Source organism: Callithrix jacchus, chromosome 7, assembly GCF_049354715.1.
Source record: "Callithrix jacchus isolate 240 chromosome 7, calJac240_pri, whole genome shotgun sequence".
Lineage (NCBI taxonomy): Eukaryota > Metazoa > Chordata > Mammalia > Primates > Cebidae > Callithrix > Callithrix jacchus.
In genome coordinates this window covers 139,415,720-139,487,808 of record NC_133508.1, presented here as the reverse complement: position 1 = coordinate 139,487,808, position 72,089 = coordinate 139,415,720, and the positions used below count along the sequence as shown (strand labels likewise).

General features: G+C 35.6%; 1 long non-coding RNA gene across 1 annotated transcript; it reads right to left on the bottom strand.

Moving 5' to 3' along the window:
• Positions 1-41,517: 41,517 nt before the first annotated feature.
• Positions 41,518-64,079, bottom strand: LOC144577108 (uncharacterized). Its single transcript, XR_013520400.1, has 3 exons — positions 63,948-64,079; positions 43,178-43,231; positions 41,518-42,296 (listed from the first exon to the last, which is right to left on the bottom strand). It is a non-coding gene; the product is annotated as an uncharacterized LOC144577108 (long non-coding RNA).
• Between the last annotated feature and the right edge of the window lie 8,010 nt (positions 64,080-72,089).

Genomic DNA, 72,089 nt, shown 5'->3' with positions numbered 1-72,089 from the left:
ATAGAAAACAGGCATATGAAAAGGTGTTCACCATCACTGCTCACCAGAGAAATGCAAATCAAAACTACAATGGGATATCTCTCTCCACAGTTAAAATGGCTTATTTTATTGGCAATGATTTATTGCCAAAAGACAGACAATAAATAACAAATGTTGGTGAGGGAACACCGGTACACTGCTGTGGGAATATAAGTTAGTACAAGTACTATGGAAAACAGTTCGGAGGTTTCTCGAAAAAAAACCTAAAAATATAGGTACCATATGATCCAGCAATCCCACTGCTGGGTATGTACCAAAAAGAAAGAAAATATCACATCAAAGAGATATCTGCCCTCCCATGTTTGTTGCAGCACTGTTCACAATATTTAAGATTTGGAAGCAACCTAAGTGCCCATCAACAGATGAATGGATAAAGAAAACATAGTACATATACACAATGAAGTGCTACATATGTGCAATGAAGAGCTATTCACCTATAACAAAAGACTTCTGCCATTTGCAAAAACATGGATGGGACTGGAGATCCTTATGGTAAGTGAAATAAGCCAGGTACAGAAAAACAAACATCACAAGTTCTCACTTATATGTGGAATCTGAAAATCAAAACAATTGACCTAATGGACCTAGAGAGTAGAAGGAGGGTTACGAGAGACTGGGAAGAATAGCGGGGAGTTGTAGTGGGAAGGTGGAGGTAATGAGTACAAAAAACTAGTTAGAAAGAATGAATAAGACCTGCTCTATCTGATAATACAACAGGGTGGCTACAGTCAGTAATGACTTGATTGTACATTTAAAAATAACTGAAAGAGTATAATTGGACCATTTGCAACACAAAGGATAAATGCTTAAGTGGTGGATACCCTATTTCCCATGATGTGATTATTGCACATTGCATGCCTATATCAAAACATCTCAAGTACCCCATAAATATATATGCCTACTATGCACCCTGAAAAATAAAAATAAAAAACGTCAAAAAAAATTTTTGATTAATTACTGGGGGTTGAGTGTGAACTACCACAAGTGTGAGAGTGTTGGAAGCGTCAGGTTTAAGCGGACCTCACACTTTGATTTCCTGTCTGAAGTCCCACCGGATTCTCGCAGTGAAAATCTAAGATGCCATTCTAGGGAGAGGACAGGAGCAATCATTGTGAAACCTGCTAAGTGTCTTCTACATGACAAAACCTATTTCCTACGGGGAGAGAATTTATCAGAGCCTTCTTCCAGGACCATGAACGAAAGCCATTTCTTTATTGTAGCTTCTTCCAGCCTTTCTGTCTCAACAGGTATGGGTGGTTTAGATGGAAGGTTGGGAAGCTGTTTAAAAAGAAACATGTATGAAAGTCACAGCCAGAAATACAGGTCCAGTAAAAGGCGGAGACTTAACTGAAAGATTCTAAGTTGTTTTTCCTGTCATCGTCTCACTGATAGGGCTTCAGTATAAGAATTGTGAATTGCCACTTAAAAAGTTGCAAGGCACAGACTTTCTTCTGTAACTAGAATAACTTAGTGAGTCTACAAGTCAAGAGAGAAGATGGAAACAAAAATGACAGAGAAATGTGAAGACATTGCCACTTCTACCTATAGCAAACATTAAACAAAGCCCAACACATAGCCACATAAACCAAAGGGCCATTTAATTCACTTTCTATTTCTTAGAACATCATATCTGGTTTTCCAAAATCAACAATGAAAAAAATGACAAGGCACACCAAAAGGCAAGGAAAGTCATATTCCAAGGTGACAAAGCAGGAATCAGAACTACCAGCACAATAAACATTAAAAACAGCTCATATATGTTCAGGATGTACTTTACCATGATGTACGGCCCTTTTTTTTTTTTGTCTCTTTTGATCTTTGTTGGTTTAAATTCTGTTTTATCAGAGACTAGGATTACAACTCCTGCTTTTATTTGCTTTCCATTTGCTTGGAAATCTTCCTCCATCCCTTTGTTTTGAGCCCATGTGTGTCTTTGCATATGAAATGGGTCTCCTGAATACAGCACACCAATGGGTCTTAACTCTATCTGGTTTGCCAATCTGTATCTTTTAATTGGGGCAGTTGGCCTATTTACATTTCAGTTAATATTGTTATATGTGAATTTGATTAAATTCATATATATGTGATTAAATTTGATAAATATATATCAAATATATATTTTGATAAATATATATGTGAATTTAATATAGATTTAATATATATTTTTTGATAAATATATATGTGAATTTAATATATATTTAATATATATATTTGATAAATATATATGTGAATTTAATCCTGCCATTTGATGCTAGTTGGTTGTTTTGCCCATTGATTGGGCAAAACAACCAACTAGTTTCTTCATAGTGAACCACTATCACATGTGTATACCCATGTAAGAAATCTGCATGCTCCACACATGTACCCAAGAACTTAAAGTATAATAAAAAGAAATAAAAAATAAAAAAATAAAAACAGCTCAAATCCTAACCATATTAACACAGAACCTCACCCTAGATGCCTATTACTTTAATTTCTGTTACCTGATACATTGTATCCAGATTGCAACTAAAAAAATATGAGTCCTGCTAAAAGGAAAAGAGAAACACATTGATAGAAAAGAAAAGTGGCAGATCCAGACTCAGATTTGACAGATTTTGAAATCATCAGAAAGAAAATAAACATGATTAATATGCTAAGTTCTCTAATGTAAAAAAAAAGAATAGACAACTTACAAGAGCAGATGAGTTATAAAAGCAGATAAATAAGACTAAAAAAATCAAAAAGAAATAATATAAATGTTGAAAAACTGGAAGATAAATGAATATACTTTTGATGGACTTATCAGTAGACTCAACATGGCCCAGGAAAGAATCAGTATGCTTAAAGAGAGGTCAGTAGAAACTCCAAACTTAATATGAAAGAAAAAGCAGCTTTAAAAAAATAAGAGAACACCCAAGAACTGTAGGAAATTTTCAAAAGGTATAATACAGAGGCAACTGGAATACCATGCAGAGGAAAAAGGAGAGCTCAGCAGAAGAAATATGTGTAGTAATAATTGGTAAAATATTTTCAAAAATGACAAATCACTTCAAGCCACAGATCCAGAAAATGTGACAAAAATCCTGTGGAATTTGTACCCAAAATAAAAATGTATTCCTAGACATATTATGTTCCAACTGCAGAAAATCAAAGACACATAAAATCTTGAAGAAACCAGAGGGAAGAAACACCTGCCTATAGACGAACAAGGATAAGAATTACAGCACAATTCTCAATAGATAACTTGCAAGCAAGAAGAGAATGGAATACAATATTAAAGTGTTGAAAGAAAAAAAATTTCACCAATCTCAAATTCTATGTCGAGCAAGATTACCTCTCAAAAGATAATGAGAAGTAAGGACTTTCTCAGACAATAAACACTAAGGGAACTCACCATCAGAAGACATGTACTGCTAGAAATGCTAAAAGATTTCTTAAGGCAGGAGAAAAAATTATATAGATCCTAATACAAAGGGTGTTGGATAAGGAATAAATCAAGATTAAATGATTTTATTACTCTTAATTGATGTAAAAGGTAACCATTTTTTAAAGCAATCATAGCAACAATACTTGGGTAATTATAGCATATGAACAAATGAAATGTTTGACAAATAATATCACAAGAGAAAGGAAGGAGGAATTGGGAATATTCTATTAAAAAGTACAGCCACTACCTGAGAGTGGATTAGTGTTGTTTGAAGGTGGGCTTAGATTAATTTAAACTGTATATTTAAAAGCCAGTGCAATCATTTGAAACTTCCACAAAGAGGATAATTGATACACTAAGACAGATGATGAAGTGTAATCACTTAAATGCTCAATAAAATCAAAGAAAGAAAAAAATAGAAATAGATAAAAACGAATACAATGACTATAAAACAATTATAAACATATAAACATGGTAGGTATTAATCCAAATATATGAAATAATTTTTAATATTAATGACCTGAATATACTAATTCAAAGACAAAAATTTTCAGAGTAGACAGAAAAACAAGACTCAACTATAAGTTATCTTCAAGAAACCTACTTTATGTATAAGACTCTGATATGTTAAAAGGTGATGAAGAAACTTATAACTCTAATTAAAAGAAACTTTTAAAAATTAGCTTTAATTAAAAGAAACCTCACATATTTATCTAGTTTTAGACAATAAGCACTTCAGAATAAAGATAATTAATAGGAAAGGAGAGGATCACTACATAATAATAAGAAGAGCGATTCCTTAAGAAGACAACAATCTTAAACACATGTGCACTTGGCAATAGGAAGCAAAATACATAAGGCAAAAAAAGACAGAACTGAAAGAAGAAATTATAGTTGGAGACTTTAACACCTTCCTCAGTAGCTGATAAATCAAGCAGACAGAATGGATATGAGGGCATAGTTGATCTCAATAGCAACGTCAACCAAATTGACTGAATAGACATTTTTAGGACAATCCTTACAAAAACAGAAAAATATTCATTTCTGTCAGGCTTGTATAAAACAAGCACCGAGATAAAGCACATTATAAAGTATAAAACACAACAGAGTTTAAAGAATAGAAGTAATACAAAGTTTGTTCTCAGACCACAATTAAATTAAAACAGAAATCCATAACAGAAAAATAGCTAAACAATTCACAAACATTTGGACATTAAATATACGGTTTAAAATATCATGTAGGCCCAAAAAAATAAGTCTCAAGAGAAATTAGGAGTCTTTGAAACTCATTTATAATTAAAATACAACTTATTAAAGTTTGGGAGATCCAGTAAAACAGTAAAGGAAAATATATAGCATTAAGTGCATAGATTAGAAAAAAAGAAAGATAAAAAATCAATAACCTCTGCTTCACTTGAAGAAATTAGTGAAAGTTGTGTTTAAAGCAAGCAGAATAAGGCAGAATTCAACAAAATTTAAAACAGAAAATTAACAAAACCCAAACCATATTATTCAAAAATGTCAATAAATGAATCAACCACTAGCCAGAATAACCAAAAGAAGAAGACACAAATTGTTAATAACAGACATGAACGATGTGAGTCATCAGTACTGATCCCATGAAAATAAAATGAATAATAAAGGGATAATCTAAGAAGTCTATATCCACAAATTTGATCAATTAATTAATTATTTGGAAGATTTAAACTATAAATATTCAAATAAGAAGAAATAAGGTGGGTATAGTGGTCTTAGCAACACAAGAGGCTGAGGCAGGAGTGTAGCTTGAGCCCCGGAGCTCAAATCTAACCTGGACAGCATAATGGGACCTTGTTTCTTAGGAAAAAAAAAAAAGAAGGAAGAAGGAAGAAGAGGAAGAAGAAGAAGGAGAAGAAAAGAGGAAGAAGAAGAGGAAGAAGAGGAAGAAGAAGAAGAAGAAGAGGAAGAAGAAGAAGAAGAAGAGGAAGAAGAAGAAGAAGAAGTAGAAGAAGAAGAAAGAGAAAGGAGGAGGAGGAGGAGAAGGAGAAGGGAAGGCAGCAGCAGGAAGGAGAATAAGAAGTACAATGAGGAGGAGTAGGGGGTGTGGGAGGGAAGGGGAAAGAAGTGAAACCTAAAAGCCATATATCTTCTAAAGAAATTGAAATATTTATAATGTTCTTCTCCTTGAAATAAGTACATGGCCTAGAAAGTTTTGGTAAAGTTTTAAGTGTAAAATTATAATACATATACAGAATCTCTTCCAGAAAATAGAATCAGAGAGAACACCTCCTAAGTCAATCTATGAAGTCATAATTACCTTAATACCTAAACTAGATAAAAACACTATAAGAATGAAAAATTACCAACAAAGTATCCAAGGAATCATAGCCACCACAAGACGAACTTTGTTCCAGGTAACGCAAGTCTGGTTCGGTATTCAAAAATCAACCAATGTGATCCACCACATCAACAAACTAAAGAAGAAATATCATATGAGCATGCCAATTGGTTTATGAATGCACATGATAAAATTCAGTAAATATTTATTATAAAAACATTGAGCAAATTAGAAACAGAGGGGAACTTCCCCAACATAATTAAAAATCTATTAAAACAGCTAACATCATAACTTATTATACTTCTTGGTAAGTAACTAGACTCATTTCCTCTATTAAGGTCAAGAACATGGCATCACTCTTCATACTGAAAGTTCTAGGTAATTCACTGAGACAATAAAAGGCAATAAAATTAAAAACCACATGTTCTGACTCACATGTGGAAGCTAAAAAAAGTTGAACTTGGAAGTAAGAAGTAGAACAGAGGATAATAGAGACTGTGAAGGGTTGGGGGAATGGCAAGAATAGGGAGAAATTTGTTAAAGGATAGAAACTTATACCTAGATAGGAGAGATGCATTCTATCGTTCTATATTACTGCAGAATGACTATAGTTAACGACAATATATTATATAGTTTCAAATTGCTAGAAGGAGGATATTGAATGTTCCCAATGCCAAGAAGTTAGATAAATGTTTGAGATGATGGATATGTTAATTATCCTGATCTGATCATTATAACTTATACGTACAATATATTTACAATGTTCCCCATGAATATATAGAATTATTATTTGTCAATTAATAAATAGGACACACAGATTGGAAAAGAAAAATAAAACATCTCTAACCACAAATAGCAGGTTTGTCTCTGCAGAAAATCCAAAGAATTTATAAAAATAAATAAATAAAGACTCCTGGAACCGAAAAAAAAAAAAAAAAGAATAGCAAGGTCATAGGATACAAAGTTAATAGACAAAAGTTTATTGCTTATCTACATATTAACAAAAAACAATAGGTATTTGGAATTAAAAAAATATATAATTTACAACAGCATCTCCAAACATGAAATTCTTAGGTATAAGCCTATATGCAGGAAATTACAAAATACTGATGGAGAAAAGAAATCCAATAATATCTAAATAAACAAAGATATATGGCATGTTTATCTATTGGAAGATTCAATGTTGTTAAGATGACCACTGCTCAATTTGATCTGTAGATTTAAGATAATTCCAATAAAATACCAGCAAGCTATTTTTTAGACATCAACCAATTTATTTTAAAGTGTATTTGGAAAGGTAAAAGGTCTAGAATAGCTGACACAACACTGAAAAATAAGAGCAAAGTTAGAGGACTCTTTTTACAAAATATTAAGAATTCATACAAGTCTACAGTAGTTAAGATACCCTGGTATTGGCAGGAAAAATAAAGATACATAGATCAATAGAAAATAACAGAGAACTAAAATATAAACCCAGACAAACATAGTCAACTGATTTTTTACAAAAGTACAAATACAAATGATGCCAGAATACTTAATATCCATTAAAAAAAATGAACTCAAACACAATCTCACTATTTAAATAAATATTAAAACAAAATGGATCTAGATCTTAAAAGCTTCTAGAGGAAAACACAGGAGAAAAATGCATAATCTTGTGTTTTGTGATGAGATTTTAGATACAACGCTAAAATAATGATTCATGAAAGGAAAAAAATGAGAAATTGGATTTTATAAAAATGTTTATTCTGTAAAAGACAATGGGAAAAATATTTACAAATCGCACACACAGGAAAATACCATGTCCAGAATATAAAAAGATCTTTTAAGACTTAAAAATAGAAAATAAAATAATAAGAAAGTTGGCAAATGATCTCAACAAACACCTCATCAAAGAAGATATGCAGATGACACATGGGAATGTAAAAAGATGTTTAACATAATTGTCATTAGAAAAATGCAAATTAAATCAACAATGAGATACTGTTGCGCACTTATTAGAAATTCTAGAATTCAAAAACTTGAAAATAGCAATTAGCAGTAAAAAAAATGGAGCAACATGTACTCTTATTCATTGCTGGTGGGAATGCAAAATGATAAAGCCACTTTCAGATATGGTTTGAGAGTTTCTTACAAAGCTAAACATAAACATAATCTTACCATAAAATAAAAGAATAGGTTACTAGTCATTTAACCAACTGATTTGAAAAAATCTGCACATGAATGTTTATAGCACCTTTATTCAAATCTCCAAAACCTGGAAACAACCAAGATATCCTTGAAAAGATGAATGGATAAACAAACAATGGTACATTCATATGAGGAAATGTTATTCAATGATTATAAGTAATGTGCTATCAAGGCATGAATAAATTTGAAATGCATGTTGCTGAGGGAAAAAAAATAGTCTGAAAAATCTACGTACCATATGATTCCAATTATATGTCATTTATCCAAAGAAAAAACAAGAGATAGGAAAAAGACCTGCGGTTCACAGGGGTTCAGGAAAGGACAGAGTTTAATAAGTGAAATATAGGACATTTTTATGGCAGTGAAAGTATTCTGTACCATACCATAATAGTGAATACATAACATTTTGCATTCGTTAAAAATCCTATCACTTTATGGCACAAAGAGTGAATCTTAACATGTGTACACCTAATATAAACATATAGAAAGTTGGTAGATCCTCAGATGGAATGGAGAAGGTAAGAAAATCTAAATATATTTTGGAATCATAAAACAACCTCATTGAAGGGTTTGTAGACAAAGTTTCTAACCTAATAACTTTAAAAATGAATGGAATCTATAAGGCTAAAGACAAAAGTGACCCTACTTAGCGCTGTTCTCTATTCAGTAAAGTTATTTCCCACTGGCATATGTGTTAGTAATTCTGAAACTTCTATGCATAGATATTGGAATTGAATGATTAAGTAAATGAACAGCAGATGGTGAGAGCCAGGTTTCTCACTGTTGGAGTAGGAATACAAGCAAGAAAAGGAGGTTAGAATGACCTGTGTGGCAACCAATTAAGAGAATCTAATGAACACATTTACTTTAATATAGATACAGATAAATATATCTGTATGTGTATGTATATATATTTGTATATGTGCATATATACATGTGTATATATACATATATCTACTTGTTCAGCTTAGAGAGCATAGAAGCAATAAGAACCAAGTAGTAATGAGCACACCTAGTGCACAGTTCTTGGTTTTCAATGTCATTCTCCAATAAAAAGAATCGAGGCTCCTTGACAAAATTGTTGATTCAAGAAACGGGACAGGAAATATACAAGATAAGCCTAGAGTATCTTGCAGTACCAGAAAATACGGAAGTGCTCAAAAGAGAGGGGAGAATGAGGTTAGGTCAAAGGGACAGAAGGATCAAGTGAAAGAGCTCTTAATGGCCAAATCTGAAACAACTGAGCAAGAAAGTAAAGCAGTATTGGGTTATAACCCAAAGTCTAAATTAAAAACCCCTGTGTGCCTCCGGATATTAAAAATAATTGAATAAATTAATGAAGAAGAACAGACAAATTCTGGAGCAAAAGAATTTCAGATAATTTAGGTAATTACTCAACACTTAAGAGATGAAGCACTACTCCCCACTCCTTAAGTGTCAACTCATACACAGCAACTTTCTTCCAAAGAGTACACTTTGGAAACAGAGGAAAAAAGAATTACTTTATAGTACAGAAACCTGACAAACACTACCCAAGATCAAGATTAACAGGAAAAGCTACGTCAAAGTGATAGTATATACCCTAGATATGATGTGATGAGGATCTAAAGTCTTCCTCTCCAAAACCACAACCACACACTAATCTTGAGAAAAGAATCAAACCAATCTCAATTGAGGAGTATTCTAAAAAACGCATGAGCAGTTCTTTTCAAACTGACAAGGTCGTCAAAAACGAGGAAAGTCTGAAAACCTGTTACAACCAAGAGGAGCTCAAAGAAATACAGTGACTAATTTAATGTGGCAAGATATGATTTGGGGAAGGGCAGGAAAAATTGAAGAAATTTAAATAAAGCATGAATGTGGGTTAATAATGTATCAATATCATTTCATGAGTTGTGACAAATGGACCACACTAATTCTAATTCTAAATTGTAGGGAAAACTGGGTAAAGAGAACAAATACGCTTTACTCTTTTTGAAATAATTCTGTAAATCTAAGTAGACAGTCCATTCTAATTTGTGCCAAAAGAAAATACCCACAATCTATCCAAAACAATTTTTAAAACAAATTTTTATCCATAAAATCAAAAGTAATGTTTGGCATTTTCTGACAGATTAAATTGTACATTGATTTTTATTTTTATTTCTTGTATATGAAATATATCGTAGGTTTTAGAACAAAATTAACTCCGAAAAGTAAATGACTTTTGTGCTGTATATTTCTGCACATTAATAGCATCATTTGCATGCTAAAGAAATGGAATTTTTATTCTACTGTGGCCACAAAGGATTAATTTAATGAATTAAACAGAGTTTGGATTGCCTTCTGAGAGACAGAAGGTTAAAAGGTACATTTTGCTAAATATTTAAAATCTTTAACCTTTGTGGTATAGATCTTCATGATTTAAAAAAAAAAAGAATGATAGGAACTTAAAGTGTACTTGTATCTTGATTGAAAGTATTTTCTTTTTAATTTCACAGGTAATCAACATGATTCTTTGAATTAATACACAATATATTCTAATAATATTATATTTTTGCTTTGGAAGAATTCCTAAACATATTTATCAAATTTATTTTTATTTCTGTTTTATCCAATTTGGGTGCATCGATGAAGTTTTACATGTGTGCAGATAGCATTAAGAGTCTCTTGAATGGCTTTTTATCTGTAAGATATGGAAACATCTTAGAATCCACTGTTTCCAATCTTAAGTGAATAGCCTTCATTTTTCTGTTTAATTATTAATTTGGTTACTTGTGGAAAAATTAGGAGCTCTCTTTTAATTGGTGCTCTTTGAACTTCTGTATGGATTTATTAGTTTAACATCTGGTATTATCATTACAAAGTGTCAAATAAGGAGGAAACTCATGTACCAGAGGGTTTTAGAAGCAATGAAGCAACAAATAATTTATTCTATAGATATAATTATTTCCCACAACAAACATATTACAACAAAACTGTCAAATATGCAAGATGGTTGTGGCATCTCTATAAATATCTATGGCAGTCGTCTGAAAAAAAGAGATTAAAACAATCTCTTGGTAGGAAAGAAGAAAAATCAGTTTAAGTGGGAAATGATCTTATAAATTGTGTTTATATTCTTGATGTAAGTGCAGAAAAGTATCTAGGGTTCAACATATAATAATAAAATGAGGATTTTAAGTGACGCATTTTCTTAAATCATTAAATTTAATGCAACCAATAATGTTTCTATTTAGTATTCCATTTAGCATTTAGAAAAAGGTGAACCATTTTTAAGGTTAGGAGTGAATTAACTTTCCATATACAAATATATTTTATTTTTCCATTATTTTCTAGTTTTGTATTACATATATATGCACATCTGCAAAGCAAAGTATTATTTTAAAAAGATCAACTACAGAACATATTGCAGTTTCTTATTACTCACATTCACAGGTCTTTTTATTACTGTCACTCTGGTTCCTCCCCAGGAGTCTTTTGCCAGGAACCTAAAGGCCTAAACCTCTGGGAAGCCTTTCCATTCTGGCTAGACAGGAGTTGGTTCCTTCCAGAGGGATTACTGATTGTCTGAATCTGACATCTGGCCCCTCTCATAGACAATTTGCCTGTTTTTCCCCCGCATGTATGAGTTACATTTTTCTGCTCTTTCCATCTCTCATAATTTTTGTTAAAAACTGGTTATTTTAGGCGATATATTGTCACACCTCTGAATATTGATTTTCATTTTTTTATCTAGAGTTCATTTTTATTGTTGTTTGCTTATTTATTTGTTGAGTGATTTGGGTGGAATATTTTAGTGAAGTCTATTATCTCTGCTGTGTGAAGACTCTGATTTCATTCTTACTAGGGGATAGCCTCCGCTATGTGCATTGTCATGGAATTACAGGTGTTTTAATAGGCTCTCTTTATATCTTTTTCTGATCTCTGTTAAGCTATCTTGCCTCTATTGGTATTACACCCAACTGTTAAGAGTCCACTAATTGTGAACTAATTGCTTTATTGTTTTTGACAATGTCTCGGGGCATAAATTACTCTGCAGTCTGGTCCAATTAAATTTGGTCAGGAGTGGGTTTTCAGTACTGTCTTAAAAGTTTGTTTCGACTCTAGAAGGGCTTTTCTTAGTTGTCTATTTCCCTGGTTGTCTCTGGTAAAATAGCTGGCCTGCAGTTTAGCTTGTTTCTCTCACAGAACTAACAGCATACTCGTAGTTTATCATCTAAATCTTCATTGTTTTGGGGAGCTCTCTTAGCCTCCAAGCTGCTGTTCTGGATACTGGGTGGGGGCTGTAGGCTTTGTTCTTTTCAACTTGCCTCCCCTGACATGGACAGTCTGCCCTATGATTGAACTAGGGAGAAATTAATCAGGGCCTTAATATTCTTGGCTTGTCTCACCTGGTTAGAGCTCTATGAATAAAGGTCGGATAGAGGAATGAAACCCCTAGCAACTCATCCAACAATTTAGTCTCTACAACTCAAAGTTAGAGGGGATTAGAAAGCTGATTACCCCCAGCACTTTGGGAGGCCGAGGCGGGTGGATCACGAGGTCAGGAGATCGAGACCATCCTGGTCAACATGGTGAAACCTCATCTCTACTAAAAATACAAAAAATTAGCTGGGCACGGTGGCGCGTGCCTGTAATCCCAGCTACTCAGGAGGCTGAGGCAGGAGAATTGCCTGAACCCAGGAGGCGGAAGTTGGGGTGAGCTGAGATCGCACCATTGCCCTCCAGCCTGGGTAACAAGAGCGAAACTCCGTCTCAAAAAAAAGAAAAAGAAAAAGAAAGAAAGAAAGGCTGGTTACCCACACCTCCTATCAGATGCCCTGTCCCTTCACAGGGAGCTGGAAAGAGCAGAAACACTGTCTCGTAGCGATATGCACCCAGTGTGGTGACCCTTCGGTCAAGCTGAGCTGGTGGGGGAAGGTCTGGTGAGCGAGTCGAGGTAAGGCAGAAGAAGGAAGTGGATGTGGCTCAAATTTCAGAACAAATGATACTTTATTTATTTATTATATACCCTTAGGGTAGTTTCCAGAAACTTTAAATTAGGGGCGTGGTGGAGGGGTGTGAGTGTGTATACACACATGTATATATCTGCATCCATAAATTCATATGTGTGTGTGTGTGTGTGTATAACTTATTTCACTGGGGAACATTTTTATGGGCCTCCACATGCTGCCATGCCAGAAGTAGAACATCTGCTCTTATTATTAGTTTTTGAGCCAGTCTTCCTAAACTATCATAGGTGGTACCTGTACCCTCTAATCATGTTCTTTCTTTTAACCATTACAAGAATACGATATTGTAATAGTTCTATCTTGGTGTCTACAGCTTTGAAGCTTTTCCTTCTCCCTCAAAACTTTCTCAGGAGAGTAAGAATCTCAGCTTCCCCAAGGTCTGACTTAAATAGCAATACAACTTTTAGCAACTTTCCAATGTTTTACAATGTGAAAATAAGCAGGAATTTTTTTCTATAGACAGGATATTAATATATTTAGCTTATAATAAGATAAAACATGATTACCTTAATTGATAAAGAAAATGTAACATATACAACACAACAAAGTATTATTTTGTAGTGGATTCACATTACTAATTCATGTTTTAACATGAATAAACCTTAAAACTTTGTGCAAAAAGAAACCAAATGCAAAATATAACAATTTGCATAATTCCATTTATATAAAATCTCCAGAAGGGACAAATCTATTAAGACAGAAACAGATTAGTGGTTGCCTGGAGTTGGGAGAGGGAACAGATATTGACTGCAAGTGGACACAAAAGACCATTTTGGGATGATGGAAATGTTCAAAAACTGAATTTGGTTGATGGTTGCATAATTGCGTAAATTTACTAAAAATCTCTTTAAATGGCTAAATATATGGTATGAAAATTAATCTTCATAGAGCTGTTAAAATATGATTGTCTTATTTGTCTCTAAAAACCCCATATTTTCCCATTTATAATGGGTTGTTTTTTCCTTGTTGATTTGCTTACATTTCTTATAGATTCTTCATATTAGACCTTTGTCAGATGTATATGTTACAAATATTTCCTCCCATTCTGTAGCTTATCTATGGACTCGACTGATAATTTCTTTTGCTGTGCATAAGCTCTTTAGTTTGATTAGTTCCCACTTGCTGATTTTTTTCTTGCAATTGCTTTTGAGGACTCAGCCAAAAATTCTCTGCCAAAGTCAATGTTGAGAGGGTATTTCCTAGGTCTTCTGGGATTTTTATCGTTTGAGGACCTACATTTAAATCTTCAATCCATTTTGAGTTAATTTTTGCATATGTTGAAAGGTAGGGCTCCAGTTACATTCTTCTGCATATGGTTAGCCAGTTATCGCAGCACAATTATTAAAAAGGGAGTCTTTTCTCCCCATTGGCTGTTTTTGTCACAATGGCTGCAGATGTGTTGTAGATGGCTTTATTTCTGGGTTTCCTATTCTGTTCCACATCAGTCTATATGTCTGTTTTTGTAACATTACTATGCATTTTGGTTACTGTAGCCTTATGATATACTTTGAAGTTGGGTAGTGTGATGCCTTCAGTTTTGTTCTTTTTGCTTAGAATTGTTTCGGCCATTTAGACGCTTTTCTGGCTTCAGAAGAATTTTAGAATAGTTTTTTTTCTAATTCTGTGAAAAATAACATTGTCATTTTGATAAGAATAGCATGGAATCTGTAAGTTGCTTTGGGCAGTATGCCCATGCTAACAATATTGATTCTTCCAATCCATGATCATGGGATGTTTTTTCATTTATTTGTGTCGTCTCTGATTTCTGTCAGCAGTATTTTGTAACTCTCCTTGTAAGATATTTAACATCCTTGTTTGGCTGTATTCCCAAGTATTTTCCTTTTTTATGGCTATTGTAAATGGGATTGTGTTCTTAATTTGAGGCTCAGCTTGAACATTATTGGTGCATAAAAATGCTACTGAGTTTTGTACATTGATTTTACATCCTGAACCTTCACTGAAGTTGTTTACAGACATTTCTCAAAAGAATACTTGAGACCAAAAATATATGAAAAAAATGATCATCATCCCTAATAATCAGAGAGATGCAAATCAAAATCACAGTGAGATACTATCTCATACCAGTCGAATGGCTATTTTTAAAAAGTCAAAAAATAACAGATGCTGGCAAGGCTTTGGAGAAAATGGAATGCTTAAAACTGTTGGTAGCAATGTAAATTAGTTCAGTCACTATGAAAAGCAGTTTGGAGATTTCTCAAAGAACTTAAAACAGAGCTACTGTTTGACCCAGCAATCCCCTTACTGGGTATATACCCAAAGGAAAATAAATCATTCTATCAAAAATATACATGCATTCATGTGTTCATCACAGTGCTATTTACACAGGGAGTCAGTCCAGGTGCCCATCAACAGTGGATTGGATTTTAAAAAAATGTGGTACTTGTAAACCATGGAATAGCACAGAGCCATAAAAAAGAATGAAATAATGTCCTTTGCAGCAACATGGATGCAGCTAGAGGCCATTAAAAGTGAAGCAATTAGGAACAGAAAACCAAATACCACATATTTTCACTTATAAATTGAGTGCATATTGCGAGCACATGGACATAAAAATGAGAACAATAGACACTGTGGACTCGTAGAGCAGGGGAGGAGCAAGGAGTGCAGGGGTTGAAAAACTAACTATTGAGTACTAGGCTTGCTACCTGGGTGACAAGATCCATACCTCAAACCTTAGCATCACGTGATATACCCAGGTAACAAAACTGCACATATACCCCTGTACCTAATATAAAATTATTTTAAAAAACAAAAATAAGAATAAACCCCTATATTGTACACAGTGCCTAGCACATAGCATGTTTTAATAATGCCGATTAAGTGAATGAATGAATGAATGATGAATGCATGAATTAATGAATGAATCAATCAATCAATCAGTATAAAATCCCACAGGAAACGGGGAAAGGCACCTTGCCCACTGGTAGTGGCAACAGAGAGGGAGCACTAAGCAGCCAAGTAAGTTTACCATGCACTAAGAGGGAGGGAAGGAGTGGCAAACACATGAAATGCAGGTGATAGGAAATTAGAGACAAATCTTTTCTGGGGTTAGCTCTGATTATCAAATTGGTGGTGACTTTAACACCATCTATCCCCAATCAAATCCATTTGTACCTAGGAAATAATGGAGGGGCAGAAGGATGGAAAGCTAAAAAGAATAGGCTCCAGGTCTCCACCTATGCTTCTATCAAAGGAGATCATTACTATCTGAATTTGTGTTAAGGTAGCTGTGTTTTCACTTTTAAAAATTCCCAATGATAAACAAATAAACAGTGTCTGAATACTTCTGAATACTCATATTGATTATGCCAATAGGTTTTAACCACATTATTTCCTAATTGATCATATAGGTCATCTCAGGAACCTTTCATTGACCTAGAGCCTTAGCACCCTGTGTTTATTCACCACATATCAGTTTTAGACGGGTCACCAAGGACTTTATCATTCATTATTCTACTCCCAGGAATAAATTAGGTTCTAAAAAATACATGTTGTATGATATAATTAAATATTGGGGTTACTAAAACACAATACAAACAAACTCAGGGTTATAAATACACCTTGCAACTCTTAATTAGTTGAACAAGGCATAATGTCTATTTGCCAACTTGCTATAGATTTTGTTACCTGTGATACCACATTGAAATGTAGACATGTTAAGAAATTTATCAAATAATAAGTGACAGGTTATACAGCTACCACTGTGTTCATGAGACCATATTACCTAATAAAAAGCAGCAGAAGTTGAATATGACAACTATTCTTTTAGTCCAAAGAATTATAACCTTTAGCCTCTACTTGATAATAAAAACTAGTTAAAATTCATTTATCTTATTTCAAAGTATTCAAAATTTCCTTAACTTAAAAGTTTTTGGTTTTATCATTGCTTTACATATTATAAATTCTTCAGCTATCTGGGTTCTGACTTTCCCCCAGATAGTAACTGGGTACCTTTTACTTCCCGCTCTTTATTAATTTAGGCATTTTCCTTCACATTAAGTGAGAAGAAAAGGCAGAGGAAGTAAAATTTAAATAAGATGCTTTTGTTACTTGAGTATAATGCCAATAGATAAATCTGGTATGGGCTGAAGTTGAGAAATATTGCTAACTGCAGTTTTTCAGTTATCTATGGATTTCAATTATTCAGGGATCTTTCTCCTTTGTTGGAATAAATAACTGCAAATTAATGTAACTATTTTGGGTAGAATTTAAACCCCACCATGCACAACTTCATTATCTGGAACTGGACTTTCATTTTCAGAGACTGAAGGGAATTCAGGAAATTACATTATTGTTCTTTTTCCTTTTCTTTGAAAAAGCTGACATAAAGTGTTTCAAGCATCAAGAAAACAATAAATCAGAAAGATTGTCAGTCTCTTTTTAGTACTTTATTGATTATAAGACTTGGATTCTATTGTATCCCTGTAACTTAGTGGCTGTGAAAAACATTTTAAGACATAAGAATATATAAGACATGAAAGTTTCATTCTTGTATATTACATGCATATGTTATTGTAACAGTCTTAAAAGAAATTTATAAACTCAAATTATTAAATTAAAAAATATTCCACAAAAATTTGCTGTCTTCCTGAATAGATGTTCAATATTAACACATGGCATCAGGGAGTCATAATTAAATTACTATTGTTAATAACATGGGCCAAGGACTTTGATAATGACCTTCAGCAAGTTACTTTACCTCTTTGAGTCTCAGTTTCCTTCAGAATAAAAAGGGCTTGGAGTAATAATATATAAATAAAAATATGAATATAAATTACATATATAAGTATATGCATACATGACCTTCAGAGACTTCACTAAATGAAAGTTGCACTATTGTTATTACCATCTTTGATTCCTTTCTTTTCCTCATCTTCTGTCAAATCAGCTGAAAAATCATCCCAAGGAGTCAATTTCTGTAGTGTCTCAAATTTGTTTAGTCTTCTTTTTACTTCCACTATTCTTACCTGAGACTACAGTACCACTTCCTAGTCTATTCTAAGAGTCTCATAACTGTTATTTTCTCCAGTCTTTCCTCCTTTAGTCCAACCACAGGTCCTGCAAGAGAATTCTTTTAAGGAGAGAGTTGATCATGTGTCTCCTCATGAAAGAAAATACTTAATACTTCATCATTTATCATTCAAATCGGAATCTCACTGACCTTAGCATTTGGTCACAATGTGCTGTAATCCACATTTCCAGCATCCTCACCACCTCCTATACCTCCTGTACCTCTTCTTCCCTTCATGCATCACCCCAAAATACATCCTAAAACATACCACCTGCTTAATGAAAACATCTGAATTTTCCCAATCCACAACCTTGGTTTGACCTTAAAATCCTTCTGGCGGAGCTAGGTGGCTCATACCTGTAATCCCAATATTTTGTGATGCTGAGGCAGGAGGCTCACTTGAGCCCAGGTATTTGAGACAAGCTGGTCGGCATGGTAAGACCCCATTCCCGCAAAAAATTTTTAAAAATGAGCCAGGCTTGGTGGTATGTGCCTGTAGTCCCAGCTACTTGGGAGGCTGAAGTGGGCGAATTGCTTGAGCCTAGCAAGTTGAGGTTACAGTAAGCCATGTTCATGTCACTATACTTGGGCAACAGAGCCTGGGCAACAGAACAAGACTCTACCTCAAAAAAAAATAAATCCCTCCTTCTATTTATGGTACAGCTAACAATACCCCATAAAGAGACACCAGATTCTGAATTCTAGCTCATCGTGATATTTCCCCAGACACTGACTTACATTTTCTTCTTCCAGAATTCCTATCGTGCATTCTGGTTGCCTCTCTCTTGCTAAAGCATTAAATCGAAGCTGCCTTTTGCTTATCTGAGGATTCCTTGGATTGACACTTTACTATGACTGCATGTTTCATTTTCCAATACAGTTCTGACCCACAACAAGGGCTTTTAGATTCCTTAGTAACGCTCTGGAAATAGCCTCATGCCAGAAGGACTCATCAACTCTAGAACGACAGCCTAAACAAAGCATCCAAGCCCACTTCAGACAAGAGGGAATTAGACCAATCTATTAATCTCTTCCTCTTATACTCTAATTAATGTGTGTCTCAGATTTTCATCTCTCTCAAGAAGTATTTCTCAGCTCCCTTATTCTTTTTCTCCCATGCAATCCAGTTGAATGTTGCATTTTTTTCTACAACTTAAGTCATATATTCCTTTTTCATTATTTTTTACATTTGTGTCTTTCACTCTAACACACGCTTTTAGATAAAATATCTATTTTAATTTTCCTTAATACCTAAATCAGAGTATTCTTCATAGAAAATATTCAATAAATACACAATGAGTTGAATTGATGTAATGAGTATCACTCAATATTTATAAAACACTATACTTTTGAAAACAAGTCTATAGATACATATATACATGGAAGAGTGAGTGATATCAATGCCCAAAATCTAGTTAAAAACAGAGAATTTGATAGAAAGCAAGTTATTACCATAATATGCCTGTTTTCTCCCCTAAGTAAAAATAACCTTATTGTTCATAAGAAAGTATATTACTCAGTGTTCTCTAGAGGGACAGAATTAATAAGAAATATATATGGAAGTTTATTAACTTACGTGATCACAACGTCCCACCATAGGCTGTCTATAAACTGAGGAGCAATAAGAGCTAGTCCTTCCCAAAATGGAAGGACTTGAAGTCTGATGTTCAAGGGCAGGAAGCATGCAGCATGTAGGCTGGAGACTAGGCCAGTCTCTCCTTTTCATGTTTTACTGCCTGTTTTATATTTGCTGACAGCTGATTAGATTGTGCCCTCCAGATTAAGGGTGGATCTGCTTTCCCAGCCCAATGACTCAAATGTCAATCTCTTTTGGCAACACCCACACAGACACACCCAGGAACAATACTTTGTATCCTTCAATCCAATCAAGTTGACACTCAGCAATAACTGTCACCGAAACAAACAAACGGTTAAAATAAGGGAAATATGGTCTCACTGCCGAACGCTATGCACAAGTTAGAAAGAAGAGGTAGAACGAAATATGTTAAAATTGAAGTGTCTCTGTACCATATGGTTGAATTAAAAATTGTCTCAAAACGGCAAAAACTATATTATATCACTTACATATTAAGGCTATAAAATTTAGTATCCTGGACCTGATACTAAATATTTTCTAAGAGTACATATATACATATGGAAAGACATAGCAAAAGATCTGGAAGAATATGTAGCACATGGAGAGGTCACTACTTACCTTTCAGGAGAATCAAGGCTTAGACTGGGATTGGGATGGTGGTCATTAAACTGAATTTCAGCATTTTTTTCTATTTAAATAATATTTGATTTAAAACCAGAAATCTCTCAGCCCAGTACCAGAGTTTCAATTCTCTCTCTGCCATGTGTTATTTGTGTAAACTTGGCAATATATTTCCCTCTGCAGCTCATCTATAGAATGTTTATAAGACACCTACCTAATAGGCAGGGCTGGCTTCTTGGGCATGCAAATTTGTAAAAATTCAATCTGGGCCGGGCGCGGTGGCTCACGCCTATAATCCCAGCACTTTGTGAGGCCGAGGCGGGTGGATCACGAGGTCAAGAGATTGAGACCATCCTGGTCAACATGGTGAAACCCCGTCTCTACTAAAAATTACAAAAAATTAGCTGGGCATGGTGGCGCTTGCCTGTAATCCCAGCTACTCAGGAGGCTGAGGCAGGAGAATTGCCTGAACCCAGGAGGCGGAGGTTGTGGTGAGCCGAGATCGTGTCATTGCACTCCAGCCTGGGTAACAAGAGCGAAACTCCGTCTCAATTAAAAAAAAAAAAAAAATTCAATCTGGATGTTATAAAGCAGAACATTTAAACAGAAAACATACAGTCCTACTTCCCAAATATGTATTTTATATTTCCATATTATACCATATTTCATGTTATAGCTGATAAGTTTATATATACTATATTATGATCTGAAAATAAAAAATAACTGTATCAATTTAAAGGTGTATATATAGTTTAGTCATTGAATTTAGTTATGTCCTCATAGGTTAGAATATCTTTCAGACAAAAGTAAATATCTCTGAGATCCTCAAATGTAAACTTCAACACAAATTTAATAAACTGTTTTTCTATCTGCTAGAATAGTTACACAGAACACTTCTTGTCATATATGATTACATCAACTGCCTATCCCTGGCTACATTTTTTCTTATGAAAGACTTCTCCTCAACAGTTGCAAATTTATTTCCACGATTACTGACCTTTCAGGTTGTTATTGACCAACTCTAAAAAGTTCTGACCACATGAAAAATGATTTCCTAGAATCTAAGTGTGGAAGTCTAGGTGGCAGAAGTTGCTCAAATGATAAATCCAAAACAAATCCAAGAACTTATCTAAATAGATCTTGAAAACGTGCTTGTTGCTATGTAAAGAAAACAAAAGAGTTACTGCATTAACCGTAGAACACTGCCATTTTCGTTTACATTTCTAGTTTAATTAATAATGGATCTGATGGAATATCAGGCCTTGTTTTGCTCAGACAACTAAGTGCTTTAACAATTTCTAGTCCCTGTCCATTTTTCGTTTGTTTCCTTAATGTTCTTGTTATTCCTAAGAAAACTCATAATTGAAAATATTTTTGTTCAGCATTGTCACCCAACATTTCCAGAGTATGTTATATGAGACAAGAGTTCTGGTAGATACTGGCAATATAGGTGGAAATAAGTGACATTCTTTGCCTTTATCAAATTCACAATCCAGAACGAAAAAACAATCAAGCAGACAAATTATTATTTTTCTTAGAATTTATTTGCTACAACAAAGGCTCATATGTTATAGCCGCTCATACAAACCAGTCCTTTGAGAGCAATTACATTAAGCCCTAAACATATTATTTTGAGGAAAACAATGGCAAATTTAACCCAAACAATACTAATGATTGTATATACGAATTATTTATCAGTGAGTTTTTTCAGTATCTATGTGTTCTGGCTAATAATATTATTTTTAAATTCTTCCTGTGAGTTGATTTATATCTGTAGCCTAAAAATTCCTCCCAAATTTCTGGCAACTATATCACAGTGAGAGAATCAATTCACGACATGATTTCCTTTTAGGCTCTGACTTATCTTAGATCAGGAGACTTGGATAGATCTTAATTAGCATAACGCTTTTTGTCAAGCAGCCACAGGATATCTCTAGCTCAAAACCTTAGCATTTAGAAAGCATTTAAGGATCTGTGAGGATTACTGTCCTGTGGACACCTGTTATAAATCTGAGTAAGAACCTGGAAACATTACTTTCCAAGTGTTTCTATTTGATATAATCAGGCCTGACCACCGGCTTGTGTTTCTGCCAAGTCTATTATGTATCATTTTTAGTTGATGTAATTCTCTTAAAGCCAAATCAGAGTGCTGCGCTGTACATAACGCTCACTCTTCTTCTCAGCATGCAGCCGGGTGATTACTTCTACTAACTTCATTTCTCTGCCCCAGCCAAATCATGCGTATCACCAAGGAGGTGCCAGCGTAACAGGAAAAGAATAGAGCATTCCTAAACTGTAATGATATGTACTTTACCAGCATTGACATGCACAATGAAAAAGGAAGTAATTGCCTGATGGTGTGTCAGGTGACCTTCGGGCTTTACATAGAAAAGAATTCAGAGGCAATAATACTTAACAAGTAAAGTGACATTTTCAATATCACAGCTGGATCAGAGCAACCTATTTAGTCTACTATTTTCCTGTGAACACCCGAGTATTTGTGTCAGCTTTTTCATCTTGCTACCAATTTAACTCTATTATTTGGACTTTTCTAAGGTTGTAAATAAACGCTACGCTTACTAATTTCAAGTAAATTATTCTGGTCTTGGATATTTTCAGTCTTTTCCTTCTCTGAGCCTCTGCAGTGTCTACAGCTTGAATCACTCAATCCAGCACTTAATGAAAGATAAGCCTTAATTGTTCTTAGAGATAAAACAGAATCTTCCCTCTCTGTGGTAACACTGACTAACCTAGAAAGTACTGGCATATTGAAGTTTTTGTAGAATGCCTTTGGATTGATTCAATCTCTTAGTTCCTGACCCACTATACTCACTACTCAAATGGTTACAGAATATTCTAGTAGAAAGAGAATGCAGCCAACTTTACTGAGGAGAAGCAAGTGATTTTCAAAGGAACAGCTGGTTCTCAGCAGAAAAAAAAAAAGAAACTCACAATCTTAAGATAATTTCCTTTCTGCTTCCCCAGGCCCTGGACCCAGTACCATTCTTAGCATTTTTTTTTTTTTTTTTTTTTTTGAGAGGGTTTTCACTCTTATTGCCCAGGCTGCAGTGCAGTGGTGCAATCTCTGCCCACTGCAACCTCTGCCTCCCGGGTTCTAGAGAGTCTCCTGCCTTAGCCTCCCTAGTAGCTGGGATTACAGGCACATACCACCACGCACAGCTGATTTCTGGTTTTTTTTTGTTTGTTTTCTTTTTTTCTTCACCATATTGGCCAGGCTGGTCTCGAATTTCTGATCTCAGGTGATTCACTTGCCTTGACCTTCCAAAGTGCTGGTATTATAGGCATGAGCCACCACACCCAGCCCATACTTGGCCTTTATAATAACCAGGCCGCACAGCAGGAGGTGAGTGGCAGCAAGGGAACATCACTGCCTGAGCTCCTTCTCCTGTCAGATCAGCTAGGGCATTAGATTGTCACAGGGGCATGAACCCTATTGTGAACCACGCATGCGAGGGATCTAACTTGAGCGCTCCTTATGACAGTCTAATGTCTGATAATCTAATATGCCTGATGATCCCCACCACCTCCTCTGGAAGAAAAATTGTCCTCCACACAGGTCCCTGGTGCCAAAAAAATAGGGACCACTGACCTAGGGGACACTGTACATTTTGATGCAAGATTTGGAGATACTTTCGGTTTGTGAATACCTTAATATATCTCCGAATATCTAAATACTTCAAATATATGATTCTAATAAGTTAGAAAAAAATTTAATAAATGTTTTCCAACCTCATGAGAAATTGAAGGAGAGGACAAAGCATTAAAGACCACACTGAAAAACATGTCTGCTACTGAATTAGGACATGCCAGTGACCTAGTGCTCAAAATTTGCACAGAAAACTGTGCTGAGCTAGTAATTAAAGAAATATTATTCTGAGTCCCATAACAAAGTTCTTAAGGACTTAAAGTTGAAATTGGACAGCCATCCAAAAGTAAAGTAACAAATAAAAATTCTCATGGGTTTATATAATTGCATCCATTCCCAAATAGCCCTCGTTAAAATATAATTTACCTTAGGTTACCACTGAAGGAAAACCAAACAGTTTTATTTCTTCCCCCATGTGATTGCCAACTGAGTTATAAGAATGCTTTACAGCACTTTAAGTCCTAGACAAAGGATCAACATATATCCTTCACTGTCCTTTCTTTCTTGGCAAATATCTTTTACCACTAAAACCAATGTGGTTTCCACTCAATCCCTTAGGCCCCTGACTCCTACCCTTTTAAAGGTAACCGTAGCAGCCATTAGACCACTTTGACAGGGGACAGTAATTCACCTCAATATACCTTTCAAATTTGTTAAATAAATGAGAATAACCTGGGTTTTCTTTTTGCTACTGGTCACTCCTAACTCAAACAGCTGTGAAAAGTTAAAGTAGAGATACAGCAATTGCGTGGCCACCTGCTGTTCTTTGTGACAGCTGCCACTGCCCCTTGACATCCAATGGCATAGCATTGTCACCTAATAACCAGGCAATACAAAAATCGGGAGGTATGTTAATGAATGTACTACAGCGCACATTGGCCTGAGGCTTTATGCTGTCATTCTGGTACCAGGAGTAAAGGCAAATAACCTCAGCTTCCAAATGAATGCTTGCAAAACTGTCAAGCCAAGATGGTTTTACTACGTTTATGTAAATAGTTGCCTTTTCCAGCATCAGGTATGGCTTAGTTTTGTAATTTTAGGTTTAAATTAAAACAAAATATTGTTCTTGGTATTACATGTATGAACAAAAGAAGCTTTAGTTTCTTACTATAAGGAAATTATCTATCTAAATAGATTTTTAGGAGTCCTGTTTAAATCTATCATCAAGATCCTTCTTTTATAAGTACTTAATGATCTATTATTCAAGCCAAAATATTGTAGGCTTTACGGGTTTCACTTATTATTCAGAGCAACTGTCTCATGACTATGTAACATCTCATATCCCACTCAGTGTCTCCAGCCTAGGAAAAGTTGGATACATTTTTCTCTCTTATTTGAATTGTGAGGTTCAAATAAATATGAATCAGATAAAAACTTAACCCTTTTACAAGATTAGCTACTATGGCCTGCTGACCGGCTGATTAAAAACAGAAACTATTTAATGAGAAGCTAGATTTTAAATAGAAAGCAGAGCCATACACAGCAGCCTCATCAGGAGTAAATACAGGTTGTAGGCACAAATATAAGACATAATACTTTCCACTCCCAGGAGGCTCTCCTTTGACAGGCAGAGCCACCAAAAAAAAAAAAAGGGAAGTAAAATTCTCATTATCATCCCAAGGACGCAATATGGTAGCTGAATGGAGTAGGAGAAGATAATTGGGTTAGATTTTATTCTTACAATATGCGGATGGAGCTTTTCCTATTTTTTGTTTAATTTCTTTCTATTTTTAGTTTATGATTCCATTTTAATGCTGCTGTTGATTTAGTCAACGCATTTGTATTTTATGGGAAACTTCCAATGAATGAGCTAAAGGGAAACTTGCAAAATCCATAAATACTCTAACATGACTAAACTTGTCCCCTGTACTTTTAGAGACCAAAATTTACAGATAGATACCAAGAAATCTTGTGATGATGCCTTGGATTAATTCACAAGCCTCTCACTTCTTTAGTTTCTGAGAGACCAGATCTTTAAAGCTGACATATGGGAGAATGGTGATATATTGGGTTAATTCTGTATCCCCTTAGTTTCATTTTAGGTCCCACGTGTTTCAACGGACATTTGTCTCCATCACCGCCACATCACAGCACACATTTGATTTTTCAGTTCATTTGGTCAAATACTACTCAAAACAGGAAACGCTAAAGGAGAATAAGAGCCAGTTCAAAATCTACATTTCATTTCTGATGTTGGCCCAATAGCTTTTTCCTTCCACTTTCTCACAATCCTGCCTCCGTAGTTTTCTCTTCCCCGATTTGCCCAAGAATTAAAAGGGAGAATTCTGAATATTCTTTCTTCTTTCCCCCTACTAATGATCTAAGAAGTAGTGTGAATTTTCCATATTCTGTTTAATTCTAGACATCAGATTTTCAGGGGTTCTAGCTTCATTTCCTCCGAAATCATTATTTTTGCTATGTAATATCTCTGTCTATGGTTGTATTTTAAAAGTTTCCCAAGTCCTTTGTACTATGGCAAGCACGGAATATAAGTTTATTATTGACGACGAACAAAGAGAGATCAGAAATAAAAACACTGGGAACTATACGCAAGCTCTGTAACCTCCTTTCTTGAGACAAGCTAAAACTTGCTATAAAGCAATATATATGAAAGCATTCTCATGTACAATATTTCACCTAATACTCACATTAAAATGGAGTGAAGTAATTATCAATCTCTACTTAAATTTACATGTTAAGAGACTAAGGCTTTAACAGGGTAAGTAACTCACCCAAGATCACATACCTAGTAAATGGCAAAATTGAGATTAACCAGGTTTAATAAATCCATATCATTTCCCCAAACGTTCATTGCTATCCAATGAAAGTTAGAGAAATTGCAGTTTAAAAATAAGATATAGATTAACATCAGTGAGAATAGGCACTATACACAGTAGCTATGATCTATTGGGCCTTTCCAACACATTGCAATAGGCAGTGGGTATCTGCATGAAATATGTATAGCATTGCACTGAGAAAGAGGAGATATGAGCCTTTCAGAATAAGTAGGCCAAAAGCAATGTAGAATTCTCCCTACAGATGCCCTTTTGTGAAACTCACACTCTAATCACATATTCGATGTTTGTCTTTGTGGAGGCTATGCTCTCTACAAAGGGAAATAACATTAATTCTCCTAAACATAGACACCAAGAAGAAAAATAAGATTAATTTCTTCGTTCAAGATTCTAGCCGATGCCAGCTCTAGAGCTCCTAGGTTGCTCAGGACTATACCAGAGGCCTCTACTTCATCCAACGCATAATATTGACAAATAAGCTTATGTTTGAAACATTGATTCTCTTTTAAATCCAGGTATGAAGTGTCCAACATAAGATAACATATACATTACATTTACAATGAGCACTCTGGAAGGAATCCTTCAAAAAGTTAGAATTTATTTATGTAAACTGTATAATTATACTGTCACCATGAATGAATCCTTGTTCAATAGAACACAGAAAGAAAATGAACTGGAGTTATGCTACATCAGATGGAAAAAGCAACTCAGTGTCTCGTAAGAAAAAAAAAAAACCACAAGTTGTCCAGGACTAGCTCTACTAGACTCAGTGTAACATGTTGGAAATAGCTCTTCAATCAGAAGGTGTGGTCTCCCTGTATACTAGCTATGTAGCTTTAGACGATCCATTTAAATCCCCGAGACTTCTCCAATATTTTAATAAAAATACATTTTGAGATAACCTCCACAAGCACTTTTAAAACACATATATGTACTTAGTAGGGACTGGGGGTCAGGAGTATGCTGTAAAATGCTCTTCAAACATAATTTTGTGAAAACAGATAACTACACTGGTGATTTTAAATGGACTTAAATCAGTGGTGATAAAAGATAGTCAATTGTCTGTATAATGGATAACATGGTAGCCATTTTTCAACTTCAAGTTTAAGCTTCAATGAGCCCTCATTTCCTCAAGTCGTAACATTGTCAGTAATTAAAATTATATTTCTGGTTTTAGTTGAAACTTTTATGATTTAAGTGGTTTTGTAGAGAGCCATTTCGCTATTTTCATTATACTGCGTTGGTTGAAGATCAAACTTATTTTGTTTTGTTTTGTTTAGCTATATAGGTTTACTGGTTACTACTGCAATGTTTAAAATAGGCTCATGCTTCCTTCTTTTAACAAAGATTAAGACTCATGTCCTGATTGCCTCTGGGAAATGTTGGGTAAAAGGAAAATAAGTACTTTTGGCAGCAAAGTGATCTATCCACTCAGAATAACTGAGCCAGATAAATGGGCTCTGAAATGGGGACTGATCAGCCTTCCTATCAATAGATAGGCATACAACAGACCTTACCTTCTGTCTCTCTGTTTAATGGACTAATAACTTTTCTTAAGAACTTATCAGAGGGTATAATGGTGGACGAGGCACAACCCAGCTGTGTCCATAGTAGGCAGACTGAAACCACAGGTCATCCAGCATTTCTGAAAAATGGGGAAGGTGCAAGCCATCTTCTGTCAGGTTTATCTAGACAAAATATGTGTGAGGTTATTAAGAATTTTAAAGACTTTACATGCTGTTTTTGCATAAGATTCAAATCAAAGGGAAAGAAGATTAAAGCCAACACAATTTCCATTTATTTTTCAGGGCAGCGCAGTTGAGGGCAAGAAGTGGGAGTGAGGGATACTTAACTTGGTCCCAGAAAACCAGGATTACAGACCTAACTCTTTCATTAAATTGAAATATGATCTTTAGAAAGGCTAGTATAAAAAATGTTTTCAAGGCATTTTCAATTATAACATTATATCATTCTTGATTTATATTCTTGTTAACTAAAAGAGAAACCAACATTGTTCATTTTTTGGCGGCCAGTTGCATGCCATTCCTTTTCTACATCTGTCCAGAAGGTCAAAAGCAGAGTCTAAATTAGGGCATCTCCAAGAGACAAACAGCATGGGGCATGTTCAATATCAGCTTATTCAGGACACAACAAAAGGAATGTTCTAAAATTTATCCTATGACTAAGCCTCAAGTGGAGACTTTTAAAACTGTCCTCTATTTTCAGATCTCTTTATTTAATGCTTCATGGAATCTGAAATCTGTGGAGGAGAGAATCAGTTTTCTTTTCAGTCAACACGGTGCCATGACAACCAGTTAAAATGTGAAGGATTGTCAAATCAACAATTGTTTTGTCCACATGATGACAAATAACCAGTTCGAGTGATTTGTTTTTTAAGTACAAATTTGTTTAGTTGTTGAAGCATGTAGATACACGCTCCTTAACAATCATACCTTTTATTTTCTTCACAGGAAACAAACCAATTTCAAACATATTATCTCAATTTTATTCTGATTTTCCCAACAAGCTCTGGACTGCAGTAGAGCAAGTATTATTGTATTTATTTTACAAATGAAGATAATAAGTTGGATGTGAATTGTATAAGCATAACTATTCCAATTAATTTGCTCTATTTTCTCTAAATGAAACTGAAGAAACTAGTGTTTTGCACATCAGAGAGTAGTATGTAAATTTTGCCTGGCCCAAAGAACGTGTTTAGCAAATGGTGTTTAACAGTATTTTACTATTTTCCATTATCAACAGTGGAGTCTCCACTTCCCCACTGGGTCACTGTTCTTCCATCTGTAGGCATATGTTAAACACCTTCATTCTCTTGTGCAATCTAGGTTCTGGAAAAATAGAGGCCCTTTCCATTTGGCCCCTAGGTTTGTCTCCTTTACTTCTGTTGAAATTGATATCACCTGAAATATAATTCAGTTCCAACAGACTGAATCTACTGAAATTTCTTGACTAACATTGTAAAGAGATGGAGGCTTAAGAAAGTAATTTGGTCAAGATGACTTGATGGTGAGTTTTATAATCAAGACATGAATGCATGTCTATATGATTTCAAAGCCCATTCTTCAAACGTATTTTAAAATGTATTTTCAGATTTAATGTCAAATCCTAAAATTCTTGTTATCCCACCCATTGTCCCAGTGGTGGTTTTCTGTACTCTTAGAAAAGGGTAAATACTGAGTAGAAATGGAAGCTATTGCTCAACTTTAATTGTTAAATCTTGCTTTTAAAATTTCATTTTATTTTATTTTATTTAGTCCCTAGACACGATGTTCTTAAAAGCCAAGTAAGATTGAGAAAGAAACAGCTTTTCTTAATTTATTTTTTTGGCTCCTATTAAAATAGCAAGTGCTGGCCCTAAATCCCTGAGCTGTGGACAGAGAGACTGCCATCTGGATTAGCCTAACCTGTGATTTATTCACTTTCTCACTCAACAGACTTTATTGAGTGCCAGCCATGTGGGGAACAACATAGACTCGTGGAAATTCATGGAATTTGCAATCTGGCAGGTAACTTGGATATTGACTAAATAGTAAAAAGTATGATAACAGGATATTGTTGGGGACCATTTAACAGGGAGTGAGGTTAATCTGGGACTCAGAGTAAGCTATCCTCCAAGAGTGAGAAGATATTAATGCTGCAACCTGTAGTATGAACTCAAGTCTGCTGGAATAGAGCAGATTCGCGTCGCTGAAAAAATATATTTGGCCGGGTGCGGTGGCTCACGCCTATAATCCCAGCACTTTGGGAGGCCGAGATGGGTGGATCACTAGGTCAAGAGATCGAGACCATCCTGGTCAACATGGTGAAACCCTGTCTCAACTAAAAATACAAAACTTAACTGGTCATGGTGGCGCACGCCTGTAGTCCCAGCTACCCGGGAGGCTAAGGCAGGAGAATTGCTTGAACCCAGGAGACGGAGGTTGCGGTGAGCCGAGATCACTCCATTGCACTCCAGCCTGGGTAACAAGAGCGAAACTCCGTCTCAAAAAAATATATATATATACACGTGTATATATATATATATATATATATATATATACACGTGTATATATATATATATATATATATATGCATATATGTACAGATATACAATTTATTGAGGAATTGGCTCATACAGTTGTGGGGCTGGCAAGCAATGTGTAGGTAGCCCAAGGGCTGAACTCTCAGGCAAAATTAAAGCTGCAGTCCGCAAATGGAATTTCTTCCATATATGCACATATATATATATATATATATGTATGTATTCAATGGCTGGATCACTAGTTGCATGTATCAACCTATCAACCTGGCTAAGCTATAGTATCCAGTTATTTAATTATACACGAATCTAATCATTGCTGCAAGAGTATTTTGTAGATGTGGTTAATGTCTACCATCAAATGACTTTAAGAAAATTTTCTTTGATAACAAGGATGGGTCTCATTCAATTAGTTGGAATGTTTTAAGACAAAAACTGAGGTTTCACTGAGGGAGAAGAAATTCCATTTGCAGACTGCAGCTTTAACTTTTGCCTGAGAGTTCAGCCCTTGGGCTACCTACACATTGCTTGCCAGCCCCACAATTGTGTGAGCCAATTCCTCAATAAATCATATACATGTACACACAGAAACACACAGAAACATACACACACACACTATGATTCCTCTACTTCCTCATAAGTCTCTCTCTATATATAATCTATATCTGTATCTAGTGTAAATACATTAAAATGCTGACTGATAGAATTTTTTTTTGTAGGAAGAGGGTTATGACTGTAACCAATACTTTAAAATGTAGAAATGGCTTTGGAACGGAGGAATGAATAAAGGCTGAACATTTTTTGAGGAACGTGATAGAAAAAGCTTACTTTAAAGAGATTGTTGGTGAAAATACGTTAAAGGTAAGCTTTTAGAAGATAATGAATGAAGCTGTCAGCAACTGGAGAAGAGTGCATTCTTGCTACAAAGCAGCAGAAAATATGACTGAATTTTATTCTACAGGTAGGTGAAAAGCAGAACTTCTAAGCAATAAACTTGAATATTCAGCTGAGGATATATCCAGGAAAAGTGTGGAAGCTGTAGGCTGGCTTCTTCTTACTGCTTTTATTTGAATGCAAGAGGAAGAAGATAAATTGAGGAAGGAACTGTTAAGTAGAGAGAAATAAGCACTTGATGGTTGGGAGATTCTTAGCCTATCCAGATTGCAAAGCATGTTAAAATTAAGAAAATCACGGTTGAGAAAGTACATTCTGGAGAGAAGTCCAAGTGTGTGGCTAAAGAAACTTTTGCTAAAGAGATTATATTTGTGACTCATGAGTCCAATCAACTTTCTGGACAAAAGCCAGGTATAGTTATAGAATAATCTAGGAAAGACCTGGGGAGAATCCTTTTGTCCAATAGCATGGATGAATCACCTTGATATAGAGGGGAGGCCTATCAGATTTCTGAGCGTGTGATACCAGCAGAACACTGTCAGCCTGGACAAAAAGGAACGGAGACCAGATGAAATGAAGGAAGGTTATCAGACTATCCAAAATTCTGCAGGCAAAAAACATGCTGATAGAGCTACCTGATTGCAAACATCTGCTCGTGTTCAAGAAAAAGGAAGAATGACTCAGAGGGCGATGGAGCTGCGGTCAAGGGCACAGAGGGTGATGAAGCTGACACTTAGAGCGCAGGAGGCAGAACCACAAGGCATAAGATTATTCTCAGGCTTTCCAATCTAAAATAATTTGCCCTCCTGTATTTCACATTTATTAAGAAACAGTGCCCCTTTATTCCTTCCATTTCCTCTTTTTTGGAATGGGAATATCTATCTCATGCCTCTATCCCCACTGTATTTTGGAAGCAGGTAACTTATTTTCAAGTTTTACAGGTTCACAGATGAAGAGGAATTTTGTTAGGATGGATTATCCCTGTAGTCTCACCTACATCTGATGTAGATGATTTCAGTCGTGAGATTTGGGACTTTTTGAGTTTATAATATTCCAACGAGATTTTGGACTTAGAGTTAGTGCTATAATGGACTGAGACTTTTGAGGACATTGGGTTGAAGTGAATGTATTTTGCATGTGGAATAGATATAAAGATTCGAGTGCCAGAGGACAGATGGTAGTAGGTCAAATTGTGTCCTTACAAAAGGTATATATGCACTTGGAAGTTCAGTATATTCGCTTATTTGGAATAAGAATATTTTGCAGATAAATTAAGCAAGGATTTTGAGATGAGATAGTCCTAAATTAGAGTTAGCCTTCAATATAATGGTAAATATCCTAATACAAGACAGAAGAGGGGAAAACACAGACACACACAGCAGAGAAGGCCACAGGAAGACTAAGTCAGAAATTAAAGTGATGCACATAAAAGCCAAGGAATGCCAAAGATTGCCTGCAAGCACCAGATGCTAAGATAAGGGATGGAATGCAAGCTCCTTCACAACCCCTAAAAGGATACAGCCTTGCTGACCCCTTGACTTTGGACATCTGCCTTCCAGACTAGAGAAAGAAAAATCTACTTCTAACGTTTTAAGCCACTAATTTTGTGATCATTTGTTACGGCACTTTTAGGAAACTAATATAAAAGTTTTGAGTTATCTGAGTAACTAAAAAAAATAAAAGAAGAAAGAAAAGAGAAAAGCAAGCAAGGCTGGATCATACAGAAATAGGGGCGAGTAGCTGGACATGAGGGTAAAGAATTAGGCAAAGGCCGACATCTCCTAATCCCTAAGGGCCACTAAAGGGTTTTTCTTCAGAAAACAATATGATCAAAGTTGTCTTTCTGAAGGATGTTTCTGGCCACCTTCAAAAGAATGGCTTATTGCTGGTGTGGAGAGAGAAGTGACAGAGTCAGAACAAGGCAGAAATTTCAAAATTCAAGCAAAAAAAAAATTAGAAAGCAAAAGAAGAGTGACAATCGAAGAAATAAACCAAGTGAGCACAAGAGAAGATAAGAAGCCTTTAGATTACGAAAATGCAAAAAATAATTATAATCAAAGTTATTTCAGCTTATTTAATGCCACTGGATGACTAGAAAATGAGACCTTCACAGTAAGATGGACCTCAGTGTACATGCTTCCTCAGAAACCTTGCTTTTGGGCAAATTGCCTAAACTCTCTGAGCCAAGTTTATCATCCTAATAGTAGATATATTTTTAGAGTTGTTCAATGGATGATAAATTTTCCATTGTAATATAAAAGTGGAGGAGGGCAAATTTGAAAAGAGGAAGAAGGAATCTTTATTCTTTTTCTCTTTTTATTTCTCCTGTCATTATTTTAAATACTGTTCTAGCAGCTGATTATCCTAACCTTTCCATTTTCCATTAGCTGAATCTGGATTCTACCATCTTTATCATTTTCTCTCTTTCTCCCTCCTCCATTTTTCTTTTCTTTTTTTTTTTTTTTTTTTTTTTTTGAGACAGAGTTTCGCTCTTGTTACTCAGGCTGGAGCACAATGGCCTGATCTTGGCTTATCGCAAACTCCGCCTCCTGGGTTCAGGCAATTCTCCTGCCTCAGCCTCCTGAGTAGCTGGGATTACAGGCACACGCCACCATGCCCAGCTAATTTTTTGTATTTTTAGTAGTGACGGGGTTTCACCATGTTGACCGGGATGGTCTCGATCTCTTGACCTCGTGATCCACCCGCCGTGGCCTCCCAAAGTGCTGGGATTACAGGCGTGAGCCACCGCGCCCGGCCCCTCCTCCATTTTTCTATGTGAGACCACTACTATGATTCCTCTGTTTCACGGAAAGTCTTTTCTCAAACCAACTCCTTTTCTTCCTGCAGCCACACACATGAATGAACAAACACAAACGTATCTAAGAAATACCGGTTTGTACTCCTTTCATCAGGAATCGATGTAGCCACAACCTACTAGCAACTAGCTCTTCCTGTAATTTGCACTGATTTGGGTTATTTAATTCAATTACTAATGCCTATTTTTCCAACTAGTTTAGACACACTCCAGGAAAGCATTTTACATTTATATTAGAGAAAGTGGAGGGTTTATTCCACTGTCATAATGTGCCTAGCTTCCAGATGTCATGTTTCAATCCCTAAAGAAAGACTTTCTTACGATTCTGTATAATCTAGGAATTCTGACTTTCCTTATGTTTCTTTTGTTTATTTGTTTTTAAAAGTATGGGAAATAATTGGAAATGATGCTGTGTGTTTTGACTCACACTCTTTCTACTCTTTAACACAAAACATCAGAGTCTGGGCTCTCTTCCCTTCCCTAAGTGTTACATCCTCAGGTCCATCTTTATTCCTTTGCTCACATTCTCACTCTTGCTCAACTATTCCTACCCCTTCCTGCCCAGCCAATCCCCATTCATGTTTCATGGCTGACACATTTTCCAAAATCTTTCCAGACTACTCCAGGCTACATAGCCCTTCTCTTTTACACTGTATGGATGTAAAGTCAATATGAAAACCTAAGTTTCTAAATCTCAACAGTTTTATTAATATATTTGACACCAATCTCTCAACTAACTATATCATAAACTACTTGAGGCAAAAATTATATTTTTTGCAAACATCAAAGCACAGGTAATAAATAAGCAAAGCTATAAAAACTGTATAAATGTTATGACTGAAAGCCGTAGGGGGATTAAAAGCATGCAAAGGAAGTCTTTTTCAAATATCTTCTACATGATCATATTTCTAGAAATATGACTTTAGTCATATTGAGTGAACCTCAATGTGTAGTTCTCAGACTTCATACATCTGTGACGCTGTTTAAATGCTGCTCACCAGACTCCTCCTGCAAGGATTCTGTAGTGATGCTTGGGAACTTACATTTACCAAGGCAATCTAGTGATTCTTAGGCAGAAGTTGAAGGACAATCTTGTGAGAAATATTGCTCTAGGAATAAAATAATAAAACTATATATCCTGGGAACCAAGACTGAACAGGAAGAAGAGAAACACAGGCTGCAGCCAGGCATTCAGAGGTAATCTCCCACTTCCTGTAAATTATAGTCTGGAATTTTGGACTCTCAGCCTCTCCATCTCTTTCTAATTACAATGTCTCCAATTCCTCACTTGACAATCCTACAATTAAACTTCCTGTCCAGACTTTTATTTTTAACTAAACCCTCATCTAATACTTGCTATAATCTAGTGAGTCTTCTACACATATACTAGTTCTTTTAAACTTCATGAAAATGTTTGAGGTAGAATCCCTTTACTGTCTTTCTATTACAGGTGAGGGAACTAAGGCACAGAGGGGGGTAAAACAACTTGCCCAAGGTCATAGACTGAGTACGTAGCAGAGTTGAGAATGAAACCCAAGAAATCTGGCTCCATAGTCTGTACTCTGAGCCAACATGAAATCATCACAGTGCAGTGCCTTATCATTTCTGCATTTCAGATACAGTGTATGCTTTTTCCAGCTACTGATGTCAATACAATCAATAAATATTCAATATTTAATATGTGTCAGCTATTATAATATGCACTAAGAATGTAACCCAGAATAAAACTCTGTCTGCACTTTCAAGAAGGCTATAAGGGAGAATCCAGAAAAATAAATGAGCATATAACCAAACATATAGGTAAGTATTACTATTATAACAGGAACAAGAGGAGGATATTGTGGGAGCTCATAGGAAGGAAACCTATCACAGTCTTGGGACTGAAAAGACTTTGCAGAGGAAATATCACCTAAGCTGAAGTCTGAAAGAGCTTCTGCAAACAGGTTAAGGTGATGGACTCATGGCACTGAGGTGTCTAGAGGAAGATGGACATGAGAGAATATTATAGTGAAAGGTAAAGGCACATGCAGAAAACGTGAGGCGAAAGAAAGTTTGGTAGACTTCAGAAATTTTCATTTGTTCATTGTTATCTTACAGAAGTATAAAAGAAGGACAATGGTAACAGACAAATGAAGGAGGAAATGTTCTCAGGATGTCTTTATTTCTTTCTTCTAGATGCTAACCCTAAGGAATCCACTCAAACTCTTGATTACTTTCCATACTGAACAGTTTAGTTTGAAGTTTTCTTGACCCATGAAATTGCATTAATCAAGTCCTAGTGGTTCAGCAAAGCTCACCTTAGACCTTTCATCTGAAATTAATATGTTCTGATTGATTAATTCACCTAATAAGTGGATATTGTATTTCTAAGCATATTGGCATACGATAACATAATTCTCTTCAAACAAAGAGGATTCAACATTCTACGTGTATAGATATCCAATAAACAAAAACTTTATCTAATAACTGAAACCTTAATTTTTTTTTGTCAGTTGTTTAAACACTTCTAATTTATAGTTAGGGACCTTCATTTTCAATCTTCGTTAAGAAGCACAAGGCAATAAAGATGGATTACTGTATTAATGAAACAAAATTATTATGTGTTATTTATACAGGACAGCAGTGAAATGAGACCAAGAAGATTAAGCATCCTAGCATGCTGTAATTTATGTCAAAGTAATGTCCTACTTTGAAGTCAGATTCTGGTACAAACAATAAAGGAGGAAAAATGTTCAAAACATCAAAGGGGAATGGAAAAGCAAAAAATCCGGTTTCACATAGAATATTGAAAATATTTTGGCCAATTTAAAAGAAAAAAATCACTTACAGAACATAATCTGAGAAAAAAGAAGGCGGAAAACAGCTCATTATCTCTCCTCATCTTAGTTTGTCATAGTCAATGTCATTTGTAAAGCTACATTCATAAGAGCTGGTGAGGCAGTATTTCAGATGTCCTCAGTGCACTCTCTGAGGCTCTATGGGACACTGACACGCTGATTCACCTGTTAGGGAAAACACACAAAAAACACTTGACATATTTAGAGATATTTGGTTCTTAAATGAATAATCTGCATAATCACAAAACCACATAACAAAGAAAGCCAGCGTTAGAAGTGTGCTGAACCCTTACTCCTACTGCATTTATCCCTACTAAAACTATAAAATATCTCTTTGAAATAAAATTTTTACAATATACAAATAGTATGTATGTTTCACTGCAATTCTTTTGAGCCCTATTTTTAAAAAATGCATTAGGGTTGTAATTTTTAATTTAGGCCCCACCAAGAGGTTTGCAGCAATATATCAGGGAAAAAGGATAGCCAGAGATATAAATCTATGGCATCAGCCTGTAGAAGCAATTTTACTGAATAATTTGGGGGAAAAGTTTTTTTTCTTTTTTTTGTTTTTATTCTTAAGAGGTTTTGTCACACCCACTTACAACCAAAATTAGTTTTTGGGTGGAAGCCTAGAAAGTAGAACATTTTTATGGACAGTAAGTGATTGTCAAATTTTGTACTTGTGTGTTGTGAAAAAGCTCATGATATTAACACTGCGTCGAATTAAAGGAAATACCGTAAATTACGGTATTGTCGTAATCAAGACTGGTGTTTTTTCAGAGCTGAAATTTACAGGTTTTTCTCCTGAATCTCTTTTTTAAAAATATATCCAGTCTCTCAAAAACACACAAATGTCACTGGCTCACCAAAATTATTCCAACCTCCTACCACATTTTTTTCATGTATATATTTTTTTAAATACATGACTTCCATTTTCTTGTATTGTAGAAGAAACAGAAATTCTGGAATTTGAGACTGTGTGTGAATTTAGTATTTATTGCTTTTGCATTTTAAAACTTTAAAGATTTTAAACATTTTTGATAATGATAAGAAACTTAAGTTTCAAAAAAATGAGGAAAATTCTTAACATCAAGTTTTGTGATTTCTAAATGTAGATAATAGCTGCCTTGTACTTTTACAAGGCATAAAAAACATAAAGGTACTTTCAATCTGTAGAATACCATATGAATGTAAAATATTCCTATTTTCATAGTACAATCCCATTGCCTCATACAAAATTCTCCCTCATACAGAAAAATACAAAACTCTAAAAAGAGTTTTTGAAAATACAATTAATATATACTAAAAGCCTTAATTTAAAGAACATGAGTGATGTGACCAGCATTAATAGTGACCAGCACAATGCAGATATTTATACATATCATATTTTTTTAAACATAAAAGTACGTTGAATAAATATTGTACCTGTCAGACTCCAATCAGGAGATATAAACCATACCCAGTATCTTAACAGAATTGTAGTGAAGAATTAAAAGGGTGGAAAGTGAACTTTAATGTGTCACAGAGGTAAAGGTAGAATATAATTGCAAAAGTAGCCATCATTCAAAGGGACTAGGTTGGAATTATTTCAACTCAAATGCTAGAGAAAAAGCACATGCATCTGACGCTCAGATTTCTGAGGATGAGGAGCTCCTTGAATGATGCTGGAATCTGTAAGCCTTGCAGGGGGATGAGGAGGTGTGTGAGACCTTTGAGGAGGCATAGCATATCTCTTCTTTCTCCAGCTTTTCAGTCTTTCTTTCACATTCCATATTGGCTTAGCTTTACATAGAGTTAGCTAGCAGAGTAGAAATGGGGCATGAAGAGTTCCAGCACTAGCATAACAAAGCAGAGCATAAAAGGGGTAGATTTAGAGCTGATACCAGAGCTTCACAACTGGATCAAATATGCAAATGGCAGACTAAGTGAAAGAATGATGAAATAGAGAAAAAAATGAAGACCTGAATTCTTTATTTATTGGTGGCTGAGTTAGAATCAAAGCCAGGTTCTCTATAATGCACTCTAATACCTGCATTCCTCAAAACTAAATATATGTTGACATTTTTTAATCGTATCACATTTAAATGTACTAGGGAACTTTATCATTTATGGGAATATGATGACAAATTGTTTTGCAAGACAAATAATGAATCGCTTTTTTAACTGGTTTAAAACTCACAATTTACATATACTTTGTTTGCTCAGCAAATTAGATTGATGTGAAAAATATGAGGTTCACAAACCATAAGACCTACTTGGCTCCTAGAGAACTTCGTCAACATATAATATTGTGCCAGATTGAGCGGCACAATTTTAGTTCCTGACAAGATGATGAACTAACACAAGCTCCTATGTTCCTTTACTCCCAACTCAGCCCAACCTTGAAGGCTACAGAAGAGAATGGCTTATGGGGCAACATTTTAGTTATATTATTTTTCTGTCTTAACACTATCCTGGATAGATTTTCCCTTCCCTCACTCCCAACACCAGTAGAGGTAGAAAAATTATGACCTCAGCCATATGCAACCAGAGACATGGCACAACAAGGCCAGCTAGAAAGGAGAAAAAATAGTAAGTAAGCAATGAAAAATAGTAAGCCCCTGAGCATTCCCTCTGCTATCCTTCGCTCCCTTTACCAATGAGGGCTAGGTAACTATATATACCCTTAATAGAACATGTTTAGAGCATGTAATTCCTGGGGATAGAAGAGAAGTAAAGCCATCAAGCACAAACTCTCTACATTATGTTACATCTTCCTTCGACCTGCACAACCTAAATTTACCAAGCGATGTGTAAGCTAAGGCTTGAGTTTTGTCTTTTCAACCTGGTGACACATTACCAGTCAATGTAGCTATTAAATAATATTCTTACAGAGCAAGAAGAAAACTGTATAACTTATAAAGGTAAAATATACAATAAAAAGGCAATTCAATAATCTATACTAGATGGAGCCTAGATATATTATAGCAGAAGATTTAAGAACACATTAAAGATAAAAAGAATAATTCAAACTTTTTTAGAAAGAGTAGATTGCCAAAAAGAAGGCAAATTAGTTTGGGAACAAATACCTCTAGAGCAAAAGAGACAATGAAGTAATATTTTGAGGAAAGAAACTTTGAACTCTGAACACTGTATCTAGCTAAAGTCTGATTTAAATATGTCTATATATAGATAGACTTAAGAATACAAAACTTACAATGGTTTTGCAAACAGACACTATCTTTGAAAATATTCTTGGAGAAACAGAAACAAATCCAGGGGTTTGCTAAAGCAATGTGGATAATTTAGTAAAGTGTGTTATTATTGAATCAATCAATCAAAAAGAACACTACTGAAGCAAGTCCAAATAATCTAGGACTATAATTTTCTATGATAACAGCCTGGAAGGGTATGGGAAACAGAGAAGCATGGAGAAAATTCAAAGGGAATGAGAAAATAGGATGTCTTATTTGGGATGAAAATATAAACATATATATATGTATGGATATATATTTATATATGAGAGACTTATTTAAGGCAAGAATACAAATAGAATGTGTAACTTTCATAGCAGCATATAAATCAACAGAAAATATACAGTAAAGGAGAAAAAAAGAAGCAAATAAATGCATAGGGCAAGAGAGATGAATGTAACAATAACTAATTTTTAATTAATCAATTAAAAGTTCTAAACTATGATACTGAATAATAAAACTAGTATGTACTATATGTCATAGGTTGAAATTAAAGAGAAAAGAAAAAATGCACCACAGTTATGAACCAAAACAAAGATAAGGTAACCATTTTAATATCAGAAAGTAAATATAATTCAAAGGTACATACATACACACAAAGGAAGAATAATGCAGGGTTCTGGTAAAGAAATGATCAATAGGGACTCAAACATACTTACAAACCCAGCTTCATAGCCTCAAAAGATATCCAGAAAAAACTGACAAAATTGTAATGAGAAACTGAAAATTGAGAGTTGCTTACTTTGTATTGAGAAAACTGCTTTGTTTTATATTTATAGAGAAAAAATCAAACAGATTTGTACATAAATAAAGTACAGATAGATTAAAATTTTGATTGTAGAAAAAATGAAATAGAAGAAATTTCAGAATATGTCTGTAACCTTCTGATGGAAAAGTATTTTTTAATCTCAAAAAAGCACACAAAATATACAGCAACAAGACAACAAAATTTTAAGTTCAGTGCAATTTTATCATAGGTGCTGAAAACAAATAAATAATATATTGGAAGAATATTACTGTAGTCTAAAGTTAAAAATACATTAATAGCTGGAATTTAAGTGGGTCTCCAGGAAAAGGGAAATAATTATACCAAAACCCAATACAAAAATGGACAAAGACTAGAAATAGGTAAATTATAATGATTATTACAGAAGACAAATTAAAATACATGTGAAATACAAGTGGTATTCCTTAAACTTATCAAAAAGTAACAAAAATAGAATATCAGATAACATCACATGCTAGAATATGAGAAAATAAAATCTTTACATGCTACTGACAGAAATATTCGGAGAAGACCTAATAAAATTAAATTAAATATACTATACACTAAAACTCATTAATTCTACTTCCAGGTTAGTCAGTGCAGTGTTGCCTTTATAGTGGTTACATACTCTGAAATATTTCACAGCAATAATAAACTAGAAGTCAATGCAGCAATTTGAATATCTTAAAAATACACTGTTGGCCTTTTAAACAAAGATGACTAGATTTACAACAAAATATATATATAATTTTATCATACTTTAAGTTCTGTGATACATGTGCAGTACATGCAGGTTTATTATATAGGTATACACATGCCATGGTGGTTTGCTGTACCCATCAGCTCATCATCTACATTAGGTATTCCTCCTAATGCTATCCCTCACTTAGCCCTCTACCCCACAACAGGTCCCGGTGTGTGATGTTCCCCTCCCTGTGCCCATGTGTTCTCATTGTTCAACTCCAACTTATGAGTGAGAACCTGCAGTGTTTGGTTTTCTGTTCCTGTGTAAGTTTGCTGAGAATGATGGTTTCCGGCTTCATCCACGTCCCTGCAAAGAATATATTTATATTATTTACAAGTTTATACACATAAAACCACACTGTAAAGGATAAGTACATATTCAAAAAGACCAAAGGATGTATTTAAAAACTGTAAAGGATAAGTACATATTCAAGGAGACAAAAGAATATATTTCAGATCAACAAGAAAAAGTGTTTATGGTAATAGAGAGGAAAAGGCAAAAGAACAGCATTGGTGAAGTGGGCAACAAGTAAAACAAGAGAGTCCTTCATGGAGCAATGTGAGCAGACCATGACCTGAAGAGAAGAGCTAATTTGAATCTCTGTATGTTTTCTAATTTTTTTTTTTTTTTTTTTTTTTTTTTTTGAGACGAAGTTTCGCTCTTGTTACCCAGGCTGGAGTGCAATGGCGCGATCTTGGCTCACTGCAATCTCCGCCTCCTGGGTTCAGGCAATTCTCCTGCCTCAGCCTCCCGAGCAGCTGGGATTACAGGCACGCACCACCATGCCCAGCTAATTTTTTGTAATTTTAGTAGAGATGGGGTTTCACCATGCTGACCAAGATGGTCTCGATCTGTTGACCTCGTGATCCACCCGCCTCGGCCTCCCAAAGTGCTGGGATTACAAGTTTGAGCCACGGCGCCCGGCCTGTTTTCTAATATTTTAAGAGAACATTTGGAAACATTTTACTTTGTAGAGTTTGTGATGCATATTTTTAAATACGACTGGTGAGAGAAAAAGTGGGAGCATTTTTGAAAAGTAATTTTAATTATCAAATGCTTTCTGACACTTAAGATATGACAAATACAAACTCATTCATATTACCAAGACTTGAACACTGGCTCATCACTGGAATATGCAATATCCCCACTATCACTATGAGGCAGAAGCAGAATGAGCCAGTTCTCACCAGTTTAGGTGCAGGCAACTGAAAACACTTGGGCAGTTTGAGATTGGGCTGAGCCTGAAAAAAAGAGAAAAGGAAAAAATCTTAAGGTGGGAGTCAGTAAACCAAAATTTCAAAACATGTGAAAAACACTAATATGAAAAAGTCAGTAACATTAGTATCAAATAAAATAAATGCAATAAAAACTTTAAAATTCTACAGTGAGTATGTTTAGAACATATAATTGTTCATACTATATTTGTTTCTCCTGTCTGAAGGAGCATTTTAATTCATATTCTGTGAACTCAGTTGTGACTAGATAGCTTGCTTTGCCAAAAAAAAAAAAAAATTAAGCAATAAAATCATAGAAAATTAGTGTAGAAGAGAAGCTTATTCAAACTCACACTCAGTGCAAAATTTCTCTAAGAGTCTCTTGCTTGAATTCTTCCTGTAATCTGTAACTCCTATCTATTTATCTATCCATTTATATATCATCTATCATTTATATATATATAGATATTTGAACTCAGATTCACCTCCTGACTTCTACACAATCATCCTGTTTTATTTCTTCAACAAAAAACAAAATATAACACTTTCTCACACATTGTAGTCCTTTGAATGCTTTAAAACAAATGTATCTCTTTTTTGTCTTCTGTTTTACTAATTAAACATCTCAACTTCATAGGTTTTCTTTATGAAGCACAGATGTCAGAAGTCTCACCATAATGCTTACCTATTTCCCAGATTGTTTAATGTGGAAATTTTAAAGCGAATGAATCCAACTTTTTTACCTTATCGGGAATAATTACACAAATTACTTTTTATCCCGGGACTACAATAGAACCCATTCTTGTTACTCATTTTCTTTTTTAACCATTTAAAGACACATCATGAAACATATGATCCTTATATTAGAGCAAACAAGTTAGAATATAATAGGAAAAAAATACTATGCTTATTTAGAAGTCCAAATAGAAATTCCAGCTCTGTCCCTCGCAGGTTATATGATTCCATGAGCAAGTTACTTCACAGTGATAGGCTTGGTTTATTCAGCCTTAATATGAAGATTTGAAAGATTTACTTCTATAAGGATTTATGGTACAAAGAATTATGCAAATAAGCTGAAGGAGTTAGAAATAATGATGGAATGTATTTCAAGAAAGCACTACAAAACTTTGAATCATACGTTTTGACAAAATAAATATTTAAGTGCAACTGTAGCAAAAGTGTGAATTATACTCATCCAGTTGCAGAGATTATTTTTGAAAAGACATGTCTCAGCACAGTCATTCTAATCTAGCTCATTTGGATTAACTCTCAAGGCAGGCAATAAAAAAATCCCTGCCTCTGTATTATTTTTCTTTGGTATTCTTTCTACTTCTGATGTGCCTGTATGATGTATTTAATTGAATGGAACTCAGTGATGGAAAGGATGTAATATTTTGTAAACTTGGTTGACAGTTTGCAATTGATGGGGAGTGTCTCCTGATAAAAGAGAAATCTGGCACTGGAAATCAATAGAATGAAAATGTGAGAAGCATGAAAACTTCACCTTATATGAAAGAATAGCTGATTTTTATTGGAATTAAAAGAAAAATGATTATTCTAGGTATGAAAATGTCATGTAATAACTTGATTACTGATGGTTACCTGAAAGTAATTTTTTACAGTGTTTTAATTTGTGTAAATATGCACACCATGGAAATATGTAGAAATGCAATGTGACAGAGCCAAAAAATGTGCATTAACATCCCCAGAATTCTATAAAAACAAACGAACAAAACCCTACTAATGCTCAAAAGCTACAACTCAGAAGCTGTGCTCAAATGATTTAAACAAGAGTTAAAATTTTGACTTTAAAAATATGTCATGACCAGCTCATCCAAGAAGGCAGCAAAGGATTTTAGATTATCAGGCCAAAGAACAGTGTCAAAGTCTCAGCTTCTTGAGTGACTAGAACTTGATCATTTCCTCAAGGAGAGACATTTGATGATAAAGGAGAGAGGGACACTTTCTCAGCCACTGAAGTACCTCCAAAAACTGATCCCTTACTCAGCCTTGAAAACAACAACAGGTGCACCCTGCCCTTTGAGTCAGGAGAAAAAGTAGCCACAAAATCCATAACCACTGTCACTGCTAGAGATGGGGACCTGGAGAATTCAAAATGGCATAAATAGTGTTGGCACTACGATAAAGATGTAGACAATTAATAATGCACCAGGCAGTTTCCTCTAACCCTCCCTAGCCTCCCATCAAAATGTAATGAGATCAATGAAATCAAACCAAGAATTTCAATTGACAAATAAAAAAAATAGGACTGGCTTTCAATTCTTTTCTCTGTTTGATATGATTAATGCTGTAATATATGAGAGAAGGCTACCTGGTAAATGGTTAAACCATGATTCACTTGGAATTTATGAAAAGATTTTTGTCATTTTGCAATGATGCTTTTCAAACTTGACCACAAAGTGTTGAGCTTGTCTTTGATAGTGCCCTGGAAAGCCTGTCTAAGGGAAATAGTGAAATATTTTTATCCAGCATGTAGTCAGCCCTGCTGTTTTCAATACCAAGGCAAAATGTTAGAACACCTTTCTCAACTTCAGATCAAAAAAATCATCTTACCTTACGGTCCCATGTGTTTCTTTTTCAAGCACTTTACTAATTCTGTTGAAATATATGTCCAAAGTAGACATTCTTATTAGTATTAATATTTCCATAATTGTATTATTCTTATAACAGCCTATATTTTTACACGTGTATTTACCAGTTTCCTCAATCTTTTAATCTCCACTCCAACTTCTTTATATAACAAAAAGTGCTGTAAAAATTGCCAGAGAAAACATTTTAAAACCCATGGATACCTAAAACTTTGCAAACCCTATTACAGTAAAACAGAACTTAGGCTTTCTGCTGCCACACGATGGAATTGTAAAAGTTAATATAAGCACCAGTAAATCAATCTTTTATTCTTAACAAATTAGTTGAGAGTAGGGAATGATTTATTTAAACAAATCCTAATGAATATCACAGAAAAAGAAAAAAGATTCCACTGTAGAATCCATATAAGTGTCATTACCACAAAGACAGACTAATACGAGAATCTATTTCTAAGCAACGCTTCCTTTTTAAGACATCATTTCCATAAGAACTTTCACTTTGAATTGAACTATCTCTGAATGTATATTAGTCATTATCAGTCCTTTATTTTTTTCTAAAGTCATTCAGAAAAAATAAGAAAAACCATCCTAATTAGTCTACAGGACAGTGACTTTTTACACATAAGGAAAATATTCATACTTTTAGGCTCTGATAGATAAAAGTTATTTAAATGGAAAGTCTGTGGTAAATGTAGTAGTAAAAATCCTAGAATCAATTATGATTAACATACACCTGAATTTAAATTATTAGGAATAACCATTATACACTGTGGAGTGGAAAGGCGAGATACATGCAAATGAGGAAGGAGACCCAGGCATCTGGGATTCCCTCCCGCTCCGTCATCCACTGTGCGTCTCAACAGAAGAGAGAGCAGGCCAGCTGATGCCTCCTGAATCTCCTTCTTGAAAATAACACGCTTGATGTTGGGGAAACTCTCTGGCAGACACTATTTTTAATTAAAACAAGATCAAACCAGAAACCTTTCCACATGTGAGTCCTAAAACTGTAAACCAGAACCCTTCATATGTGATTCCTAAAACTGTAAACAGAGACCTTTTCACATGTGAGTCCTAAAACTGTAAACCAGAACCCTTTCATATGTGATTCCTAAAGCTATAAACCTAAGATTCTTCCATGTGTAACATCTAAAGTATAAGCCTATATAAAGGCAGAACCTTCCTTTCTTAAATGAGCTGGGCTTTCAACAAATTACTGCCTGGTCTCCTGGCCAAATAAACTCTTCCCTCTTCCTTTATTCGGTGTTTGAGAGATCCGTTTCCCTCAGCCACTCCTGCTACCAAAGTAGCATTCTTAATTATCTACCTCCCATCCTGTCATTCGTTTTTTTAACACTTGATAAAATAGGACACAAGTATTTTTAATAGTATTTATGTATTGCAGAACATAGGAGGTGATAACCATTATTACAATCTCCGAACAACAAGCAACAATAGGATTTGTATGAAAGAGAGAGTTCTAAAAGAGTCATGTCTAGTATCCTTGTGTGGCTACTGCTAATGGAGGGTCAGGCAGGCCGTCTCTAAAGGCATCACAACGTTCATCAGGAGTGTGTCTGCATGTCACACATTTCTAAGCATTCTTCCAGAAAATTTCTGACTCTTGAGCACTCCTTATTTTCAATTGAAATAATATCTGACCTAGTTTGAAGTACAGAGCTTGCATTCAAGTAGGCTAAAAGCTTCCTGTCTTATCACCTTCCTCCTTGATGTGAACTGAGCAGAGACTCTTCATGTACAGCTCATTATCCCAAAGCTTCCTTCCAGGCAGGTAATGTGGTCATTATTTCTCAAGGAAGAGGGTTTTTTTGTTAAGTTATTTTTTCAGAATGGCATTTGATTTTAAGCATAGGCTTCCTAACTCTTATTCATTTCCTTTTCCTGGGCCAGAGGCCATTGGTAGGACAGTCAGAGAAATGCTGAAGAGAACTTTACTTCTTAAGAGCATTTAAGTCTAGGAAATATTGTCAGTAAAGGTATTCTAAAAATTGACAAAATACATTTCTGATGAGTATTATTTGCTAAACAAAATTCCAAGACTGCACGATTAGGTTTACTTATTAGAGGTTTTTGTGGGGTGGGTTTGTAAATAATGAAAAAAATGTTTTTAAGTGTTCCAGTTATATAATATTAACTATAAGAGTGCTAATCAACTTTTTAAAAAATGTGTTTATATATGTATAGAATGTATACTTATATCTATGCATGTATCTACCTCTCATTTTAAAGTGACTCATCTTTGTTATGTGTTTTTTAAATTCGCAACATGAGCTTTGGTTCAGTAGCTAAACTAGCTAAACTCAATGAACTATATCCGCTTACACATTTTTCTTGGTCATATACTTTTCTTTCTTTCTTTCTTTTTTTTTTTTTTTTTTTTTTTGAGACGGAGTTTTTGCTCTTGTTACCCAGGCTGGAGTGCAATGGTGCCATCTTGGCTCACAGCAACCTCCGCCTCCTGGGTTCAGGCAATTCTCCTGCCTCAGCCTCCCGAGTAGCTGGGATTACAGGCAGGCGCCACCATGCCCAGCTAATTTTTTGTATTTTGAATAGAGACGGGGTTTCACCATGTTGACCAGGATGGTCTCGATCTCTTGACCTCGTGATCCACCCGCCTTGGACTCCCAAAGTGCTGGGATTACAGGTGTGAGCCACCGTGCCCGGCCGGGTCATATACTTTTCATTTAATTGATTATCACTATTCAAGTTCATCTATTTATAATTCATTATTATTTCAGGAAGGATTTCATGAAGTTGTCTACTTTGCCAGAGGGAAAAATTAAACTTTTGATTACTTAAAAGAAAATTTGTTTATGCCAGAGAGTATCCAAATCTTACCTTTAGCTTTGCTTCACTGCTTTCACAAGCAAACTGTCAAGACCCTCCTATTATCATTCACCTCCCTAAATACTTACATATTATTTTCTCCTGTGTGTACTTTACTAGAATTATAGAGCAAATCAATCTAATCTCTGATGCTTTACAGTGTAATTCACAGGTTGGTTTCTGTTTCATGGAACACTTGTAAATGTGGATTGATCAAATACACTAGAAAACTTTAGACAAGAGAAACTTTGATTATATTAAATACATCATATAGATCTTATAATAAATATATCATATGGATCACTTTCTTATATCCATATCTATATATCAGTATCTATATCTCCATATCTGTATTCAGATACATAGATAAACATATGCCCTCTCAGCTTGCAGCACATAAGTAAAATTACCTATATTTCAGTCATTTACTCACTTATCTTTCAGGTAATCTAAGCTATTTTGTGTGTGCCCATGTGTGTGTACCTTTCTGTTGTTATCATGTAATTTATTTTGGTTTATAGCTCAATAGGTAAAATATTCTATCATTTAAGGCATTAATTAATATATGTATTACTGGGCCTGTAATCCCAGCACTTTGGGAGGCCGAGGCAGGGGGATCACGAGGTGAGGAGATCAGATCATCCCAGTCAACATAGTGAAACCCCATGTCTACTAAAAATACAAAAATTAGCTGGGTGTGGTGGAGCATGCCTGTAGTTTCAGCTACTCAGGAGGCTGAGGCAGCAGAATCGCTTGAACCTGGCAGGCAGAGGTTGCAGTGAGCCACTGCACTTTAGCCTGGTGACTGAGCAAGACACCATCTCAAAATAAAAGAAAGAAAAAAAAATGCATTACCAGGCTAGGAGCAGTGGCTCATACCTGTAAACCCAGCACCTTGGAAGGCTGAGGGGGTTGATCACCCGAGGTCAGGAGTTTTGAGACCACCAGCCTAGAGAACATGGTAAAATCCCATCTCTACTAAAAATACAAGAATTACTCGGGCTTGGTGCAGCATGCCTGTAATCCCAGCTACTCGGGAGGCTGAGCAGGGAGAGTCACTTGAACCCAGAAGGGGGATATTGCAGTGAGTGGGGATGATGCCATTGCACTCCAGCCTGGGCAACAGAGCAAGGCTCCATCTCAAAAATTTTATTTTCAATCAACTTTATTGTAGCTAATGAGAAATACCACATGGATATGAGAGGAAAAATAATTTCAGAGCATGAAGGGGATATGCTGGCAGAGTGGTGAGGGAAAGGGACAACCAGCTTGTGGCTGGGAAGTGGAACAATCATAAGAAAATAACCACAAACATTGGTACAGTTCTTTAGCATCCACAAAGAACTTGGAGACACATTTTGGACTAGAGAAGGTGGATATCTGGGGGTTGGGGAAGGGTGGGTAGAGAGAAAATATAGTAAGAGACCACTCAAAAAGAAGACAATAGAGCCTGTTAGGGAGCAGCACTTACTGAACCCAATGACAACGCCACTCGAGGCCCAAATATGTCCATAATAATTAATGCTATATAGATACGTGAAATCTTTATGATTTTACCACCAAAGCTAATAGACAAATTGAGCTTTTATGCTGCTAACTTGCTTCTTTAAAACGGGTTCATGTTCACACTTTGGGACTAAACACTTCCCTCTTACCTCCATCCCACTTTAGGAAAACATACGTTTACATTTGGTTTGAATCAACATTTAGTTCTTTTTACTTTGCTTCTCTCAGCTGCCAGTATGAGGAGTTTCTGTGGGGGAGCTAATCATCACATCTTGCTTCGCTCACATCCACCAGCCTGGTCCATTCCAGCCTGTGTTCCAAAGTCCAAGATGACTTCGGTGGGAGCTAAATAATAAATACTGTGACATTCATATTCTGTTTCTTATAATGTTTTATCCTTTCTTATTTGGCAAAGTCCCTGGTACATAGTAGGTGATTGATTTATATTGACAATGAGCTGAATAAATGGAAAACTCTGAACTTTCTAAAACATTAACCTTATTTTTTGTCATCAGTGAACTAAAACCTTTCATCATTTACTAGTTCACCCAGAATTATATTCATATTCTTGTTTAATATTTTTCTCTTATAATTAGTATAATGCCAGTTTTGTTCTGTTTTGGCTTTTTTTTTGTATTGGCTTTATTTTTATTTTATTCTTTTTTGTATCAAGAATTTCTATTGCCTTTCTAACCGCATTAAGAATCTAATCAAGTATTTTCAACTATTCTATTGTTTTGAGACTTTTACTTACACCTTTTTTGCAAATTTTCTTTTCTTATAAAGTAACATGTTTTTCTTTGAATATTTAAATTCGAAACTCCATGAATCACTTATTATATTCATCAAACCTTAACGTAATCAGTAGTTGTCACAATAAGGATTTTGAAACTATACCAGAGGAAGGAATGAATTTTCTCCCATTTCTAAGGTATTGTTCTACATTCTACTTTGCTAATGTATGCACATATTCCTCCATGGGAGGTGGGGAAGTAGTGGTCTGCCTCTTTTTCAAGGGACTTGTTCATTTGATGTGTTTTCTCTATCTTCCATGTGTAACTTTTTCCTTTCAATCCATTAGGCATCTTTCAATACTTATTTGATTTAAACTTGTTTATCAGGCCAGTCCCTCTCCTAAGCATGAGAACAAAATGTCCAATAACCTACCAGACCTCTGATGTGAATATCCCATAGATATAATTCATCATAAGATGTCAGCAAAATGGTCTGGCAATTATCCCCCCATATATTTTGACTAGATAGACTGAAGAAGTATGCTGAAGAAGTCAGTGGGGACTTCTTTCTATGGAGAAAAGGTAAGCTAGGGATCCCTTGCAGCCCCCATTGCTACTACAAATGCCAAGAGCCCTTGCTATAGGATAGATCCCCAGTCCTCACAGAACCCAATTCCAGTTTGGAGGTTAACTGTGAGTTTACCCAGCTGTGTTACCTCAAAGTAGGAACCCATCTTCATTAACCTTCACTCTCACAACCTTAGTTGCTATGGCTCAGCGCCATTTTGAAATTGAACACACTCCTATAGTATGCCTAGCCCTGGGGACCAGTGGCAGCTGACTCTCTCAATTTCTGAGGCCCTGCCACAATCCTATCATGTTCACATAGGTGCCTGCTGCATTACATGAGGCTGCACAGAAAATGCGTCAGAAAGAACTACTGAGGCCTCAGTGTTCAAACCCACACAGCATCCCCACACCAGGTGAACTTCCATGGTAGGGAATCCACCAAAGAGCTCTCCAGCGACCCCAACTGCCTACACATGTGCTGCAGAGCTGGCTGGCCCATCAAGCCCACATATACCCAAGCTCAGCCCAAAAGCCAGTCCAGTGGTGGCACTGTCAACATAATCAGACTGCCACAGGGTTGCCTGGCACCAGTGTGCCTATTTGCACACCAGAGTTGACAGTTTGGCAACAGCAAAACCTCCTCAAAGAGACAGCTACATAGCCACCTGTTGGGCTGTGCTCACACACATCCAATCCTGCCATGAAAGCAAGTCCAGTGGTGGATACCACCTCCTGGGAGATCCTGCCACATAGCCCATTGATCTTCTATGCCTAAATGCACCTGGCTAGACAGTCAGCCCAGCACTCCTACCCTTAGAAAAACCATGCCAACACCATTACAATTTCTTATAACCTAGCCCCCTGAGATAATCACAGTTGTCATTGACAAGGATTTCAGCTGAAGGAACTATATGGAGACGATGTCACTGAGGCCACCCAGAAACAAAGCCAATGCATAATACCTGACAGATCACCTAAGACAATAGATACAGGAAAATATCTCTCACTATGAAAACTCCTTCTTTAAACTGGAGAAAAAACAAGAATTCCACTAGATGCATAGATATCAACATGGGACTACAAGAAACATAGAAAAGTAAGAAAACATGACACCCCCAAAGGAACACAGTAAGTCTCCAGTGACAGATCTGAAAGAAAAGAACATTAACAAGATGATTTAGAAGGTGTTCAAAATAATAATGTTAGGGAAACTCAGCAAGAAACAAGAAAACAGAAACAATTCAAGTAAATCAGAAAAACAACATATGATGTGAATGATAAACTCAACAAAGAGATAGATTTTATTTTAAAAGAACCAAGCAGAAGACCTTGAGCTGAAGAATTCAATGCATTAAATAAAAAATATAATAGAGGATTTCAACAATAGTGAAGATCAAGCAGAAGAAATAATTTCTGAACTTAAAGATAGGTCTTTTGTAGCAACCCAGTCAGGCAAATATGAACAAGAAAGAAGAGTAGAAAAGAATGAAGAAATGATATGGAACTCTTTGGACATCATTAAACTAACAAATATTTGCATTATAGGAGTGGTTGAGGGAAACATATGAAAAAAGATGGAGAAAATGTATTCAATTAAATAACAGCTGAAAAATTCTTAAGTATTGAGAGAGATATGGACATCCAGATTCAGAAAATTCAAGAGTTTCCAATTAATTTGCCATGAAGATATTCTGTAGGATATGTTATAATCAAACTATGAAAAGTCAAATACAACAAGAGATTTCTAAAAGCTTCAAGAGAAAACTATGAAGTCATATATAAGGGAATCCTCATTGAACTATCAGCAGAGGCTGGACGCAATGGCTCATGCCTATAATCTGAACAGTTTGGAAGGCCAACAAGGGAGGATCACTTGGGGTGAATAGTTTGAGACCAGCCTGGTCAACATGGAAAAATCCACTCTCTACTAAAAATACAAAAATTAGTTGGGCCTGCTGGTGTGCACCTGTAATTCCACTTACTTAGGAGGCTGATGCATGATAATCACTTGAACCCAGGAGGTGGAGGTTGCAGTGAGCCAAGATCACAATACTGCACTCCAGCCTGAGTGACAGAGTGAGAAACAAACAAACAATCGACATAAAGGGAGAGATATACTGCAAAACAATAATAGTAGCAGACTTTAACACCTTACTTTCAACAAAAGGCACATCATCTAGACAAAAATCATCATCAACAGCAACAACAACAAAAGTAGAGTTAAGCTATACCAGACAAAATAGACCTAACAGACATTTACAGACTATATCATCCAACAGCTGCAGAATACACATTTTTCTCAACTGCACATGAAACATTTTCCAAGATAGATCACACATTAGGCTACAAAACAAGTTTAATATATTTTAAAAGATATAAATCATATCAAGTACTTTTTCTCTGACTATAATGGCATAAAACTAGAAACTAAGAAGACAGACTTTGACAATTTTACATGTACAAAAAAATTAAAACACATGCTCCTGAACAACAAGTGAATTAATGAAGAAATTAAAAGAAAAATTTTAAATATTCTTTGGAAAGCAAAAATGGAAACACATTATGCCAAAAACCAGCAAAAGCTGTTAGAGAGAAATGTATATCAATAAAAATTTACATCAAAAAAGAGAAGGATTTCTAATAAATGATCTCACTGTACTTGAAGGAACTAGAAAAACAAAAATAAACTAAACCTGAATTGGTGTAAGGAAGGAAATAATAAGGCTTAAAGCAAAATTAAACAAAATAGAGATTTAAAAATAATTCAAAAGATCAACAAAACTAATTTTTATCAAAAGATTTCAAAAATGTAGGAAGGTAGAACACTTCCAAAACACATTTTTACAAAGGCAACATTACCCTGATTTCAAAACTGGACAAGGACGCAGCAAAAAAAGAAATCACAGCCCAGTATCCCTAATTGAACATAGCTGCAAACATTCTCACAAAGATGTTAGCTAAGCAAATTTAAAGTCATATTAAAAAGATTATTCACTATGATTCAAGTGGGATTCATCCCAGGTTTGATTTAACATGCACAAGTCAATACATTTGATATATCACATTAACAGAAAGACAAAATCATACAATCATTTAAATAGATGCAGAAAAAGTATTTCACAAAATTTAACATCCCTTCATAATAAAAATTCTAAACAACTTATGTGCAGAAGATATATATACAACTCAACACAATAAAGGTTAGACTTGACAAACCCACAGCTTATATCCAAACAGGGAAAGGCTCAAAACCTTTGCTCTGAGATCAAGAACAAGACAAGAATGCCCATTTTTATCTCTTGTATTTAATACAGTGTTAGAAATCATAGCCAAAGCACTTCATCAAGAGAAATAAATAAAAGAAATCCAGACTGGAAAGGAAAAGGTGAAATTGCCCCTGCTTGCGGATAACATAATTTTATATGCATAAAATCCAAAAGACTCCACCAAAAAAAAAATCCTGTTAGAACTAGCAAGTAGATTTAGTGAAGCTGCAGGACATAGAACTAACATAATAATCAATAGCATTTACATACACTAATAGTGAACTCTGAAAAAAGCCATCCCCAAAACATTTCCACTTACAATAGCTGTAAAAAATAAAATATCTAGAAATAAACTTAAGGAGGTAAAAAGATCTACTCTGAAAACTATATACTTATTGAAAGAAATTGAAGAGGACACAAATCACAATGATATCACATATTCACAAAGAATTAATATTGCTAAATGGTTATATGACCCAAAGCGATCTACAGATTTAATATAAACCCTGTCAAAGTACCAATTACACTCTAGAAAAATAGGGAAAAAAGTCCTAAAATTTTTATGAAACAAGAAAAGATCCCAAATAGCCAAAGCAATCATCAGCAAAAAAAACAAAGCTGAAAGCATCACACTACCTAACCTCAAAATACACTATAAAGCCATAGAAACCAAGATAGCATATTACCGTCATAAGAGCAGACACATACATAGACCAAAGGAACAGAATGGAGAGCCCAGAAACAAATTCACAGGCCTACTGCCAGCTGATTTTTGGCAAAGGTGCCAAGAACACACATTTGGTAAGGAATTATTTCCAAAAATGGTGATGGGAAATGGGATATACATATGCAGAAGAATGAGACTAGTCCTCTGCCTCTTGCCATATGCAAAAGTAAACTCAAAGTGGATTGAAGATGTAAGTGTCATAACCTAAAGCTATAAAACTACCAGAAGATAGTATAGGAAAAATACTGGGCAATGGAAAAAGAGAAAATAGGAAAGGTTGATCAGTGTGTATAAAGTCACAATAAAACAGGAGGAATAAATTTTGATGTTCTATTGCACAGTAGAGTTCTTTTGCATAGTAGGTGACTTGGTTAACAGTAAAATCTTGTATATTACAAAATAGCTAGAAGAGAGAATTTTGAATGTTCTCACCACAAAGACAGTTGCATAAGGTGATGGATACTAACTATCCAGATTGCATTATTATATAGCATAGATATGTATCAAAACATCAAATTGCATCCCATAACATGTACAATAATGAATAAATATATATTTTAAGAAAACCTTATGTGTGCGTTACCTTTTATATTACAAGTTTACTCTGCTTCCTCTTAAACCTTATTTATTGCTACAAAATGCCTTTTTCCCATTTCCTTAGTGAACCAAATAGTTTTATGAGCTCTCCCAGCTCCAGATCACTGATTGTACGTTATTCTTCTGCCAGGAACACTTTGTCCTATCTGAATCTGAACTTCACAGAGATGACTCCTACCTATCCTACATGCTTCATCTTTGATATCATCTAGTCTTAGAAGCCATTCTCTTTTCTGTGTTCAGATTAGTGGCCACCTCATCTTTGTTTCTGCTGCACCTAGAACTTGACAAATTTAACATTATAAAGCACTTGCAAGTCTCTTCTTTATACTTCCCTCAATATCATATGCTCTGGAAAGGTAGGATCCACCTCTGCCAGCCTCACAGTTTAATCCCTGTGGTGGCTAATGTGTGTGGTAAAAGGGCTCAATATGTCTTGTTAAAGAAATGGATTTGCAATACACCGTAGAACTTCTAAGAGACTCACTAACTTTAAATGTGAATTTCAATAATGTTGATTAACATTCTATAACCCATTTGATGTGGAGTCATTCTCATGAAACAAAATTTAAAATTTTCATTATACATAGAGGAAATCAGATTCAATTAATGTTTGTGAAAATCATAGTAGGTACAAAACACTGCATGCTACCCTCAAATATATAAATTCCCTCAAGTTCCCTGAAACAGCTAGTAAGAAAAATGCCATATATAATAAATAACAGTGCAATAGACAATGCCGTGCATGCTATGAGAAAATTCACAAAAATATACAACTACAGAGAAGAGAAGAGATTATTGTAACATATTAGTGCACTTAGCCACTTAATAATCCAGACCAGCAAGACAATTACTCTGAAAACGAAGCCCAGTTTTACCATTATGAATGTAAAGATCAAGACTCAGGATAAAGAAGGCACAGCCTCTGACTAACAGAGGTTTATTTCTGAAGACAAGCAGCTAGAATCGGCCATAGTTTTCTGATTATGACGTGCAGAAAGAGTCAACGCTGCACCTGATCCTGCATCTGAGAGATAGCCATCAATTCAACCTTATATTCGCAATGTCAAATGATGCATTACTCTGCCCTGCAGCCGTTCACCCCATTTAAGTAAAGAAATTTCCACTTTTGGTAATAATTAAACCTGTTTAAAATGTTAATGAAGGTGCTGTTGTTTCACGGCAGCCCCCCAAAAAAAAGACCTTGAGGAAGGAAAGTCTATTATTCATATTTTTTAAACATAGTATCTTACCGGGAATTGGTATTTCTGAAGCACATTTAAAACATAATCCTAGAGTTCTTTGACCTATTTTCATCAAGAAATGGGGTCATTATCCCCACACCTTGAATCCACACAGACTCATGCCTGATTTAACCAATAGGATACAGCAGAAGTGATTCTATGTACATGCGGAGGCTAAGCCATAAAAGGTCAACTAACTACCTGTTAGTTCTCTTGGAAAACTCAGCCTCTTAACTTCCCTTCTTAGGATGCTCCCTCTCATAACCCTACAGCCATTTGTCAGGACACATGGACAGTGTCTCAGCTGAGAGCAGACATTTGATTAAGGAAGTCTCCAGGATGCTCAGACATTTGAATCTTCCCAAATGAGGCTCCAGTAATTGTGGTAATAAACATTTATTCCCTGTCCACATTCCTGACTCACAAAATCTGTAAGTATAATAAATAGATATTGTTTTGTATTGTTGACTTTGAGGTGGTTTGGTACACAGTAATAGACAACCAGAAAAAAAATAAACACAAATTCAGAGGCAGAGAGGATAGAGTGACAGAAAGAGAGACAATTGCAGAAAGAAGGAAGAGATGAAGGAAGGAATGAGGGCAGAAGGGAAGGAAATCAAATAAGTTGGAAAAGCAGGAAGGGGAAAAGTGAATAGTGGGTATGACTTGAATAGTGGGTAATTTTTAGACAAAGAGAGTTGTAAGAGAAAAGGCATACCAGATGAGTCAGTTAGCAGTCAGCTAAAAAACAAAAGCCACTTTCCATATATCAAGTATGACATGTTTAATATAGGAAACACAGGCTTATGCAGCCAATGGAAAACCTGGAATCAAAAAATAAAGAAGCCACTGGCATTAGATGGAGGTGGGGAGAATTCTCACAGGCATGCCATTCACATGTTTGGCTGAAACTGTGCTGGAAGAATAATAACTCTGCTTTCTCTTAAGCCTTCTAAATCTTGTATTTGTACTTCTTGGCAAACTTCTAAATTAGAATCATGCAGGGAAGAGAATTCTGGGATATGTATTTGGTGGCTTCATTTCTGCATTAAGTCAAAAGTGATGTCAGTGACACTGAGGTCACACAGGGCAACTTAAGATTAGTAATGAAAAAAGGGAAGCTGGATCACCTGAAAAAGATTTTAGTGAATGATATGATGAAAGTGAGACAAAGAGAGGATTAAGAAGGGTACAGAGATTTCTAGATTATAAGGTTATTTAAATGATGTCAGTGAAACCTAAGACTGTAGGAAGCTGAACAGACTGTATTTTGGATGAAGGGGATATGATAAAATTTCTGTTACATGTGAAAAGCATGTAGAACACCTTGTTGGATATATCTAGAAGGCGGTTGACATACTGAGCTTAGAAATGCTCAGACCTAGCTGTATAAATGTGGGAACCAACATTTTATGCCACCTGAAATCACGGAAGCAGATGAGACAACCCACAGAGACACAGGTGGGCAAGAATACAAGAACACTAAAGGCAAATTCCTTGGTTAATCCAGGAAAGTGGAAATGAGGAGCATCTAACAAACAGAGAGGCAGAAGTAGAACAACAGATGCAAATGACGCCATGAAATACAAAGAGGTCAAAAACAAACGGTTTGAAAATCGGTAACCCGGAAGAGGTGAAATAAAACCTACTGAGATATTGAAAACAGAAGGATTAGTAAAAGGGCTTAATATTTCTTTCTGCTTTTTCAAATTGTGATTCCATTAGCCTGGATGAAGCACATTTTTTCTCCTCTTCTTCCTGGCTAACCTCTGCTCACACTTACTCTTGCCCACCTGCTACCCCCACTGAAATGCAGTTGTTCTACTGTCCTCAGATAACACACTGTACAATTCTCTGTCATGCATTTTATTTAATACCCTAGATGGCTGATCTTATTTATTTTCTTAACAAAAAATACAGGCTATTGGAAGCAAGGATGCTACATGTCTTTTTAAATGGGGACAGTATTTGGTACACTGTAGATGCTTCTAGATTACACTTCACAGCCTCTTGATTAGAAATGAGAGAAGTTGATTGGAAGAGACTTATCTCAAATATATCTGATGATAGTAATTTTACCTGAAGAAGAACTTAAGCAAACACAATTAGGAAAAATTATAGCTCATCAGTCAAGTGCTCATAGTGAGAGTGGGCTTTAGGGAGAGACAAAAAAAGAGTAAATGCCTAATTTTGACTTTTAATGTGATGTTCCCTGGTTGTCTGACCACCAACTTCTGGAAAATTCCCATAATCAGCATATTTCTTATATGCCTCTAATTTGTGTTTCCAAGTTTTCCTTGGCTGCCTCACTCCTGGCTTGCTGCCCTAAAATGTCCCACTGCCTTATGGAACACTGCTCAGCACATAAATCAGTGACACTTTGTTTCCCAGCATGAGTACTGTGAACAGTTTACTCTTTGAAGAACCTCAAAGTGAACTGAGGAGATCAATGGGTCCCACTTCCAAGGAAGTGAATGATGTTTTATCTCTAGTGGTTTGTTGCTAATTTTTTTTTTAAAGATAGCCAGAAAGAGAACCTCCCAGTTATTCTCAGTATGAATTGTGTAATAACTATCTGTGATAAAAATACATACCATTTAATTCTGTTTTTCTTGAAGGTGACCTAACAATACCTTTCAATGAAAGTCTGGGGACCAAAATTTAAATCAGTTCCAATCATCTCAATAAATATTTATTATTTCAATAAATAGGTACTATACTGATTCCCAAGAGTACATGGACCCCACCTGCATATTTCTTACAGTCTAGCAGGGAAATAAAACTGAGTTTTAATTCTCAAATAGCTTGGTTTGTTCAGGCTGCTATAACAAAATACCATAGGCTGGGTCTCCTATAAACAACAGAAATGTATTTCTCACATTCTGGAGGCTGGGGAGCTCCAGATCAAGGCCCTGACAGGGGCAATGCCTAGGGAAGATGGTGAGGGCCATCTTCCCACTGTCTTGTCACATAGCAGGAGAAATGAAGGACATCTCTGGAGTCTCTTTTATACAGGCTCTGCCCTCATGACCTAATTATCTCTCAAATACCCTACCTTCAAATACCATAGCATTGGGGATTAGGTTTTAGCATATGAATTTTGAAGGGACAGAAACTTTCAGTGTATAACACAAAATAAATAAATGACAGTATAAAGGACAAAAGTTTTTAACATATTGATTTGATGATTGAATAGTCTGCTCTAAAAAAGTGACTTTAAATTTTTGAACTGACTCTATTCACTCTAAAAATCTCAGCAATGTTCTTACATGAGCAAGGAAATTGTTGAAGGGGTCCTCAAACTTACCTGTTCCTTTCGTTCACTTACCCTATTTCTAAAATGCCATATGATCATTCCCCTGCTTAAACATGTTCAGTGGCTTCCTGTCACCCAAAGAATAAGCATAAATTCTTCAGCTGTGGGTTAAAGAAGCCTATGAGTTCTTTGTTTCTTGTCATTATTAATCATTTAGCTACTAACTATGAGCTTCTAGCTCCATTTCTGCCATACAGCCTACCCGCCCTGATGGACACACCACATGTACACAAACATTTCGCACTTCATAATCCCAGACTGAGAGTTCCCTGAAAGTATCATGGTGATTCACAAAGTCTGCCTTGCACAAACTATTCCCATTGCACAAAAGGCTGTCTCTGCCAGTTCTGCTTCTCCCCTTCCTTCTGCCACTCCTAAATGCCTCTTCCTTCTTTTAGACGTTCCTGCTGGTCCTTCTATACCCTCTAGGAATGTTGGAAGGGATCCTACTCCCTTTTACTGTGTTCCTGTGGACTCTTCCACATCCTTCTGTGTCAGTATTGGCCACACTAGGTATGTTCATGGATCTCCTCTACAAGACTACAAGAGTTTTAATAGCAGACACAGTTTGCTGTGTTATTTTGACATCCATAATATATAAACCAACACCTAACATGGTACATGCTCAATATATTCAATAAAGCATTTATTCATAAAAATGTGTCATTAACAATAAATATTTTACCCAAAGCAATGATGCTCAAAATAAAAGAGTAGTAACACAACATTATTTTACATTAGTTTGGCAGGAACTGAAATTCTATTTCTATTTTAAAAAGTCATGTATCAGAAGGTAATCCAGGGCTCAGCAGGTGCAAAGGTGTAATTACGATTCTTGAGAAGCATTAGTAGTAGAAGTAGCTTTTTTTTCCCCCTTGCTCAGTGGCTAGAGAGATAAACTTGTTTTAAATACTCTGGCCTTATGAGGCTGTACATTATACTACAGACTAACATTTGGTTGGTCCTTTAAAATAATGTCATTTATAAACATAACCTTGCACAACACTAAGCTGAGAATTAATAGATCAAGCCACATTTACTGCAAACCTGAAATCTTATAGAATTTCCATGTTTTAATTAAAAATATATATTTTACAATTATCTTACCACGATCTGCACTCAGATCACAACCTGTAATAGTTCCTGATTTTTATGGCTGGTTTTGTGTGGCATACCTAATGTACAATGAAGTCTTAAATGCTTGCTTAATAAGGAATTTTAAATACAGATTATGTGATTCTTCCTTCGCAATGCTTTCTGCCTAATGCCCTTGTTCTGCAGGGAATTTCATTAGCATGTGCCCTGATCTTGTCCTCCAAGCCTTCATTGCTTCAGACAAGCATGGGTTTAATTGAGAGAAAACCAAGCTGTGACTGTGACTCAGGTTTAAAGGCTGTATCTCTGAGCAAATTAAATCCTGTAGAATGACTGAGTGTTCTGTTCCATACTCTTCTGATTTAATGCTGCATATTAATTGTTGTTCTCCTATCTTCTACTCTGTGATTGTTTTCCACAGGATCCTATTGAGGGTGATTGATGTTCAGATAAATTTGTCGGTTTCATATAGAGAAAAAAAGATTAACATGTGCTAGTAAGAACACTGGGTTACAAGATTTTAGATTAACCCAAATATTAACACAATATTAACACATGCTTTGGCAGATTTAAAAAGGAAGAGTGTGGTAAATAAAATAAAAGCTGATAATCAAGAAAAAGAATTCTGTTTTCTTGAGGATAGTTTCTAATATCTCCCTTTATAACATATGAACAGCTGTGACTTTTGGTTGATCAGTTAACCCTTGATCATGCTCATAGACACTTGGAAAGAACTGAGGAGAAACCCAGATTTTTAAGTGTTTATTCCCACAACCACCTCACCTTCATGTAGAACTGGAAGGTTCGGCAGGACAGGAGGAGGAGCCATACCTTGCAATGATTCGAGGCTCCAAATGTGTTTCTTGAATTTCAATTTTACTCTAACATTTAAGTTTACTTAGAACAAGTGCAAAGCTATCAATTTTTTTTTTTTTTTTTTTTTTTGAGACAGAGTTTTGCTTTTGTTACCCAGGCTGAAGTGCAATGGCGCGATCTCGGCTCACCGCAACCTCCGCCTCCTGGGTTCAGGCAATTCTCCTGCCTCAGCCTCCCGAGTAGCTGGGACTACAGGCGTGCGCCACCATGCCCAGCTAATTTTTTTTTTTTGTATTTTGAGTAGAGACGGGGTTTCACCATGTTGACCAGGATGGTCTCGATCTCTTGACCTCGTGATCCACCCACCACGGCCTCCCAAAGTGCTGGGATTACAGGCTTGAGCCACCGCGCCCGGCCAAAGCTATCAATTTTTAAACGAGTCTTCATTTTTCTTTTATTATTATTATTATCATTATTACTATTATTAAGCACTTCTATAAATAGCTCAAAACTTTCTGAAATGAGGCAGAACATAAAAACGGAAAACGATGAAAGAAAATTCATTCAATGTTTTCACAGACGGAGAAAAAGAAAATTGGTGAATTCATTTTTGTAATTATGTTTTTATTTACTTCATATTATCAGAGTTTCATTTAACTGAAGTCTTTTGCTTTGTGCAGCTAATGGTTTGGATTAAATGTATTTGCCAAACCGGACTCCTTAGGGTGAAGCAAATGCTAAGGTTTCACAAGTGAAATCCAACTACATCTTTATTAACTAAAGGCCATTATTAAGGATACATTTTTTGCTTAAAAAAAAAAAAGTCATCTTGGGTATGATGCTAATCTAAAACCTACTTCATAATTTTACTTTTTTTTTCTTTTCCCTTCAGACATCAGCCAGCTAAAGTTGTTACACATACATTAATTACACCAATTACTCCCAACTGTATATGTACACGCATTCAAGACTTGATTATCTGAGCTAAAAGAAGTGGTTACGCATGGCACAAATAATACAAATAAGCAAAAAATTCGAATCCCATGTACATTGAATTAATGAATGCATTATATATTTGTAGCACAGCTAAGTTACCTCATTATGCTTTGCTTAATCTAATAATGCAATTACTTTGCATTTTCTTATTCCACCCCGGTAATGACAGGGAAAACAGGTCCAGATTTACAACAGGAACTGAAAAAATTCAGCCAAGTTAAGGATTTGGTGATAATCTTCTATTTCTTTTCTATTTTCAAATTTGTATTTTGTATTTTTGTAGCTAAACATTCCCCATAACATTGCTTTAATATCCTACAATCTCTAACATATGCAGAAACATTATCCTCACAGGTATCACAGTAAAAATTGATCCATTCATCTCTTGTGATTAAAAGAAGCTGGATGGAAGCCAGTTCTTACCTAAGAGTAATTCCAACTTTCATTTCCCTGGAGTTTAGGGAGGTACTTAGTTCTTTGAATTCTTCTTTATAGAAGTTTTCTAGTTTAGATCACTCTTTGTAAGACAGCATGGTGTAATGCAGTAGTTCTCAAACTGTAGTGTGCAAAACAGAATAAGTTAGACAATTCGTTGAAAGACAGATTGCAGGGCTTCCACCCACAGGTTTCTAATTCAGTAGGTCTAGGAAGAGGTCCAGTAATTTGCATTACTAACACATTCTCAGGTGATGCTGATACTGCTAGTTTGAGATATCACTTTGAGACTCACTAGTGTAAGGGTTAAGTTTAAATCCAAATTCAGCGCTACAAGCTATGTGACCAGGGTAATATATTTAACCTCCAACCTCAGCTTTCTTATTTGAAACCTAGGGATAATAATAGCAACCCGTATCTAGGTGATGAAAATGAGTTATATGTTTAAAATGTTTATAAAAATGCCTGAAACCTACTAAGTACTGAATTAGTATTACTGTTGTTCTTGTTCTTTTTGCTTACAAGCACACGTCATCCAGTATAATCATAAATGAATTAACATCAAAGAAAGAAAAAAAATGTCTTTGTCTGAAACAGTTGGCTGAGTGCTGGACACTGGGCGAGAAAGAATGTTGATAGGCTTATTCTCCAGAGTGACCTGAAGAGGAAGATTCCAGGGAAGTATGTGAGTCTTGAATATATTATGATGGATCATCACAAGGCAAGAAAAGAATGCATGAAAGAGGTAGAAGAAAACCTTTTATTTCTCTTTGATATGCCAATGCTAGGCTCATATTAGAGATTCAGTGGATATGAGTTATATGTCTAATATTTGTTTCTTAAGTCTCGAGCTAGAATTGAGCATACAAATGTGAGCAAAAACAGACATGTTCTCTGTTCTCCTAGAGCTAAAAATTAAGTTTTCAAATTATATAAGACCATGTAGAAGAGCAAACGTGGCAAATGCCAGAGGGATTTACTGTTTTCAAGAAATCAGGAGACAGTTCTCTGAAAAAAACTAAGGATTGAGCTGAAGTATGAAGGACAGACAGAGTAGGCAGTATAGCTGCAGGCGGTACAGCTGCAGCCTTAAACATGGTAAGTTAAATAAATAAATATTTTTAGTAAATTTTTAACATGGCAAGTTAAACAAATAAAAATTTCCTAGTAAATTTCTTTAAAATTTCTGAGGTAGACAGATAGACAGAATATAGATAAATATTTCCTCAAGGCCCATTGAGTGAATCTATTACTAATAAGCAATATAAAAATAAATAATTCAAATTTGAATTTGATTACTATAAATGACTACATCTAAAATAATGCTTTCATGGCAAGTTATAGAAAATTCAAATTTTTAAATAGATAGGAACTAAATTTCCTTACACAGAAGAATTCTGGAAATGGGTGACTTCTGGGGCTGTTGGTTCAGTGGCTTGTCACCTGGAGACCTGTGGCTCTGGAAAGCTCTGGTCTTTCCATCCTGGTTGACATCTCATTATCGTAAGATGGCTGCCATATGCGAAGAAGGAAAGGAACACATTTAATGCATTTTTCACTTGCATTCCTGATAGTCCCCTAACTGTCCCCAAAACAGGTTTCTCTTTAAGTATCCTACGCCAGGATTAGTTCACCAGGTAACCCCAGAGACAAGTTAGTCTGTGTAAGTTGGAAATGTAACTCTAATGATTTACCTAGGCTAATCATGACTCCGTTCCCACAGAAGAGTCTGGATATAATGTCAGGACTTTTTTGGCTAGGAAGAAATTGCAGTAGGCAATTGACAGTCCATGCTATAATAATGCACATAGTGTTGGTTCACAGGTACATTTATAGTTCCTGGATTGTAAATCATGAAGTTTGGTGAAGATGATGGTAAACATTGATATACGCCTCTAGCAGTCTTATATTAGGTTGGTGGAATTCACAAAACCCACAGATGTGCTTGTTAAGGCTTTCTTCTAGAGTGGTGATTTTTTTAAATATGCAATTTAATTCTTTTTGGTTTCTTAGATGACACAATGTGGGGACTGGAAGTCAACAAGAAATTAAGCATTTATTGACAACAAATTATAATTTTTATTTTGGAAAAATAGTAATTTGCTATTCACTTGGTACATATATTGTGGAAAATTTGGCCATTTTGAAGAATTGCTTTGAAGTGAAAATCCATATTTTCAGGTGCCAGGTAAGATAATGAGTTTTTTTTTTTAATTTACATTTAATTCTCTCAATCTCTTTTTTCAGTAGAAAAGAAAACAGAGGTTCAGACACATAAAAAAAAAACTTGCCTGAACACATATAGAGTCAAAAATTCAAACCTGTGGTTGTGTGACATCATCTGCTTTTCTGTTATATAATTACGAATTCTTCCTGGATGTAACATTTTAGTATCTCTTGGGGAGAAAACACTTAAAAGGCAATTATTAGTGACCATATCATTGATGTTGTTTTTATTCAAAAACTAATTTGAAATATTGATGTTTAAATACACTTCTATTTTTCATTTTAAACATGGCAATGACTGCTTTAAGCAGATGGATATTTGGGTAAATATTCCCTTTTTTGTAAACAGTAGATATTCAATGTACATTCACCTTTTAAAATGTATTCATTATATTGATTTTTTACTATCCTTATTTTTCCTATTCATTTCTTCTTTAAAAAGTCAGGCCCAAATTTCCTTTTCCATAGAAGGTGACATTTCCAACCTACATCTGCAGCCTGAGATCCTTTACCTCATATACGCAGAGTCCATGAGCAATTATGTAATCATTCAGTGTTTCCACTTCACTTTCTACATATTATTTGTTACAGGGGTTCACAGACTATGTTGAAATCACAGACTTTCTTCTTTTGCTCATTTTCAAATAGCAATTCTGTCAGGCTTGTGACATGCCAGGCTATATTTGCTGTCTTGCCCCACCATGAGCTCATTCAGATCATTTCTTTCCTGTAATCCTGTGCCCAGCACATATGGAGGAGGGGGGCTTGGTCAAGAAAGAATTAAACAAGTAAAGCTGTCGAAGTCAGAGTCAGAAAGTAAAAATTCAGAGTCAGAATGTGAAAAGTCATCTGGAAATGGGACAGATGATGACATTATCTGATGATAAAAACAAACTGATGAAAGGATGTCCATTGCTGCATTGTCTTTACGACCTATGCAATCAAATCCAGAATAAAAGAATGTAGTGAATTCACTGGGGAACCATTAAATGCATCTATGGCAATGCTGAAAAAGAAAGCCTCTAGACACTGGAGTCTTCAAAAGGGCAAATATGTAAATTGATTTCTGTCTCCATTATTGGAAAGTAACTTGTTAGAGAGAGAAAGTAGTATGAGGAAGGAAAGATAAAAAAAGGAAGAAATATAGTTTAATAATTATAAGAAAAGAGGATGAGAAAATGCAATGAGAAAGAAAGGTCTTCATGGTTAGAATCCCTAGTGTGCATACAATTGTGTATAGAAAGATATTGCTTGCAAAGAAAACAATATTATGAACTAACTCAAATGACTCAAATGACCACCAGTTCCAAAATAATTAAATAAATGATTGTATAGCCATAAAATGTAAGACAACTCAGTTACTAGAAATACATCTCTTGGTGTGTGTGTGTGTGTGTGTGTGTGTGTGTGTGTGTATCTTCTGTGCCTCGTGTCAGACTTTACATGATTTTAATTCTCATCGCCATCTTATGGGTAATATACTATCATCAATTCTACTTTATAAGTGATTCAACGAAGCCACAGCAATGTGCAATAACTTGTTCAAAGTTACATAAGTCGAAGAACTGGGATTCAAACTCAGGCAGTTGTGTACTTATGCACTGAACTATAGTAAGAGTGAGATGGCCAGAACTCACCATCACGTGAAATTGACAGGTCATTGAGCAGTATTTATGCTAATTATCTTATTTTTGCAAATGTAATGTAGAGCTATAACCAAAAAGTGAGTAGAACAAAATCAAGAGTTAAGAAAGAAAATGAGGCAATCAAAAAGTCTCTGGCACATCCCCAACTAATTACAGAAAGCATTAAATTGTGCTTGGAAGATGCCACATTCTGAAAGTCCACTAAAGCACTTGGCTCTCTCTGAAATGCCCCTTCAGCTGGTAAGAGAAGATCATTTCATATCCCCTCTACTGATCCGCTTGATTGCATGTCAGCTCTATTAGGACATTCCTTCTCACTAATCCAAGTTGACTTTTTATTAGTCACTTAGACCTCAAGCCCCAGACACATGACAATTTAAAGGTTTAAAAGCTGCCCTCACTTAGATCTAAGCAGAACTTAGTTCTTGGCTATGACCAAAATACATCATTAGAATTTGAAGTGTGACTTAACAGAGTGCACTATTATTTTTATAGATTCTTTGCTTTTTACTACTGGCTTTTAATTCTGTAAGGAGAAAACTATGGAGAATGAAAGAAATCAAGTGACCCCAAGCAAGGGTAGAGGAAATAAGAGACCAGTCCTTTGCAATATAAGATTTATCTTCTTTTTGTGGTGTGTCGGCATGAACTAAAAGATAAAAGTGCCAAGGTTAGCCAGCAGCTCCAGGGGTTCTTTACCAGGTTGGCCAGCCTACAATAATTACCCTTACACAGGAAAATTACCTATTTTGTCCCTCAGGCACAGAGACAAAATAAATCAAAGCAGTTGCAAAGCTTGAGTTTGTCATGCTGCCACAGTTTTTCAGTGTTTCATATTCTCTGAGTGATTTATTTATCTGTGTAAATTTTGAAAGTAATTCATTAATATTAGAGAAAGACTAGGGCTTGATCTTTAGTAGAAAAGGGCTTTGGAATACAGAGGACTGTTCATTAATGTATTCAGTATTTCCTCTCCACCCTCCCAAAAGCTTCATATCTACTTTCATTATATGCTGACCCGAGTTTCTCAGATCTGGGGTTGGTGGGGGGGGGGTCACTGAGATGCTATGAAATTTAGTCTCCAATCCCCAGTGAAATTTGAGAACGATGTATGAGAGAAATGCTTGTACAGGGCATTAGACTTAATTTTTCATAAGTTATTTTGTATCTTGAAAAACTTCAAAGAGCATAAAAATAGAGGCAGAGAAATTATCAAAAGAGGCTAGAGGGCCAAGGAACTGACTGGAAATACAACCTCCAGGTTTCCATCTCTGCCTCGACATGCAATTTACTCCAAGTCCAATTGCTTAATTCTTATTGTTCCAAAATTGTCTTCTATATACTGAAAACAAAGTAAAATTGCATTATTGAATAAATATGGAATTTGGAACTAAAACAAAGGATGCAGTTAATTTCACAATGTGATAATTTTATGGAAGAAACATTAGACACCCTAGGCTTTTGTGAAGTCATGTGACTAATTTGCAAATGATGGAGTGGAAGAGTCCAGGTATCTGGCATTCCTAGATGAGAAGCTTTTCTGTTATCCTGTATTGACCATCAGCCAAACAGCCCATGAGGAATCTATGATGGCAAAAAATAAATGTAGACCAGGTGCTGTGGCTCACAACTGTAATCCCAGCACGTTGGGAGACTGAGGCAGGCAGATAACCAAGTCAAGAGATCGAGACCATCTTGGCCAACATGGTGAAACCCCATCTCTACTAAAAATACAGAAAATTAGCTGGGCATAGTGGCACACCTGGAGTCTCAGCTACTAGGGAAGCCAAGGTAGGAGAATCACTTGAACCCAAGAGGCAGAGGTTGCAGTGAGCCAAGATGGCGTCACTGCACTCCAGCCTGGTGACAGAGCCAGACTCTATCTCAGAAAAACAAATAAAAATAAATATTAATAAATGTAGATTTTTAATAAAAAATTGGGGCCTCTTTTCTTCATATTTCAGAGCTTCTATTTCCTTAACTAGAAAATCAGGAGGCTGGATTAGCAGTAATGATTTAAGCACTAACATTCATTCAGCTCTGACTGCATATTAAGCCCATCGTTTTTGCCTCTTACATATATTGTTATATATTATAGGAAATCCAGTGACACGGACAGTCACTGCTCTCATTGGATAGATGAAGAACTAAAGCATAGAAATGTTGGACGATCTCCATTGGCCTTTCTCAATCCCCAAGTTCCATGAGCAGCCTCATTGGCGAAGCCCAGGCAATTCTGCCCCCTATGGATAAGCTCATTAACAGTGACAATGACTCAGCAAGATAAGTACTTTGTCATCCACATTTTACAGAAAGAAAACATACATGGCACCTATTATGTGGCAGAAACTGCTCTCAGCAGTATTCACATATACTTAATCTTCTCAGCCATCCTATGAGGGGTAATCCACTCTACTATGCTTAATTTGTAGATGAAAAAAAAATACTGAGGCACAAAGAGGTTTTATGACTTGTCCAATGTCATATAGCCAGGGCGTGGTGGGGTTTGAACCCAGGCAGTCTGGCTGCAGAGGCAGTGTTCTTCACCACTTTACTGTATTGCTTCTTTAGTAGAAAGAAACAGTTATGCTATGAATTCTTTATACAAATATTTTTCAAATCTAGTGACCATTCAGAAAAACAAGGAAAGCAACCACAAAATATATGTGACAGCCGAGTGGGAGGCCCAGTTGGAAAGTCCAATAATTTAACTAAACACACCCTGTAAATTATTAAAGAAAAGTTAATCTTCTTCAAAGGAAGCAACATATGGAGTTCAGGGCCTAAAGCTGGGTTTCCTAAAATTAGTGCTTGTCTTATGAAATGTTCTGTAAAAGAGAGGGCTCCATAATTAAATATCTAAGGCTGGACACAGAGCATAGTATATATAGCACTTTATAGAGGTGGCATGCTGGCTGAACACCTTAAAGGCCGTAAGAAATCCAGAGTAAAGAAGCCTGTTTATCCATGCTTAATACAGCATTGATTGAGCAGAAATAACCCCCAAATTCTTTCTTTTCATGAACTATTAATATGTCGTATAATGGTTTCTCATAACAAATACTGAGAAATCCTGGCCAAAAGTCTAATCACAGAAGCTCCAACATTGCTCATAACTTCAGCCCTTTGCTCAGTTCAAGGCATCTCAGCCCCAGACCTATACTTCACGACCATTCTTCTTCAGTTCTTTGTCAGTTCTTGCCTAAAGGTTTCAGGGTTGAAGGCTGTGTCCTGTACTCCTTTCCTCTTTGTGATTTGGGGTAAAAGTTGGAGCCAGACAGAAAGAGATAGAACACTTGGTACCAAGGGGCAAAGGAGCTGTAGGTAGCCAGTTGTGTAGTCTGCATAATGAAAAGGAGCTGGATTAACAATTACACCAGTTCGAGGTCATAAACCAGAAGCATCCTCAGGCGAGACAGTATGTGTGATCACCTTATGAGGCAGAGCTTCTTTTTGCTCCAGTAGTGACTTTGAGACTGCCACGAACCCACTGGCCACTTTGAACATCAACTGTCTCATCACTTCAATAGGCTTCTCCTCCCCGCCACCCTCAACCCCCCTTTTTTTGAGACAGTCTCACTCTGTCACTCAGGCTGGAGTGCAGTGGTACAATCTCGACTCACCGCAGCCTCCGCCTCCTGGGTTCAAGTGATTCTCATGCCTCATTCTCATGCCTCAGCCTCCTGAGTAGCTGGGACTACAAGTGTGTGCCACTACACTCGGATAATTTTTTAATTTTTTGTTTGGTAGAGATGGGGGTTTCACTATGTTGGCCACGCTAGTCTCAAACTCCTGACCTCAGGTGATCTGCCTCGGCCTCCCAAAGTACTGGGATTACAAGCGTGAGCCACCAGGCCCCTGCCACTTCTCTCTTTTTTCTTCCCTGATATGAAGCTATCAGTGTTTCTAACGAGAATTAATTGCTTCTTCTTCAAGGTTTCCTCAGATCTTTGTTAATATGTGTTTTATGTATCCAAGCATATATCTAAATATATACAGATATATACTTGCTTTATAGCAGTAATTTGCATATCTGCCTTTCCAGAGACACTAAAAACTGCTGTAAGGCAGAGTTTCTATCTTATTCGTTACTGTTTCATCCTTAGAACTCTGCACATAGTAGGAACTCACCAAATGTTTATTGAATGAACAGATGAAAAATAAATAAAAGAACCACTAAAGCGCAGCTTCTAGATTAACCAGCAATTGCGACTGAATTTTTGGCCTTCACCATTTAGGTTTCAGGGCTATGAACTTG